The 72,089-nt window shown below is 35.7% G+C and overlaps 1 long non-coding RNA gene across 1 annotated transcript; it reads right to left on the reverse strand.

Annotated features, from left to right (window-relative positions):
- Positions 1-24,972: 24,972 nt before the first annotated feature.
- On the reverse strand, positions 24,973-44,696 carry LOC118164961. Its single transcript, XR_004749773.1, has 3 exons — positions 44,411-44,696; positions 36,630-36,809; positions 24,973-25,615 (listed from the first exon to the last, which is right to left on the reverse strand). It is a non-coding gene; the product is annotated as an uncharacterized LOC118164961 (long non-coding RNA).
- Between the last annotated feature and the right edge of the window lie 27,393 nt (positions 44,697-72,089).

Raw genomic sequence — 72,089 nt, forward strand, 5'->3', positions numbered from 1 at the left:
GTGTTTTTTTCATTGTATTCAAACCTCAGTTATGAGCGTCTCTGCAGTGAGCAATATTTACATTTATGCATTTATTGTCCTTTTCTAATTTGTACTTTCATTTAGAGAGTGATATACAAACTTGTGTCATTGTAAACATTCCAGCACAAGGTAAAATATTATATTTTCAGGCTGTTATGCAGAAGCATAATAATTATGAGCAGTCTTTGTTCTTATGAAAATGTCCAATAATCTTTTGATGAATGCTCCACATTTCCTGATAACACAACTCCTTTAAGGTCACCAAAACCACTTCAAATCTTCAGAAATGAAGGGCATAGCAGTGAGAAGTAGTAATAAAACCTATGCATAGCCAAAAGTCATGATTTAGAGGTCTTTGTGAAAGTGTCATAAACAGTGTTCTTGGTCTATGGAATGAAGATATATCAAGCTTTCCTGTACAGTGTGTGTATATACAGTAACTGGGAAGTCAGCAACAACTGGAATATCCAGTAAGAGACTGGGCAGAACAATTTATGCTGACATAGCTTGTCTGGGAGTCATACAACATCAAGAAGGTGCCACTGAGTTGTTGTACTTCAGAGTCTGAGAAATGGGTGAGATTGGGCTATGGCTGCATTCAGCACAGAAAACATTGATATAATGCTTGAATACATGAGAGCAGTGAAGCAACTGGTGGTGTCAGCAGGGGTTTTATAGACCCGTTTTCAGTTTGTCACTAAGGCTGAATTACAAGATTTTGATTTAGCAGTTAGATGTCCAAAACACAGTTCTGCTCTGCCTCTTAGGAGTGACATGATAAAAGTCTCACTTTTTGTTTTTCCCTTTAGGATTACACTGCTGAAATTAAGCATATATGAAGCTTCACCTTAAATCAAGGTAGAACCTAACATTGATTTTCTTGGTGAGTTTTAATATTTAATTTTTTAAAAAAAATCTTTTTTTTTTTTTTTTTTTTTAAAGGCCTGAGCTTTATTGTGAACAGATATGCCTGCTCATAGTACAGCTGAAATCTAAAATGTACACTATATTATGCCAATTTACCATCTGTATGGGATGATTACTAATTCTGACCCCTAAGTAAGACATATATCTGTTGGGGGTTATGTCTGTCTTACACGATGTGTCTCTCTTCTAGCATACATTACCAGGCTTAATTTCAGTGAATAATGGAACAGAGAGTGTGAGATGATCAATGGATGTGGACGGGACAGAAAAGGGAACACAAAAGCTGCCATATACCCGAAGGGGGTCTCACTCCACACACTTCTGGGGCATGGTCAGGACACACAGCCTAGGAACTAGAAAGTTCTTAGCTGAATTTCTTCCTGCTCATTTGTCACACCTGAAAATGTGTTGCATAAGTATTTTAAAGAGATCTTGCCTTTTTGTTAGTTCTTAGGTATTGTTGTTATGAAAGTAAGTTATATGTGTGAGTTAGTTGGTGTTACTGAACAAAATATAAGAAGATTACAATGTCAGTTGTTTTGAACACTTCTGCTTTCAAGCATGAAATAAGTCAGTACCTAGAAAAGCTCATTTTTCCTAAAGGCAAACCAAGTGAGTAGATGAAAGCAGAAAGATGTTTGAAATGGGAATCATATGTGTTTTCTGACCTCCAAGGAGTTGTTTTCATTGCAAACTGCTCTTTATAAAATCAGTATCACACTCAATGTCTTATCTGTAGCTGTCTACAGTGGTGAAATTAGACACATTATTTCAGAGGATGTTTGTCCTGTCAGCCTCAATACTATCCTGTTCAGGTGAAGAAAGGAGATGTTAATTATATTATGTGAGGAATTACCACTATTCCCAATACTCAGTTCCAGTGTAAATACTTTGGCTATCATTTCATACTGTTACTGTTCATGCAATTTCTCAACAGCAGAAAAATTCCCCTTTTATGCTTTCAAGGACTACGTCAGAAATTAAACATTCAATTCCTTTATCCTTCAAATTCAAGGATTATTATTTTTGGGGGGCGGGAAGGGGAGGGGACCAAGTGTAATTGATATTTCACTCTGAATTATTGCGTAGAGTAAAAACTACTGTCTAAATTGTGATTACAAACCAATAATTTAGTAGGTAAAAAAATTACAGCTTCTCTCTCTGTCCCAACGAAATTTCTTTTTATTTTTTCTCTTTTTCTTCAGCTGACAAAATTTTAACATGAGAGGTGGTGGCTAGCAGCTTTTTTTTTTTTTTTTTTTTTTTTTTCATTATTGTCTAGTGGTTAGTGTACATCTGTACACTAAGGTACCATGTTTTCCCAGTGGTGTAACAATTGGATTATTGTATTTGGGTTGTGAACCATCACATTCTCCTTCTTTCATATAAGCAGTTGAGGAGTTCCTGTCAGTGATCCCATGAAAACATCACCTTGAATAATGCATCAGATAGTGGGTTTATTATCCCTATAAGTGTGAATACTCAGCTCTTTCTGTGCCTTACTAATGGAGAGAGATGAGTGGGGTCTGGAGCCCATTCAGAGATGCCCAGCTCTCTCTGGGTCTAAGCCCTAGCCATGCCCTCCTCACCAGTGCTGAGCTACAGATGGGCTGATCCCACTCAGTACAGATGCTCCTGAAAGTCACCAAGAGCCAGCAGCTCTTCCCTCTCTACTAAGTACCACTGAGTAAGCTGCTGGTCATTTGCCTTGATCTTGAACTCAGGGACACACCAAAATCCCCCATAACTGGTGCAAAGACTGCATGTCTGTGGTTACTTTGTCCTTTGTTTGCATCATACACAGAGCTGCCTGAAGTCTGCTAGACAGCATGTCCTTAGTGTCCTTAGTCTTTGATCACTTTCATCCTTAACCTTCACACCTGCAACAGCCTCTATCAGAGGCCTGACATACCTCTGCTGTAAGGCCCCAAAATCACACTGCAGCTGGAAAGGTTTTGGCACAAAATTGCAGATGACCTTTGAAGAGACTGTGGTGGAGAACACAAAACAGAGTTCTTCTGACGGCCAGTCATATACACCTAAGTGTCTGAATTCTCTCATATCATAGCATAGAAATGGCATAAAAAATAGATCAATGCCCAATACAAAGTGACAAAGAACCTGGTGATATATTTGTGTCCAGTAATATATTTTTAAAAATGTGTATATATTTCTGTTCTATTAAAAAAATTCAAATACTCACTTTTGCCATTGTCGTCACCTCTATTGAAATGTCAAATATTCTAGTAGATATTCCCAAATTTGAAACCAAGTAAAAGGATGCTTAATTAGTCTAATTAGCTACAGCATACGATATTCACACATGTCAGTAAATAGCCTGTGGATCATGACATTTTAAATCTTGTTTATGTGTTAAGCATATACTTGTTATAACTCACTCCATAAGTAGTGCCTTTTGTCCCATAGTGAAGTTATAGGTAATGACTGCCTGCTAATGACTGTCTGAGCCTGTAAATGACTGTCATCACATCAATTAAGAGTTTTTGTTGGTGGTGTTTAAAATGGCCATAATACTATTCCTTCTTTATTACATGTCCTGTGACATCAGAAGAAGTTAATTAGAGCTCAGTATTGGACAACATTACAACAAAGCTATATTAAAACCACCCATGTAGAATGTAAGTCACTGAGGGTACAGTGCCACCACACATAGTTTAGCTTAGTTGGTTTCAGCACGTCAGAATAAATTCTTAGATACGAATTCCTGATTGCTTTGCTAGAAATGAAAAATTTTGTATGCTTTCCTAAGTCTTGAAATTGTGAAAAATTGCAAAAGAAATGAAAAAAAAAAAAAAAGCATATTAAGCAAAATATTGTCATTCAGATAATATTCTGAGAAGTAATCTAGAAAACAAAACAACAAAAAAAAACTGCATACTGAATATGCACATATGTTCTGCACAAGTAATTATCATCACTAGCTAATTTAATAGGTATTCACCTCTTCTTTCACCCATGCAACTGTTTTTTTCCACTTGATGTACAATTTTCTCTTTACCATACAGTTCCAGCAGAAACACTCAACAGCTTTAAAGTATCTTCTGTGTTGTTTTTAATCTTACCCAAAGGAACAATATACAAGGAAGCTTAGCTGACTTTGCAGGAGATTAGGAAGCAATAAAAACATGTTTGCCAAGATGTACTTGTGTCTTAAAATCTTGGTTTGACCCAGGTGCCTATACTACAGCTATTCTTAAGAGATCGTGCAACCTTTAAAAACAGTGGCTGAATAAGTACTTTTAGCTGATGGACAAATGAAAGGGAATTTCAGAATTTTATCTACAGCTCTAAATAAGATGAGCTGTTTAGGTGAAGTCATTATATACTCACTAGGGAAACACAAAGGAATTGGGATGCCAACAGTTTTGTGCAGAGATGTAAACATTACAGAGATAAAGATATATATATATATATTTTGCCTTGATCATTTTCCCTTCGCCAATCAAAAATTGTATAGGAGAACTTGATTTAATGGAAAGTCTTGATTTAGGGCATATTTTGATTAGGAATTATATATTTACATATTTTAACAAGATAATAAATAGCTCCTTTAAGTAGAAAGCTTACATATTTTTCAAACAGATGTTTTTACTTTCTTCCTCATTTACAAAACACTTCCAGCCAGTTTGTTCCCATTAAAGACACAGATTAGGCAGACAGACACTCAGTCAGCAGAATATTCAAAATATATTGCTAAAATCTTGAATATCTTTGGTACTGTAGAAAGGAGCAGGTTTTCTGTTATACAGAAACCCGCTGCAAGCAAACAATCTTTAATGACAAGCAATCCATACCCAACAGATAGGGCCCTGTAGGGCAAAAGTACAGTTTGGATGTAGATCTGGAACCTCACCTTCTAGCAGAGTTAAACTCTGCTAGAAACAGAGGGAAAAGCCTTCAGCAATAGTTCCCTCTTGTCCTGGGATAAAATATCAATGTATTTGGAAGAAAGGGAAGTACTACTGGACCATTCCAAGAGAAATTTTGTTAGCCTTCATCTCAAAAGCTGCACTTGCACTACCGAGGCCCTTCAAAGTATATTGGCTTATAAGGCAGTTATGGGACAGTGACTAAATACCAACTTATATATAAGTGTGACAGCTTTGTATTACATAATGGATTATGGTGATAAAGGCCTGGGATTGACCTTAATGTAATACTACTTTTAAAGCAGTATAGGTCATCTCCTGATTATTCAAGTTCTTCTTATTTGACTTAGCAGTAGAAAATGATAGTCCAAACTTTTTTCCATCACCACATCTTGAGAACTGACTCAGCTGACAAAGGCTTTCTACTCCAAAAAGTTTGTAAGTCCCAGATGAATTAGCTTCCTTCAAATCTATTCTGAATGTTCTGCTCTTTGCTGTAAGATGACTTATCCATGAAGAAGATGGAAATGACATTTTGGTGACTGGTCTGAGTGTAAACACTTGTTTATTACTGATATTTTGAAGAGATTGGAAGCTTGAGTATGTAATCAGTGTGTGCTAATGAAATCTGTTGTCATATTTAGCTCTGTCTACTGGTGTTATGACTCCCAGTGATGACATCCCAATAATGTCCTTGTTTGTTTGTTTATTTGGTCAGAAAAAATGTTTTAGAAGTGAAGTCCAAAACCATCAGGAGACAAATACTAGCATCCACTCAGAAGGTGCCAGTACATGTCCCTGTGCTTGGAGTAAGAGACAGGTGGCTTGCACTCAGGCATTTGTGGGTGGGTGGATGGGAGGCTCTGCCTCTGGTAGGTCTCTGCATGGCACAGGAGGAACTGCCTGGATCCTTGGGGTCACCCTGTCAATATTCTTTCCATCACAGGACCTCAGCAAGGCAGCCCAAGAAATTATTCTAAGTAAATGTAAAAGTGTGATACTGATTAATGAAAACAAATATGTGATTTGGCACCATAAGCAATTACCCATCAACTTTCAGGATTCTTGCCAGCTAGAATTTAATGTCTACATGAACAAGCCTTGACTGAATATTTTCACAGACACGTTAATGATATCACACCCTTGCTAATGCAGCCTAACATACCTTTTGCTCTAAATGACAAGAGACTTCAAGAGACTTCTTTGTTGTACTGACCTGAGCAATACATTCCATTTAGGGCTTTATTGTGTCTTGTATATGGGTAAAGCAAAATATTTCACGTGTACACACACATTCTTCAAAAAAAATTCTTTATTATAATTTAAGTACTAGACTTAATTTAATTTCATTCCTGACAACTGAAACTGTTTACAAGAATTATAATGAAATGAGTTAAATTGGAACTATTTTTTTTTTCCTTCTATTACACTAATGAAAATGCAGACCATATTCTTCTGGTTTATTTTGTCTATATATTTACATTTAACAGCCAAACAAATATTAATATAAAATGTTCACCTCACCACATACACACATCCCATTCTCTGTGTTTATGAAGAGATGAAAAGGTCTTTTTATAAAACCTGTGTTGAGACTGTAAACTAGGTCACCTGTATTTTCACTATTTGTCAGAAGTTCAAAAATTAGGAATTCATAGGAAAGTCATGAGAAAAACAAACAACAATGACAAAAAAACAAAACAAAACAAAACAAAACAAAAAAACGTAGTTTATACTTGTGCCCACATACTGAATACCCTGAATACTGGATGTGAGTCTGCTCCCTGAATCTCTACAGGCACATGAAAACTGGAAAAGATAGATGGAAGAAGACAGAGAAAGGAGAAGTTATGACCAGTGATGAGGAGTGATTTCTGTACAACAAAGGATTAAATGAAGATTTAGTCTGGTGAAGTAAATACTCCTTTTATAATGATTTTTTTCTCACTTTTCTGATTTCTGTGGTCTGCTACTTTTGCATGTGTAGGAATATTATTTTAAATACACAATCAATAATTCATAGAATCATAGAATATTCTGAGTTGGAAGGGACCCTTAAGGATCATCAAGTCCAACTCTTGACACCGCACAGGTCTACCCAAAAGTTCAGACCATGTGACTAAGTGCACAGTCCAATCTCTTCTTAAATTCAGACAGGCTCGGTGCAGTGACAACTTCCCTGGGGAGCCTGTTCCAGTGTGCAACCACCCTCTCTGTGAAGAACCCCCTCCTGATGTCAAGCCTAAATTTCCCCTGCCTCAGCTTAACCCCGTTCCCGCGGGTCCTGTCACTGGTGTTAATGGAGAAAAGGTCTCCTGTCTCTCGACACCCCCTTACGAGGAAGTTGTAGACTGTGATGAGGTCTCCTCTCAGCCTCCTCTTCTCCAGGCTGAACAGGCCCAGTGACCTCAGCCGTTAGAGGTCACTGAATTAGATATCTCTTGATATAGAGATATAGAATAATAGAATTAGATATCTCTTGATTGTTCCATACTCATTTATGGGCAGAGGTAAAAATTATTAAAACATGCAGTCCAGGAAAAAGATTTGGAATGCTGACATCATTTAAGAAAAGGAAAATGAGTAATAATGTAAGCTACATTCCATAATTTTATTGGCAGTTAATTAGGGCATGAAGAACTTGACTGAAATATTAAAAGTCTGTGGCAAGTAAACCAAGGAAGAAGGAAAGGACTTGAGCCCTTGACACGTGAACTTTGTGTCCTCGTCAGCAACCTTTCCTCTGCATGAGTTTTGGCCTGAGACAGCTGGGAACAGTTTGGGAGGAACAGCACAATGCTTTTCCTTGAAGCTAAGAGCCTAATGACAGCCACCAGTAAACATAGTGAATGGGGGTCTTTCTTGTTTGTAGGTAAATAACATTTATTTCTATGGTTCCAATTTCCTCAGAGCCATGGATGAGCCTTAGCTCTGTTACATTTGCTCACTCAGATGTGGCCTGAGCAGCCCTATCGGGAGAGACTTGCTGCTCCATCTGAAATTGCAGACTGTTTTGTATCCCACAAGTACTACAAGTTAAAAGGGCAGTGTACAATGTTAAGAGCAAACAGAAAGAAAATAGGGTTGAGAAAACTCCTCTCCAAGATATCTCTAATCATACCTTGCTGTCATACTGGACTTTTAGTCAAATCTACACACAATTATATTTATTTCGCTTCATCCTTTCTTGAGGCCACTAAAAGCTTCATGCTTTTTGCAGTCTTGGGGAAGTTTCCACAGAATGTTAAATATGTTAATTTTTCAGATGAAAGATTCCCAGCCTAAAATTTAGGCTCAGACATCAGGATATGGTAACCTTCTTTAAAAAATGGAAGAGATTAGGGAGGAGAGATCCTTCTCCTGTGAGGATCTCTTCCTTTCCTTCCCACAGATTCACGGTATACAACAAAAACAAGAGCCTTGTGAGTTTCCATGGAGTTAATAAGACATAATACAATTATATTACGTTAAAAACACCCAAATAAAATCATTTATATGTTGCCCATTAATTTATCTTGTGTAGTTTACCTGAAAAACGATCTTAGAAATTCAAGATTTGATTAGTTCTATACTTTTTTTTTTTTTTTTTTTTTCTGAAAAAAACTATCTGTCACTCTTCAAATTGATATTACTTTTCTATGGTAACCATACAGATCAAAGAATGTGTAGAGGAGCAACATTTCTTTCAAAAATAACAGTGGTTGACTGCTGTAATTTAGAGAAGCAAAGACTTTAGAAAAATAATTAAAAGTTCATTGTCTATACATATCCATCTTCTAACACTTTATTTATTTTTATATATTTAGAAGGAATTCTCTAAACTCTTACCGGAGTGTAATCCCAGGTCCCCAATTGCAGCAAAACACTTGTGTGTGTCTTTGGAGGTTATCATTAGTGATGTTCATGTTCTTCATAACTTAAGTGTTCTATAGTCATGCCTTAATCCCAGGTTTGTATATGATGGCAACAGAAGTTTTGGTAAAGACCTTAAAAATCATAGGATTTACTAAGTGCTGAAAACATTTGCTGTGTTTTCTGTGATGCCTTATTTCAGTCTTTACTTTCTTGACTTCCACATAAACCTTGCAGCATAAATGGAGCTTTAATAATTATTTATTGCAAAATTCAATAACAGTAATTTAAAAATCACTCATAAAAGAAAGCTAAATTGTAGTCTAAACATGTAGGAAAATCACTTTTGTGAATAAGATAATTACATTATCAGTCAAAGTTTCTTAATTACCAGTGAGAGATTTTTGAAATATTTATACACTGATTTTTTTTTTTTTTTTTTTTCCAGTAAGGCATTGAAAAAATTTGATAACAACAAATTACATATTATGTTACTATCTGTAGTGAGATTTTTTTTTAAAGCAGAATATTATTCTAAGAATCACTTCCATGATCTGTCAGTTTTATTGTTCTTTCCACAAAACCTTCTGTTCTCTAAACATTTACAGTGGCATGAGGATATATATATATATGTGATTTGTTCTCTATATCTAACAAGTCAGGATTTGTTTGGGGCTGGTGGAACTTTTTTTTCTCTTCCTTTTTTCCCCCCTCCAATTTCTAAAATATTATATTATGTATAAAAGAGATGTATTTTCTGATTTACCTTTTTTTTTTTTTTGGAGTGTTAGTTTTAGAATTGAGTCTCTTTTTCCACAGTGCAACTGTCTAATAAGCAGGAAGTTACACATTTTTCACAACAAGACATCAATATATGAGGGATTTTAATTTATTTATTTTTATTATATTTATTTTAAAAATGTTAAGGATCAGGCACTCCATTCAGTGGTCCAACCAACCAGCTCTCTAGTGCTATCAGAATCTTTCTTTCATGCTAAGCTCTGATATTACTCTATCTAGACTTTCTAGTCTTTGTGGCTGAAAAAAAGCTTTCAAACAGTATTCAGTCACAATATGTTTCACTGATGGTGAGACAGATAGACGGGGAAGCAAGTTGTGTGGTTCTCATTTCAGAGGCTCATTGATTCTTAAGTCCAATTACAACCCAGTGACAGCATTGTTGACTTAGTGCTGATTGTTCTAGGAGAGAATCCTGTTGCTCTGAGACAGATGGAGAAACTTGAGTGCCCTTGAAGCTTATTTTCCCCCCAAATCAGAAAGTAAATTTGATACAGCATGGGACTTCTTTTGTAATATAAAGAATATATTGTAATCTCAGTTTAATTATATATCCATTCAATGCACATAGCTTATTTTGGAGGAAAACTTATAAGACTATCAGTTTATTTTCTAGTCTTCTGTATTTTCAATATTTTTTTTCTAGTCCCCTATATTAAAAAAAAAAAAAAAAAAAAAAAAAAAAAGGTCTCAAATTGATCTCTCAAATAGAGATGAAAATATATACCTCATATCTGAATATGTGGTTTTCAAGGCCATGTTAAAGGAGAAATCCTTTAGCTTTTACACTGGTGAGGGAGCACTTGCTTTCCAAGATGCAATTTGCAGAAGACTCACAGTTCGAGGTAGAAGTCTCCTGTATCACAGAAATGTTAGATTTTTCTGCATAAGAGGAAGGTAGAGAGTGCTTGGCTCCAATCCTAATCTGGCTTCCTCTTCTGATGTTCTAAGTCTCCATTTCATCCATTCTATTTGTGGAACATGAATAATCAGTTGCTTATGTTGAAATAGGTTTTCTGGAACCTGTGATCATCCTGATAGGTAAAATCAACTTGTTCCCCTTTGAACACAGCAAGTGCTGTGAGCAGGATGGAGAATATCTCACTGTTCAGCTAAATTGCATCCCATAAAACAGGTCATTTGTAAATGAAAGTATGAATTGCTTCTGCTCATTAGAATCAGGTAGATTTTCTCACGCATACATATACAACCAATTTTCTGTCACTGATAATTCCATTCCTGTTCTGAGCAGCACTGCATATTCAAACATAGGATGCAGCCATAAATTAAGAAAATTGTATCTGAGTTTCCAACTCATAGTTTATCCAGTCCAATATCCCCTTTTTAGAGGTTAGTACTAAATAACCAATTATACAGGTAAATATGCCCACCACAGTACATTTCTTTCTAATCCTATTAGAGTTGCATCTAAGCCTTCAGGCTTGAGTCTTAATATATTTGAAAATGTTCTAATATTAACTATTGCATCTCAGGGCAATCTTGCCATCCATTCAGTGTACCCTTTGGTAGACTAGATAAGCATCAGGCCTTAGCATCTCATCAGTTAAAACTCCCTGGTAAAACTGTTTACTGTGGGGGGACACAATAAATGAACAAAAACAGAGGACCACTCCTATTTGTTTTGCATTGTACTACTTTCACTTTCTTTCCTTTATTTAAATCAATAGTCTCAGAAAAGAAAAAATAGTGAAAGACTCTTTTACATTGTACTTCCTTTTGTCTTCTTAAGACTGCTAAATGTCTTCTCTTTTTTTTCCCCACCTCTGGGATACAAGGAGAAATTTTCTAAAAATAAGCACTGTGTTGATATAGCTCCAGCTTTGTCCATGAAGTATATTGTCACTAGTATACCACATTTAATATATGATACATAACTATTACAATGAGACTCATTGTACATACCTACATAAGAACTCACTAAAAAACACCCTTACCAAATTTATAGCTATTATGTAGGAACAAATAAATTCAGGTGATTGCATTGTGAACACCAGAGATCTTTGAAAGGAGTTGCATACCAATTCAAGTATTTTCCATTTGGAGAACTCTTGTTGGAATTGGAAACTATCTGCAACTCTTTAACTCATGTTGTTTTGCAAAATGTATTTTGGACATGCCAAAGAATCTGGGGATAGATAAATAGATGTTGGTATTTTGATCACTGGAGTCTGGGAACTAATAGTAACCTTAATAAGAGTCCCAAAAGTAAATTGTCAACCTTTGTTTTCATTTGTAAAATGTCATAAGAGTAAACAGAGTCAATGTCATGTTATTTAATGTGTTTTAAGAGCATTTGAAACAGAAAATAAAATGCTGCAAGAATACTTTATTGGAAGGGCTTGCCTTCATTGTAGTAAGGATAAAACTAGAGGAATGACTTTCATTTTTTCAGTTGAATTTTAGTATTAAGCAGCTTGAGATCAGAATCGTTCCCCTAGTATTTAAAGAAAACCTTTTTTTTGGACTACATGACAATCAAAAAAATACAACAGTTACCACATCTCAACACTGTAAGAAAGAGACAAATTAGAATGACACAGAAGACTGTCTCTTAAAATATCAGTCCTGAGTCAGGAAGAAGGAAAATTTAAAATATAATATAATATAATATAATATAATAAAATAAAATAAAATAAAATAAAATAAAATAAAATAAAATAAAATAAAATAAAGCAGTAGGACAGACAGAATGTAAGAGGAAAAAGAAAGAGGAAAAAGAATTCTCAATGGAGGCAATATGAAAGCAATTCTTTAAAGAAAGGGATGAATATCTCATCTGAAGTAGATATAGATAAAGTGAATACCAAATTGACCTTATATCAGATCTAAGCATCAGAACCAATGTTTGTAATCCACCTACAGTGTCTTAAAGTCTACCGGCAAGAGCATCTGATGCTGACTCTTTCCTTGCTACAGCCTGCTCAGTGATCAAAGCTTTCACTAAATCCCAGAAGAACACAAAACCCTTCATTTCCACACTCTTGTGTCATGCTGCCTCTCATCTTCACACCAAAGGGTGCCATGCCTAGGCAGCCAGAATATCACAAGTTTGTAATAACATGAATTATTCTGCCCATTGTTTAGCAGTAATGCAAGAAGGTCAATAAAATGTTATTTTTGTTTGTTTGTTTGTTTTTGTTTGTTTTTTGTTTTGTTTTGTTTTTCTCTAGACAGGCAGTGAGAGGTATATGATGGAAGAAGTAGAAAGGTTGACAAGACCCCTCCAGATTCTAGTGGACAGTAAGAGCAGGCAAGAAGGCTTGGGATTTCTTCAAAGGCATAAAAGGTATGAAAAGGAAATAATACGGTTAATAATGATATAAGTAGATGCAGATGAGCCTTGGTAAATGCGATAGTGATCCGTGAAAGTGTGTGTCTAAAACAGGTAAAAATTGCCAATAAGAGTTCTAATGCACATAATAGCTAATAGGTGCTGTCTTCCTTTCTGGATTATTAGACACTCTAAGATATATGAATCTGGAAATTCATTTTTTATTATGATTGGTATAGATTTATATGTGCGTTTGATATGGAAAAATGAAAAACAGAACGAAAATACTCCAACTTCATTCTCTCCATTCCATAATTTTTTGTTTTGTTTTGGTTTTTTATAACTGTATGATTCAAACAGTGTTGAGTATCTGACATTATTAAAAATGTATACTACTCAGAAATTATTATTTTGTTAAAGAAAAAGAAGAAAATCTGTTTATAAACAAAACTGTGGAGGAAAATAGTGACTGAGGGAAAGAAAATCCACAAAACATGGCAAAAATTGATTAGAATAAAATAGTTTTGTTTTTAGAAATAAGTGGAAAGATGATGATTACAAGGCCAGCAACAGATAAAAGTCCCCAGACACTGAGTTTTGGTATGATTCTCCAGTAGACTTAAATGGTGTCATTCCTGTCAGGAGCAGCAGAATGAGAACATCCCACAGTTCTGGATGAACCTCAGACTATAGAACACATATTGTGTGGCATGTAGCATGACTTTATAGGCATCAGAAAAAGAAGAGTGGACTTCGGAGTTTTGCCTTCAGTTTTTTTACATTGTGTGAGCTTTACTGAGCAAAAGAGAAGGCAGAACAAAACTGAAAGTGAAAAAATATATATCTTGAAGACACTAATTCCACTACCCATATATCTAATTATTAATAAATTAAAAAATGTAGACTCTCAGTTTCAATGTATTTCTTCATGTAAGAGTATTAAGTGTAAGTCAAGTATTAAGTCAAGTATTAAGTCAAGTAAGTCAAGTTAAGTATTAAGTCAAGCTTGAAAGCCAAACTCCAGTGCATGAGAAGTAGGTGGAATCCTCAGGAGGAACGTGTAGGTGAAGTCCTGCTCCTCTCCAAATTGGGTGAAACCAGATGTTCCCCTTCCATCTGACTGGCATAAGTCATGCATTTCAAATACTTCACCTGGTGTTAGTCAGCAAACTACCTCTGCCTCGAGTTGATATTCTCTAGGGAAAATCTGCCTTATAAAGCAACTTACTGAAGCTAAATATGTCATCATCCATCTCTTAAATCAACATAAATAATACAGGACATGTAAAATAACTCACAAGTGGCATCAACAGTAGCACAGAGGTTTGTGATAGAAGTTTCTGGCATCTCTGGAGGTTTCTCTTTGGAAAGTTTAAACTTGTTACACTATAAGACCATAGGTTTTTCTTCTACTGCAGCAAGTTATTTGTCCTTTTACACAATGCACCCATAGCAGTATTTTAGATATGCTCCAAAGAGTAAGCCTGTTTTTATCATTAGGAGCATTTGGGACAAAACAGAAGGTAGTTACAGGTGTTCAAGACAGGTTCAGTAAAAGATGATAGTAACAACAGTTTCTTCTGTAAGTATCCTTCAACACCAGTTTCAAGTCATACCCTTATGCCAAGAAATCTCAAGGTGCTCAAAAAGGACATTTAATCTTTTTCATAGGAGAGCTGTATGAAGCACTGACTGTTGAAAGGGAAGGAAAATTTCTGTACATTTTTTTTCAAAGAGAATGAAAAAACTAAAATATTCTAAATATCTTTGTAATCAAGAAATTCAAGACAGTGAATTTAGTTCACTGCAGTTGCAGTTTAGGAGAAGACAGTTGCAGTTTAGGAGAAGGTTAAATGGTTTGGAAAAACAAAACAAAACAAAACAAAACAAAACAAAAAAAAATGATCTATGTCTAAAATCTTTACCACTTCTTCAACAAAGTCATTTCCTTTCCAATACAGGTTTTTAACTTCTTTGGTGTAGCTTAGCTTTTCAAATCTGTCATAAGCCAAACACAAACTGAAAAGAAAGATATGGAAGGTTAGATCCATGATACATACTACTCAGTTCTGTGTTTTCAAAAATTCAACACAGGCACACGAAAACACTTATATTCTTATATTTTCTTTATGAATAGAATATCAAATCTTTATGAATAGAATATCAAATCAAGAAATTACAGAACTGGATACAGAGTGTAGAATTAATATTTTATTAGTAAAGATCAATAAGGGAGAAAGAATAAAAAGTAGAGATAACAAAATAAAATCATATATCTTGGAGGCCTCATCCACCAGAAAATTTGCACATACTTAATATAATCAACATTTCTCTTCAAGAGAATAAGACCATATTACACGATCGTATACAAAGTGAGTCTGAAAAAAGTAGTTTCTTTGAGTGAATCATAATGTATCCTAGATCAGCTGAGAGCAGAGGGTCAAATAAAGAGGTAAGGACACTGAGATGAATCTCTGGAGCTGAATTTTCAAAAGTGTGTGCCTATTTCCAGCTTATAATAAGGTAGGCGTATACTTAAGTGGATTTTCAAAGATGCTTTATAATCTGTCTGAAGATGTTTAATAGTAATAAAATTTTGTTTAATTCTCAGATGTGTAGATAACAGATTGAACTAGTGCTTCTCTTTTTTTTTTTTTTTTTTTTTTTTTTTTTCTGGGGGGTAGCTCTTGAAATGTAATGGTTGAAATACTGTTTGTTGGATTTCTGTTGAGAATTGAATAGGTCTTTGTCACTTTTTGGAATACTAAATTTTATTACAGTCTCTATTAAAACTGAACAAATGTTGATGGTGTGAAAATAATATGTTTTTAACATTAGACAAGGTTAAAAGATTTCTTCATCATAGTCACAAAAACAAACTGAGCTGGAAGTGTAAAAGAGTATTTATTCTCTCCAAATAATGGCATAGCAAGAAAATAGGCAATTTTCTCATAAGTATGAGAATGTGAAACTAGAAAACTTAGTTTTAAAAGGTTCTTTCTAAAATACAGCTGGCAACTAAGGGCTAGGCCAGGAATTATTTAATGGAATTGTGCTGCATGTGTGATCAGGTGATGTGATTGGTAACAATCCCTCTTGGCTTCTCCAATCTATGTGTCTTCAAGTACATAATTGATGATTATGCAATCCCATGTTTGTAGGGAATGTTTCTTATACTCTGTTAAATAGGCAAGCTTATATTTGATCCTAGAGCTTGAGTATTGATATCCCTTATACATTGTCAGCGTAGTTACTCCCATATATTCAATTGTTTTCATCCTATTAGGCAATTATCCATAGTAAATTTTGACATGGAGTTTCACTGTCTCCTTTGAGTTGATGATTATAAAATCAACTAAATGTGTATAAAATGTATAAAATGTGTACACATTTTTAACTGTATTAAATCTAATATGCTTTCATTTCATTTGTCCTGTTCCCATTCTACTTTTTTGTTCTAATATAGCATAAGTAATATGAAGCACATGTAAATTAAGCTATGCAAAAACTATGAATTCTCTAATCTAGAAATACTCTATAAATTTTGTCAGCTATCAAGTATGCAAACACTGTAATTAACTGATAGAGAAGTTGTAGTAGAACTTTTTTTTTTCCCTGGAGAATGTAGCAGTCCCTGAGGCAGCAACATTTTACAACAATGTATAAATATTCACATACAAATATGTTTATATAGAATACATATATATATAGATACATTTAAGTATGTGTATGCACATATATGTACAATATCCATACATATATTTCCATACATATATTTCAAATATATATATTTCAAATGCTTTGCAGACACCATCTTCTTTTAAATAGCTCATGAAATCACAGTGACTATCACTCTCTGCAAGTGCAAAGTTTGATGTGCAATGAAAAATCTTCTGGTCTATCAGAAACTGGCAATACACTTTTCATGGTTTAGGGTAATATTCTATTTATAATATAAACAAACTCTCAAGTATATAAATATATTATTGGAATTCTTGCTTACATGCTATGCATAATGATAATAAGTAGATGGTGAGAATAAGGTGGATGTGGCCAGCCATTCCCAGATATCTCACTCTAGTTGCTTTGATAAAACATAGCCAATAAATTCTGTGCTGGTAGGTTTTAGATTACAGATTCCTTATATAATGCTATTAATTGACCTGATTTTAAATTTACTTTAAATGTAACATATGGCCTTTCAAAGGCTACCAAAAACTATCAAAGTGTTACAAAAGTGGAAATGAGAATTCAAACTTTACTTTGAATAAGAAAAGTCTGATTTGATTATCAAAACTATGCACTAAATATTAGCTTCAAACATTACTTCACCTGTGGTAAATACAACAAATGTTGCTTTGAATAAATCTAGTTTTGTGAAAAAAGCATCTTGTATGGGTTTTACTTTTTTTTTTTTTTAATGCCAGAGTTAGAGCATTTTTTCTTATTTTAAAGTACACTATTCAAGTAAATTCACAGCAAAGGACTTGTGCTTCTGTTTTGTTTGCTTCAAGCTAAGCATGTCATTTTACTATAGTTGGGTGCTCCTTTTTTTTGTACTATACAGAATAGTACTCCAATATTGCTACTCTTTCATAAGATTATTATTTTTTTTTTTTTTTAAGACAGAGTTTGTAGAAAGTGTAATATAAATATATGTTAGATATTTGGTTTTATTCTAGCAGGGATAGATGAAATAGCTACATGCAGGTAGCTTCGATAATTTCACTTATAAATTAACACTAACACAGGTTGCCCAGAGAGGCTGTTGAGTCTCCCTCCTTGAAGATATTCAGAACCTGATTGGATGTGGTCCTTGGCAACCTGCTTTCTGTGGCCCTGATCTTAGAAGAGGGTCTGGACTGTCTCGAGAGACCTCTTTCTACCTCAGGCCTTCTGTGATAATATGTATTCTTACACAGGTGTCCTTGTGTGTTGGAAGTCTCCCCGGTACAGCAGACTCACTGAGCAGCTTTCCTGTGGCTTTCACAAACAGTGTTGAGAACATTCCAAAACCATCAGCTGGAGGACAGCTGGAGGTAGAGAACGATGATGAGAGCATCCGTGTATAGTTTTTACTGCTGAAATCCTCAGTAAAACATAAATCCAAAGCATTCATATTTTTCAAAATACTCATAATTACACTCTGGATGCTCCACTCATTATACGAGGAGCCTATGCTTGACATCCAGGCATCTGACTTGATGGTGTCAATACTCTCCTACAAGTTTAAACAGGGCTTCTTACCCTTCTGGAGTCTGTGCTTTCATGCAGCTAACATGAATACATTCCTTACAGTTGAGAAAGTTCCCCCCATGCCCTTTCTAGTTAAGAGAATGGCTGAGCATGGAAAGGTAGTAGTAAATTATCCATGAGGATAATCCATGAGGGATTAAGCCTTCTGTACTACAGCCCACCCTGACACACAAATTAAGTGACCACTGGGCATGATAAACAGCAGCATTTCCTGCAGGTTTGGAGGCAATGTACACACAGATGGAGACACAGCCACATGATTAAATATTTATAACACAGTAGTTCAGAGACCTCACTGAAAATTAAAGGCCTACTATGCTATAAACATGTGCAAATGTATATCTCCTGTTTTGAAATATCCAGTCTATGAAGAGTGCTTTTCTGATGACAGGTTTAAGTTTTAAAATATGTCTTTTCTCATCCTGTCATTTCTGTTCCTGTCTGGGATAGAATGGCATATTTGTGAAGAGAAAAAAAAAAAAAAAAAAGTGTGACTATGAACCAAGCATCTTGGTAAAAAATCACATTGTCAAAATAGCAATTTTCCCCTTTTCTGATGCTTTGGACAGCTTGGTGTATGGTATAAAATACCTTCTCTTCTGCTGGAGATGAAGATGGAAATGCACATAAAAAAAAAATAAAATAAAAAAGCAATTGGCTAAGGTTTTCTTGGAGGCTTTCTTGTAAGGATAATATGCTCACATTAGGATACAGTTTTCTGCATGTGTGAGCATGACTTAATAGATAACATTGCAGCTATGGTGAATAATGTTGAGTAAATCTTTAGAATTTAATGGAAATAGTCCAGACAGGTATTGTTTTAATCAGTAATAGAATTTGCCTGATCATATAAGGATTGTCCAATAGGACATGAGGCTTGCTGTACTGATCAACTCTGTAGATAAATATGAAGCATCTGTAAAATTATTGGCATCAAAAGAGCACATAGCTCGGATAATATAGGGGGAGAGGAAATCCTAGATCACGCAGCCTGTGCCTTGCACTGCTTTCCATCATACCTCTAGAATGAGGATCCTGGATCACTCCTGACAGACATTTGTCTAATCTGTTCTTGAAAACCTCTGCTTACAAGGTATTCATAATTTCCCCAGATACCCATGTACATTTTCTTAATACCCAAACTACACTTGATTTGAATGAACTTCAGCTTCATCAGTGAGAGCAATAATGACCTTCTGATTCTCAATATAAGAGCATCTTAAGCCAAATAGAGTAAAATGAGATATTTAAATGATAAAAATTTAAAATGACTTTATTAAATTGTAGAGAGAAAAGTTAAACAGGAATAAAAGAAATGAATGATAAAGCTGTATGATGCAGAAGCAGTAGTAAAATGCACAGATGTAACAAGAGTGCTAGGAGCAGTAAGCTATCAAATGTGATAACAAAAATAATCTCCTGATGGCATGAAAGGCAGGAGGTACATGAAGAAACCACTTAGAGGAATGAAAACAAAACACAATCTCCACTCTACTCTCTCAAGGAAAGAATGCAGGTGCCATTTCTTTTCATATAGACATATGCTATTCTCACAGCAAGTAGGTACCTTAGTATCTTTGCAATGGTTTGGCTTCAGTCTTGATTGTCATGTATCTCAAAGTGTAAGAGACTGAGTGAAAAAGGAATGAAAAACTAGGATGTCTTGGTTCACTTTGCCTTTTTTTTTTCTTTCTTTTTTTTTTTTTTTTTTCTTTACAATAATCCAAAGACTACATCAGAAAACTTACCAGCAGAAAGGAGTCATAGAATCATAGACAATCTGAGTTGGTAGGGAGCCACAAGTCCAACTCCTGGGTCCCCAAAGGACAACTTCTCTCAAACCTCCCCCCCCCCCGCGATAAGTAAATAAATAAAAATCATATCATGTTTCTGAGAGCATTGTCCAAACACTGAACTCTGGCAGGCTTGGTGCTTTGACCAATTCCCTGTGAAGCCTGTTCCAGTGCCCAATCACCCTCTTGGTGAAAAAACTTTTCCTAATATCCACAGTCCTTAAATAGCATGAAATCTTCAGAGTATATTCAGAGCCAGCTTTTTTTTCCCGATGAGGAAAAATCCTCAGCATATTTCACATTCGAGTCTTTGCACTAAAAAAATGGAAAAATTGCTTTCCCTTACTTCTATTGATTCACGAGATCATTGAAGTTCTACTATTTTGCTACTAAAATATTTACTACTAAATTAAATAGAAAGTACATTCTTTGTATCAAGGGAAGGGAAGGGAAGGGAAGGGAAGGGAAGGGAAGGGAAGGGAAGGGAAGGTAAGGAAAGGAAAGGAAAGGAAAGGAAAGGAAAGGAAAGGAAAGGAAAGGAAAGGAAAGGAAAGGAAAGGAAAGGAAAAATTCAAAGCAGTTTTATTGGTTGTGCTGATTCATTCTTATATCAGTGACCTTCCTGCAACTCTTTAACATATTTTAAGTGCTTTTTAAGGTAAACTGAAAAATTAATATTAGTGCTTTACAATGAAAGTAAATGCATAAATTTCTACTTATATTTGACAAATTCAGTTTTAGGATGTTTACATTAAAGATAGGTACTTCATATTTTGTCTTATATGATGAGTAAATACAATTCAAAAGGTTCTAATAGATCCTTTAAAATTTTGGTAGAGCAAGACTTTTGCAATATTAAGATACAGAATTTACATCTTCCATAACCTGAATAACAAAATTACAGAATGTATCACATTAACATGCATATAAACTCTTGGTTTGAAGCCTCCTGCTGAGAATAATTTATTTCCCAATTTAATTAGATTATTTTAAATTAAGTTCAGATTTTATTTAAAAATTAGTACATGCATGTATTGGTAGGCACAATTACACGAGAAAAAGGATCCTATGCTTATTTTTAATCTTTGCAGTCCAATTAATAAGTTAAAAAAAAAAAAAAAAAAAAAAACATTTTGATTACTCTATGTTAACAAGAATTGTAATTATTGGCTAAGCAGCAAAATGCCTCACAACTGAACTGACATATTAAAATATCTCTTTGTGCTTTTGTCTTCACAGCTTTTTTTTCCAAAATGAACAGCCTAGTTGGTAATCAAAATATTGCAAAGTAATGAGAGTATATTTTGTATATGGTGTTCATCCAATTTTTCCTATTATAGCACTAGTGTAATTAGTGCAGGTCTGGCTCTGTATTTTCCAATATTGTGAAAGTAATTATTTATGCCATGGAAAACTCAAGTATAAAGACCTGACAAACTGAAATAGACATTTTATATGCCTAAAGGCCTGATTCGCATTTAAACTAAGGTTGCATTAAAGCACTCTGCCAAAATGAGGAACTTTAAAGGTGTTGGAGCCCTTTAACGCATACACATTTTTCAGACCTTTCATTTTGCCAGAGTAGATTAACCATGAAACAAAATTGCAGTCAATTTAAAGTATTGAGCCTATGTAATTTTGTATGACTAAATATTTCCTTCCAAACAATAAGCTCTGTTCCTTTAATTTTATTACATTAAAAAGTGGTGAATATTTCCCTGAATGTGCAGTTACTACCTTGGATTTCTTGTTTTCTAAAGAATAATTTTTCAAATATATTATAAAGGAATATTTCTTTTAAAGAAATGGGCTACATAGAAAACCGTGTGTTGTTGTTGTTTTCCTCCCATTTTAACATTCGTATTGAAAATATGAGTTAAGATAGAAGCTTTGAATATTGATCTGAGGAGTGCTTTGTGGTTTTCTGACAACAGCTGACAGCAACGTGACACATAGTTCCTCATGTTTCCATCTGGCTCTAACTGATATATCCTTGCTCGTTATTTGCTTCTGGAAGAAACTGCAACAAATTAGGCAATAAACAGAGGAAAATATGCATCTCAGCCCAAAGATTTTAGAGCTCCAAAGAGGAAAATTATCTTTGTAATATATATATATATATATATTTCATTTAAATTACTGCTGTATGTGCTAAAAGATATCCATGCTACTGTTCAGATCACTATTTAAAGATTATTTGGCTGACCAGATTATTTGGCTAGACTTTCATTCGGCAGAGGTTTGAAAAAATTTTGGAGAACCTTCAGCTCCCACTTAGAAGTATCTGAATGATTTCAGCACCTCTTATCCTCAGTGTCTTTAAAGATGATACATTTTTTAATAACAAAATTTAGCAGTCTTCATCCATGAGGTCTATCTGAGAATTCAGGGCTGTGAACTTTAAAGCCTGAGCAGTGTTCCCATCTTCTCTGAGTTACCTCAAGCTAGCTGGCAGCCTGCTGACTATATACACATTCTTAGGTTTCCATAGTAAAACCACATCTGTGGTGATGCCATTATCAAAGATGAACTATATAATGAGATCAAAATGGAGAAGATAAACATAGCACTATATATCAAGATAAAGAGAATAACTGGAATGTTTTTTATTTTTACAGATTGCGCATCTATAGTTGTCTAAAAAAATCCCCCTAACTATTACGTATAAGAGATCAGAGGCTATTAAAAAACATCATAGTGTCTTAAATAGTCAATCTAGTCCTGTGATTGCTCTCTTTCTGGACTACCTCAGCTGAGCAAAACATTTTGCAAACTGCCTAATCTCTATTTCTTATCAAAATATTGGAAACAGTAAGATAAATTAAATAATTTATTTCATGAATGAGCAGCTCAGCTTCAGTCTATTCCAGCTTGAATAGTCTATTCAAGTCCATTGTTTGTCTTGGCAAATGACAACTTTCTGATATAAGATTTTAGAGTCATTTATACAGTTTCAGAGATAATGGGTGATGTTGCATACATATATTTTTTTCAATTATATCATTTAAAGTCTTATAGTTTCTTGTAACATATATTTAGCTAACTCTACACATTGCCTTTTCAGTCCTCTCTGGTCAGAAAGTTTTAATTCTAGTGGGGAAACAAACAAACGCACACACACACAAAATAAATAATAATAATAATAGGAAACGGAATCATAAAGAGATAAAGTAACCTGATTTCTTCATTGAGTCTCATATTGTTAGGATGATTTTGCAATATACTAGTAGTACTAGTAGTAAACTGGAATCCTGTTTATTTTACTGAATCCAAAAAGTGGCCAGCTAGCAATCTGTATGGAAAATCTGAACTCAGGAATCTTGTGTCAGTTTTTCAAGGTTTTCAGTGCAACACAATCAGGAGGTAAAAAGGAGCAGAATGTTTTGCAACTGGAGCTTTAGAATTCATAAAAGAAAAGAAGAAAAAATATTTCATGACAGTGTTATCTGCCTCCTTAAAGCTGGAGTCATTCAATAGGTGGGTTATTGTTGTTGTTTTTTTACTCAGCTTGTATCTGCAACCATGTTCTGCTCATAGAAACTTCTTTGCTTTGACAAGGAACACTGTAAAGATTTCATGTTACATTAAAAGCACTTATTGTTTCTATTTTTTTTTCCCTTTCTTTTGTTTTAACATGGTTCTTAATCTCAGTAATTATATTATTCCATTTACAAAAGAGATATGGCAGAGCATTCTTTTCATAAAGATCCAAGCTGTTTTTCTATTGTAAACATCATAGAATGTTGTTGCTCTCTGAGCAAATGCATTTTTGATTTCCTTGTAAGTCTTATTGAAGTCCCCTGCTAACCTCTCTTTCTCTTTGTACTGTATTTCAAAACATGCTAAACAGTGCTGTTCATCATTAGTATTTGTATTATGTAAACAAAATACATGGAAATGTATAAATTATTTCATTTTAAAAAAATCATATATACCTTAAAATAGTTGTGTATGTATGTTTTTATTAAATAAGTATATGAAAACACCTAAGTTTCAAAGTTTATTCATTTTTAATTTCTTAACAAAAAATAAATTTTTATTCCCATGGCCTGTATGAGTCATACTTACACAAGATTTCCTCTTTCTTTGCAAGTTGGAAAGATAATTTTGGCAGTAATGTTCATTAAAAAATAGTTGATGAAATGATCTCAAAGAGGATTTATTATTCAATATAAGTCTCTTTAAATGAATCATTTTTTATTTATTCAACGCACTTAAGACTCATTCATGAATTATTCGTTACCTGAAGTTGTATTTGAAATACCCATTTTAGGGCTTCTACTATATAACTCAAAGGCCAACAGGTCCAAATGGTTTCAAATCCTAAGTGAATTAAACATAAATGGTTTCAATTTTGCAAGACTGAGATCAGGTAAACTGCAGTAAAGTCTATAGTTAATATTCATTTCATATTTATAGTTTATGACAGCAAATCAAATAAATTGAAAATAGTATGCATGTCCATTCAAATAATTTTTAAATATAAAAGAATACATGTTCAGACTAATATTTAGCTTTGTTGTTGTTGTTGTTGTTGTTTTTCTCCTGCAGTCTTTCATTTTTTGTTCTTTTTCTATGTCATGTTAACCAGGGAGACATAGAAACAGAAATTAAAAAGGTGAAGGCCTGTCTCTATTAAGAGTTTGTATCAATGCCTCATAGTAGAGTATTTACCAGTGGAAATATAACTAACTTATAAATATCATTGCTAATACCAGATGAAATAATAAAATAGCTACTGCAAATGTCAAGGACAAGACAACCACATAGCCCAGTTTTCCAATAGCATTACACTGAAGAGCTAGTTGGCATACTTTTTCTCAGTAGATTATTTAACTTAATCACCACAAGATTTGCCAGTACGTAGGAGTGCCAGGACTAAGCAGCAGCAGTTTTTCTCATATTACATTTGAAAGTAGTTCTCCTTATGCCCAATATTCTTCCATAACTACTTCAAAAATATATATATATATATATATTTTTTTTTGTGCACTTGTGTTTTTGTTTGTTTGTTTGTTTGTTTTCAGGGGTGGTTTTTTGTTTGTTTGTTTGTTTTTAATTGCTTAGTGCAATTTCCACATTACTGAAAGGAAAACAGACAGATTATAAACCTCTAAACTAAAACCATTCTTTGACAGAATAATTTTGACAACATTAACATAATTAAAAAAATAAAATTAGATAGTCTGTTGTTCAATATTTTTAAACAACCTGGTACAGTTGAGCTCTCTTAGGACCATGATGTTTCAGAAGCAAGGTTTCTTAACATGCTTACATCAACTTAATTCATAGTGTTTATTTCATTGGAAGGCATATTTTGCATCCTAACTTAACCCATGATGCCTACACAGTTGAACCCATCTCTGTAAGATATGCCATAAGAAGTCTTTTTCTAAGAATTTGACATGAGCATTGAACAAATAGATAACTCAGGAGCTGATAACAGAGCAAAGTAGATTCCATGTAATAAATGAGATGTGTATTTAAAAAGATAGGACAAATTTGTGTGAATGATTCTGTGAATAACCAATCATATTCTACCAGATAATAGGCATGGAATATTATTTGTAATGTGAATAATCATATTTTTGAACACACGTCACATGCAAGTCTTTATCTGTAAGTATTATTAGAAGATAGTTTTATCTGTATTGTCAGTTTTAACATCACTGTATGTATTTTTGTAGTTATGCAGCATTGTCATGATCCATAAAGATGAAATATGTATTTGTCCAGTATTTCTCCAGGAATATCCAAGGAGAAGCAATGTGGTTTCCAGCTTTCTGCTGTACTGGGGAGAAAGAACAGAAGGGGAGAAGTTAGTGATTTTACTAATGACTTATAACAGCAATAAATGCAGTTCTTTATTCACATGGCAGTTCAGCTCTGAAAGCTAGTAGGTAAGTGGAGATGAGATATTGTTTCAGGAACTGAAATCAGCAAACACATAAATAAATGGGACTGTTCTTCCTTCTCCTTACATTCTGTGTTGGAATAAAATCCAGAGAAAAACAAATTAGTATTCCCTCAAAGACAATTAACAGAAAATTATAGAGCTCTGGCATATGCTTGTACACCATGGCTCTTGTTTTGCGTTAGAGGCTTCTCCTATAATGAAATAAATGTGTTTGTTTTTATTACTTTTCTTACAACAATATCATAATATATCACAATATCACAATATTGGGTGACAATATAAGATAAACCTCTCTAGATAAATACGCTATATATGACAGGTAGTATGTTATCTCAGAATATGCCAGGAAAAAAGCATTAAAGGAGCAAGGATTTACATTTTATTGGGAGAAAGGAGGTGAGAAAGTTACACAGAGAGCAATGGGAGTTCATTGCCTAACTGTTGCTTGTCAGACTTGTAACCTCCCTGCCACGTGGTCTGTGCTCTTTGATTCACAGACAAGCATTGATCTGACACAGCTGCATAAACTCAACTCAAACACTTGAGAAAACTGCTACCTTTCTGAAGAAGCTGGGAGAAAAGTTATAGAGAGGAATTAAGGGAGAGAAGAAAGGTAAAACTGCAGGCAAAGATAAGCCAGTCTACGCAAAACTGTCTGTGGTTCAGGGACTCGAGGGGTAAAGTGCTGCCATGAAGAGGCATCCAAAAACTAAGGAGAGACCTAGGGAGCTAGAAGGTGTTGTCAGCAAGAGTGATGGTGAGTCCACGCCAAGCAGCACCAGCAACCCGTCAGCACCTCATTTGTGCTCCTGGGCTCACTCAGGTTTGTTGGCAGAACTGCATGTTACATCTAGCTACCAGTAATCATGCTGGAAGTTAAATTTGTGTTTATCCTACTTTCAGTCTCTTTGTGTATGTTGCCTCAACAGAAGGACCAGAAGGAGATCCACGGGTTTTTGCCCATTCAAATGTCTTTCAAGCAGAAGAATGAGCCCATGTAAAAGCTAACATTTTACTACATTTGAGTCAGGAAGATAATGCTGTGAACCATCCTCCTTTCTTTATGATTGATTTACCCCCAAATTTATCCTGTGTCAGACTGCCTTTTTTTTTTTTTTTGCCTTTTTTTTTTTTTTTTCCCTCTTTGAAAACAGGTTGTCAATGGCTATATGGAGTTAAAGCTTTTAACAATAAGTATTGCTGTTTTCACTTGCTGCTACTGCAAAAGATTTCCATGCAAGTAGTGCTGAGTGCTGCTAGAGATGTTCCACTGAGTTTCAGTGGCTTCATTTAAGGTATTTGGAATTGGGAATTATTTACTACTACCCACAGTGATTTTTTATGGCATATAGAAATAGTGCTGGAGATGTTTTTTCTCTGGCAAATTAGCAAAAATAATATGCATCAAAAGGTCCTCTGATTTTCACTTCAAATCATTGGTCAATTGTTTTCAAACTGTACATAATTTCATGATACTGTAATATTTTTGCACATCCAAACCGTTACAGGATGATTTTAGCCATCTTCCTTTACAATCATTTCATGTGAGTGTTAGAAGTTTCCCATAATATCACCTATCAATATTTTTTGCAAAGCTGAAAAAAAAAAAAAAAATGAAATGTTCAGAATAGCATATAATTAGTTACCAAACTACTGTATTAAAATTACTACATTTAGGAAGCATAATGTTGTTCAGTGATCATTTTAGTGACCACAAGCACGTCCAAAAATCCCAAGATTGATAATCTCCTAACAAGAGACAAGATATTAAAAAAATCTTTGGATACTCAATAAAGAAGTAACTCATGCTGCCTGCCTCTGATATAGCTCAGTGGAAAAACAAACAAACAAACAAAAACTAACAATGTTTACCAATGAAGTTATATCTTCCCTTATTTCAGATTGAGAAGACAAGGCAGAGAAAGAGGATGTGACTGACCGTCATTCAAGGTGGTCCAAATTTCAAAATTTTGGAGGACCCACTCTCAGTTTGAGAGTCACACTTGTGCAATGCTCTAGCATGGCAGTGGCAACTCCTGCCTGATCCTGCATGAGGAGGGATGAATCTCCACTTCCACACCAGCTGTATCACCCAGAAGTAGCAAAATGGGGCTCAGACTTTAACCAGAAAGTCTTGAGAAGCATCAGGAAGTGGCATTTGACTGCGATGCTCAGGCTGCCACTCACATAGATTTTGTTGAAGATCACAAAAAACATCAGCCGAACCAGGATCAAAATCATGAACCATTTTTTTTCTACATTTTTGTGCATTTTATGACTTCAGTGAGATTATGCGGTGTGAGTTTTCTCATCCTGACTCAGTCCTGAAGGTGAATTTTTCCCTGTTGGATATCCAGGAAAGACAGATGAAAAGCATTATGATTTTATTGCAATGGTATGAGTTTGTCTATCCCATAAGTCAGTTAATTTATTCTGCTTATTCTTCATTCATTCCTGGACATGACCCTGCCAAATCCATTTGTTTTTCTAGAATTCATATTTTATTCTGAATGTGTTAACAATATTCTACAGTCTCTTTTGGGTTTCTGTGCAGGAAACTTCTGCATGCACGTTATTTACTTACCTTTCTTGTTTACAGCCACAAGCCCACTCAAAGTTTCACTCTTCTTAGGAAAAATAAGTTTTAAATGAATCTCAACTACTGAAAATTCCCAATTTTCTACTTGGGACATTTTCAACTCCTGAAAATTTCTGAATTTCTACTTGGAACATTTTTCACAGAAAGTTTTTTTGTTTGTTTGTTTTTCTTAGACTTGATGAAGCAAGCTGGGTTGAATGGAGTTTCTTCTTTATGGCTTTCCACAACTTATATGAGATAGGGCAGTATATTTCAGTACCTACTGTGGCAAAATTGATTTTTACTGAGTTCTGATAAAATAGTGGTAGCTTTTCACAGACTTATGAAATGAAAATTTCACATCTTCAGCCTAGTCTCCTGTAGATTTATCCTTATCTCAATATTCCTCAGAATTCTAAGAACCAAATTACTGATTTCTGGATAGTCAGTCTTCTTTCTTTGATGCTTTATTCTAACACAGTTTCTCAGTTGTGTGCACAGCTAAGAAAAGATGCCTCTAGCTTAGCAGATGGATGTTAACCAACACCTTTGGGGAGCCATTTTGGATTCAAAAGTTCATTGCACGTTCTACAATATCCCATTTGACTGTCTACCACATGTATACCAGACATGTTGGTAATGGGCTTAGAAACTGTGGAAAGCTTCACTGTTCATAACTAGGCTTACACATTGGTTTACCTAAATGTGCTTATTTTCCTTTCATCTAAATGTCATTGCATGTTTTTCAGGCCCTTGTAATGGTTTTCTTAACGTGAATAAGTATGCATTAAGTCTTGCAAACATTACCAAGCCACATGCTACAATTTTCTTTGACCGATTTTCAAATTGTTGTATCTGTCAATAACTGATTACTAAATTCTAAATCTAAGTACAGGTATGATCCCACTAAGGGGAAAAAAATACTGAAAGATTTTAATTTAGCAGTACTATTGCCGTTCACAAAAATGTTTCATTGTTACTCTCTATAGATTGCCTTGCTTTCTGGTAAGTAGCTAGAAATGTTCAGATTGTTTCATAAATATTTATTTTCTGCTCAAAGGAAATTTTCCTAATACTATTTCTGCTTTTACCAAGTCTTACTTACAAAATTTTAAAAAATAAATAAATAAAAATATTTTTGTTTACTTCCCAATTAAAACCATGAAAAGGTCCAAAGTGGATCTTTGTTTCTAGGGCATCACGTAATACCATTCTCCCACCAGATCCTGAAGAAAAGTCACTACAGAGAATATAAAGACTCTGCATAGTGTTGCCTGAGACTGCTGTGAAATGCCTGCGATAAGGATTGCCCTTGTGAAGTCAAGACAATCATTAAAACCATTGTGAAAATGAGATTTATAGCTTTTTCTTTTTTCATATAGAGTAAGCTCTGACCTGAGTTGCTGTAGAAACATAATGGGAGACAGCCAGTAGTCTGTAGTTCTGCTAGGGAAGCTATGTCACTTATAGAATGTCTTTAAAATCCAGAAAAATACAAAAAGATTCCATGAGCCTCTTCAGGATGCTACAGTGAATTAGCTGCATGATTTCCTGCCGCTCACTCAGATAACAAATCACTTTAAGAGGGAGTGGGGTAGAATTCATACATCTCAATATCAGTCTGCTACTCTGAGAAACACTGTTTTCAACTATTACTAACCAGGATCCATCAGTGGCTCACTGCTTTTCAGAACTAAAACCTAAAATTACCTTGCTGTGTATGCATTGCAACAGCCTCTGTCTTAATTAGGAAGAACACCCCAAATCCCAATACCTAAACAGGATCCAGAAACAAGACATCCCACTGTCAAAATCCTTTTTCAGAGCTCAATTCAGAATACATTTTAATTCAACGTACCACAGATTGTTGTTCCAGTTATCACTTTCAAAATTTATCTGGAGGTGGTAAAGATGACATTTATTTCTTTGACAGTCTCCCAAGGGAATAGGAGACTGGCACTTAATTCCCTCAGATTTTCCTCCTCTGATGTTCATCTCTTGCATGGAGGTTGTGGTGGTTTTACTGTGCTAGGCAGAGGAACACCACAACCGCTCTCTCACTTCCCCTCCTCAGATGAGGAGGGGAAGAAGTAAAGGAAAGAACAACTCACGGGTTGAGATAAGGATAATTTAATTAAAGAGAAAAAAATATTATTAAGGAAATATTATTATTAATTAAACAATTCAACTAAAGGGAAAAAGGGGAAGGGGAAAGAGGGAGGGGGAAAGGGAATAACAAAACAAAACAAGTAAAGGCTATGTGGTGGAAGTGCAGAGGAAAGAAATCACTCTCTACTTCCCACAAATGAGCGATGCTTGACCACGTCCTTGAAGCAGGGCCTCAACGCACGTAGCCGGTGTTCAGGAGGAGGACAGACGTTTTTGCAACGAGAGCCCGCCCCTCCCCTCTTCTTCCTTTTTCCACCTTTTATTGCTGAGTGTGACATCATATGGTATGGAATATCCCTTTGGTTGGTTTAGGTCAGCTGCCCTGCTGATGTTTCTTTCTCACTTTTGTGCCACCCCCTAGGAGGGTTAGAGAGAGTCCTGATGTGTGTCAGCACTTCTCAGCAGCAGACACAACACTGGTGTGATACCACTGATGTTCTAGCTATAAGTGCAGAGCGCAGCACTGTATGGGCTGCTGTAGGGAAAGTTAACATCCCAGCTAGACCCAGTACAGAGGCATACATCAGGAGCCAAACACTAACCTCCAAACTGAGGTCCTGTGTTTATCACCATAATTATTATTATATTGTGGAGAAGTGGCAGGGGGAGAAGGATAAAACTTGTTAAAAAACAAGCAAAGTTGTCAAAATACTAGTCTATAAGGGCTACTATATGCTGAAACCCCCTTTAAAATAGCAAAATATTTGAAATATACCTAGAATTATACACACCCATGAAATGTCTTTTGTTCCAGAGAAACCTAAAGTAACACCTGTCAAAATGAATTGAAATGGATCTACTTATTTCAACATCTGATTGTCAATTTCAATTAATGTTTGAAAGAAACAACAAAATTTCCCCCAAGACTAATCCTGTCCCAACAGGGCAGAGGGCTGTCATAGCAATGAGAGGCACACAGCTGAGTGGCACCTGGAAACCATGTAGAGCTTCCACCCAGCATCACAGGAAATGGCCCTGAGGGCAATGGCAAAAATTATTTTTTTGCAATCTTCTGTGCTCACTCTGCAATCAGTGAAGAGTGTGTTTGGATTGTTTTGCTTTGTCCATTCTCCCCTCTATTTACAAGCTGTAGTGTAAGGATACATCCTGCATAACTGACACTGAAGTTATTTGTCTTGAGATTTGAATTGGCAAATAAGAAAACTACTGGGACAGAACTGCTTAGATTGTATGTTCTTTGCCCAATAAGTAGTAACAGATGCTCATCTGCAATAAAATAACTTGAGCATTGCATGATATAAAATATACTGGACCACAAAAAATCTAAGAATTTTTCAGATTTTATTAGGACAATTACCTACATATTTTGAAAAATGAACGTACTCTAGAGTGCAATTTCAGTTACAAATCTTGTAAATTATTAGGGAAAAAAAAAATAAATATGTGCTGTTTCCTTTTCTTTAATGCTTTCTACCCAATTGTTTGACTTAAAATTCCTTCAACATTATTTGAATAATCTCCATAATACTTTTTTAATGCAGAATTGTCTCAGTTTTACAAATGGTCTACTTGATGCATAGGGAATTTTAAACCAACATTTCCAAAGCTTTTTTTTTTTTTATTTTTTTTTTTTTTAAATCACATAACGTGTGGATTTAAGTAGCTAATTTCAATACTTTCTGTAAGGTATTGTTGTGGTTTAACCCAGCTGGCAGCTAAACACCACACAGCCATTCACTCACCATCCCCCCTCCCTCTCTGCGATGGGGGAGAGAAACGGGAAAGTGAAGCCTGTGGGTTGAGATAAAGACAGTTTATTAAGATAGAAAATAATAATAATAATAATAATAATAATACGTACAAACAAGTGATGCACAATGCAATTGCTCACCACCCGCTGACCGATGCCCAGCCCAACCCCGAGCAGCTGGGGCCCCACCCTGGCTAGCCACCCCTATATATTGTTCAGCATGACGTCAGATGGTATGGAATACCCCTTTGGCCAGTTTGGGTCAGCTGTCCTGGGTCTGTCCCCTCCCAGCTCTTGCTGCACCCCCAGCCTGCCCGCTGGCAGGATAGAGCAAGAAGCTGAAAAGTCCTTGGCTTAGTGTAAGCATTGCTCTGCAGCAATTAAAACATCGGCATGTTATCAGCACTCTTCTCATCCTAATCCAAAACATAGCACCCTACCAGCTACTAGGAGGAAAAATAACTGTTTCCTAACTGAAACCAGGACAGGTATTAACTCTTTTTAAATTCAATAACAGTAACACTGACATTCAGAAGCTGTAAAACTCAGGACATGTTTTTCAGTGAAGGAATGTGAATCAGAGAAAGGAAACAAAGTACAGTGTTCCTAACATCTACCAAGGTTCCTAATTTAGCTGCCACATTAACGATAGATTTAAAGGAAACTTAGTCTCCCAGATTTCTCCTGGATTCTTTATACCTCTCTTGAATAAGACTATGTATTTTCTTCCACATCCCTGTTCTGACATCCCATCTAGAAAGAGATGTTCATATTTGTTTATACATGAAACAGTGATTTTATAATTCTTCCTAATGAATATTTACTTAAAGAAAAAAACAACCAAACAACAACAACAAAAAAGTTCATTATTAGTTTGTTTCCAAACACACATTTATTGCAGAAAGTGTGCCACATGTATGGCATGGAGGGAGGATGCACCATTGAAAAGTACATATGCCCTACAATGGCAGCTCCCAGCAAGGATTTACTTCTCTAATCAGGACAAGAACTGGTTCTTCATGAAAGGGCCTACATGTATATGTACATAGCCCACAGGTATACGACAGTAGTGAAGCCTTAATTTCAAGTGACAGAAGGAGATTTTGAGCATAGAATATATTGGGAGCATCCATAATTTCAATTAATCTCCATTTAGATGCCTCTGGAAGCCCAGATGACAACATGTGGAGCAGGAGTGAGCCTTCCCTTGTGCCAGCCTTGGCTTATCCCCTCGTCACTCGTGCAAAAAGCAAGTGTCACACCTGGGAATAGCCCCCTCCATCCTGAACACTACACAGTTGAACAACCATCCAGCCGGAAGAGAGAAAGCATAGGGCAATTTAATATATTCTGTCATTTTCTAGTCTGCTTTTCTTTGCTGTTTCACTGGGAAAATGAACATGACAAACATTGTACATTTAGGTGTTTGTAACCTGGGAGATTTTGTTAAGATTATAGAGCCCATAAAAGTAACATTTCTACCTACTACTAGCTCTGAAGTGAATCTGTCACTACTCATTAAATCAGCTACTTACAGTCAATGAGCCCCTGCTCAGAAGTCCTGCCTGGTTGTAACCAGTGAGAACAGTGAGTATTAGCAACTTCAGACAAGTGTGGTATAGCCAGCTAGGCAAACTTTTTTTTTTTTTTTTTTTTTTTTTTTTTTTTTCCCTGCATCTTATCCATGCATCTTTTAGAGGTTGTTCAACTGCTGCAGTAGCAGCCAAAGACTGTGCTACAAAATGCTTTCTTCCTGGGACAGATTCAATTTCTTTTCTAAGCTTCCACAGGCATATATGTGCAACCAAATGTAGTACTTAAACCATATACAAATAAAAATGCATATTACTTTGTTTCTATTTTGTGTGAATTTTAATTATCCTTATCTTGTGCTTTTTAGCAGCCAGAGACACCAGTTGCCAGAGCAGTAAGGAATTTTACTTAATAGGCATATTCAGATTTTTGTGTAGTACTAAAACCAGCTAAACATGCCAAAGCAAAGATCACAGAAGTGGAATGAAGTACTAATGCTAGAAAGGGCACTGATAGTATACTATCATTGGATCTCAGGCAAGATGTCTGGCAAGCGCCTACTCAGTAAAGCCAGACATTTTGGTTATGATTAATAGGACTATCAGGCCACAGAAAAGAATAAATCACTGCTACACCACTAGGCCCTGAAAGACAGATAAGCTTTTTGTTAGACAATAGGTATTTTTAGAGATCATCTGTTTTCTAGTGGAGCAAACAAGCCATAGGTCAATACTTACAGTTCACAAGGTGCATTAACAAACTGAGCATAAGTATATTTTTTTCAAGCCAGGGAAGATTTTGTAAGCCAAAACAGTACTTTTCACCTGTGATAATTCCCAGATGATTCAATACTTTATTTAGTGTATGCAGTAACCTGAGTACCCTTTTGGTTAGATCTTAGGAAACAGAAAGCTAGCTTTTATGTGTGCCTTGTATCAATTATGTGCAAGATGATCAAAACTGGAGAGCAGTGTACAGTCAGGAGTCAGGACAAGAGAGAGGGCATGTAGTTTTCTGAATGCCTCTGCAGCTCTGTGAAATATTTCTTTGAATACATTGATGTTGGATACCAGGTGATGTTTCCTTGATCTGATAAATCCATATTTATTTATTTATTTATTTATTTATTTTTAAGTCCACCACAGTCAGCAACTGTAGATTCCAGCGTAAAAATCTAAATGCCTAGGAAAACCCATAGCTTTTCTCATTGAATTATATGCTCTATTAAAATTTAGTGAGAGGTATGGTTTCCCATCCACCCTGTCTGTCTCTCTTTTTCCCATCAGATCAGCTGGTGCTCTTCAGCTGCTTTACTCCAAAGGATCTTCGTATCTCCTTGTCCCAGCAAGGCAATGATGAATTCAAGTTCCATAGGGAATGCTACGCAAGTGCAGTAGCTGTCTGAGTGTATAGCCTCTACAGACACTAGCAGCCACTTCTGCAGGCCTTTTCTGTTCTTCCTCTGTGTTTTTTCCTCCTTTTATTCTTTCCATAAATGAACTTTACTTATTTCTTTTCATCTCACACTGTAGATGCTATGAATGTTCACTCTTCACATCTAGAAAACTACAATGCTGGAGTTTAACAAAAAAAAATCCTTTTGCTACCCATCTGTGACAGGCCAGCGAGAACCATTTATTAAATGCATGCATGAAAGGACTTCCCTAATGATAAAAGAATCTATAGCTTGGGGGTAAGATAAGTCCTGTGTGCTGACCCCACTGTACTTCTCCTTCAGAAGATTCAAATTTCTTCTTCTTCATTTTTAATGAGGGAGGTTAGGAAATTAATAATTTATGATAAAAATATAATTAAATAAATTATTATTATTATTATTATTATCATTATTATCAAATTATCATTATTATTACTTCAGCCTCAGCAAAAATGAAAATCTCAGGACATAAAGAATATTGATGTGTTGTATTTATGCAGAAAACAAAGGGGATGAAAAGAAAAGAGAAAGGATACTTTCAAGTTATCTTGACACTTCCGTATCACAGGTATATTTCTATCTATTTAACTTGCATTTTCTGACTAGGTATGAGAACAGCCTTGGTAATCTCAATGATCCCAGTCAAGCTCTAACTATACAATAGCAAATAATTCCAAGATTGAAATTCATACATGGCTCTGTCAAAAAATTTAAAGCTTATTTTCAGAACAGAGAAAGAAGAAATAAAATATTATTCTTTTACATGTAAGTCAAACCTCTCTCAAACACAATTCACTGTGCTGCTAACCTAAAACAAAGATCTAATACAAAGCATGCATTTAAACATTAACAGAATTAGGATGCTCAATAGGATCTGTCCTGTTGATTTTACTTGTAGGAATCCCGGCTCTTTTCAAAAACTATAAGTTGACACAATTAATTAAAAAAAAAAAAAAAAAAAAGGATTTACATCTGTACTTGAATAGCCAATAGGACAACAACAACAACAAAATTTTAAAATGATATAATCTTATTTAAAGTGAGAGTGAGTGAATAAGAAATAGTCTTAACACTTCTGCTTTTCTTCTGAGACTGCAGCTCTACTGCCACACACTGCCAAAGTGGAATGGTACTTCAGCAAATGCAGTAAATCACGGCTGAATACAAGCAGCTTCCTTCCCGCATTCCCCCCCCCCCCCCCTTCTTTAGTTTGTTGAAGAAGATAGAAGAAATCACAGAGTCCAAGTAGTTAACAGTGCTGTGTGCTACCAGAGTAACGCCCCACATGCTTCTGTTTTAGTAAATGTACTAACCATATGTTATTTTCTCTCTCTTTGTTTTTCATGTTTCATAAACTATTCCTCTCTAGCCTTTTGCCATAAGCCAGACAGGAGGAGTGACTCATATGTTCTGGGATTTAAAAGGTACATTTTGTAAGCATAGTTAGTGAGTCTTACCTGCCAAAAATAAAGCTCCCTGAAGTTTCTTCAGAGATGAGTTGTCCAGTTTCCCTTAATCCCCAAATTTCAGTCATGGACTTGGTATTTACAAGTATATTTCTCCTTCATCTGTTTGGTTTTGAAATTCTTTTGAGTTGATGCCAAAGAGAAACTGCTGTATTTTGCTTGCCACCACCTCTGTAGAAGGAAGTAAATGGGAAGGAAGTCAATGCCACAACTATAAATTCTAACCCAGGAAAATCCGGAGATTAATTGAATCCACTTGTGAAATAGGTGATGAAAAGAAGTGAATCAGTGGTTGTTCAGCATTACTGATTCTGGAGGAAGTACATTTTTAAAGCACTAAATACTGTGGTGTCTGCATGTAGGTAATTACCCCTTACTGCTGGCTCAGAAGCAAACAACCTCAGAATGTCATTTGGTGCAACACTGAGAAAGAGAAAACATTGGTCTTGACCCATCGTTTTTAACGTCCTCTTTCCTGAGCCTTGAAATTCCCCCTTTGAAATATGAAAAGAAAGCTTTCCTGTCATGCACTAGTGCGAAACACTCAGAAAGGTGTTAGCTGAGATAGCTGGGATATAATCGCTTCAGGGCATACTGCATTTCATCCTGTGTAAATTGGCACCCACTTCAGAGTATGGAAATCTGTTGTTTGGTTAGGCGTATGTCGGAGAAGAAACATGTAACTCTGAGTACAGTCAACAGGGGACCACAAAAGGCATCAATTAGCAAAGGAGCATAGGAAGATTTTTTGCAGGATTGAAAGGAATAAATGTTTGCCATGGGAAAAAGGTAAAGTCATTTGAAGGACAGCATTATCATGTGTTTATTTTTCATCTAATTATTTGAAAATGTGCTAGGTTTTATTCACTTTCTTCTATACTGGGGAAGAATTACAAACATTAACAGAATGATTGTAACAGCAATACATGCTTACACAGGTTCAGAAGAAGGAGAAAATAGAGATTATATGGACTAAAATAACAGTTTATATTTTTAGGATAATGTCAGTGCAAATGTATATCTCATGATGTTATATACCCAAATACTCTTTCCCTCAAAACAGACCTGACTACTAAATTGAGTTACAATAAAAGTTCAGCAACAGCAAATAGTTTCCTGATTGAGCTCTGGTGGGTATTCACAGCCTATGGAAGGCTCATACATTCATTCACTTCCTTTTTTACTATTTTTTTTCAATTAACCTTTATTTTTTTTAGAAACTTGGATTGTTCATTTTGTTCCAGAATAGTTGCTTCTGTGTAGCAGGTTGTACAAAGATGCTGTCGTGTAGAAATCACCAGATTGCTTTGGCTTAGTATTCTCTGGAAATCATGAAAGAGACACAAACAGGGGAGCATGCTGCTTTGGCAGACTCAGCTACAATCTCATTCCTTTGTCATGGCATTTGTAAGTTTAAAAGTATATGTCAAATGTGTAATGATAGTAGTCATTGAGGTGAGAGTTTGAAGTATATATTTAAAATGTTATTTTCAATTATCTCACAAATACTCCTGGGTTATTGCACAGCATTTGGAAAACTCTCTGTAAAATTTCAACTATATTCACACACAAAAAGTCATGGGAATTCTGAAAACAGATGATATTCCATATTTTTACTCTTGGTCCTTGGCTGTTTTTTTCTGGCAACAATTTAGACATTCCTTTACCATCAATTCATAGTAAAAATGAATATGACCTCAAATTTTGAGTGATGGAATACAATCAAAATCGAGGATAATGTGTTTTGTCTCTCATTATTAGCTCTTCTGAGAACACCATGAATTCCTCTAAAAGCAACAAACTCCATAGTTTTCAAATGTACTGTAAAACATGCATAAGATTAGCTTTTAGTGTCAGCTGCTTTGGAAGCATGAAGTCCTATCAAGCAGAACTCTCCATTGACTCTGGTTTTGTCTTGTCCCATTCTGTCACTGTCTTCCCCTACCTGAAAATACATCCCAGTTTCTGCTACAGGACAACCAACCATGTGCTAGCTCTGCTGTGCCTCAATTCCTCAGCTAAAAGACATAGGATATAGTCGTTGCTACTGGACTTTACCAAATAGCTTTGCTATGGTGTCTCAGCTCCTTTTCAGGTCAGCATGCTATTCATTCAGCATGCAGTCATCATGCAGCAATTCCTAGGCTATGCCCATGTTGCTGAAGAAAAGATGAGGGACACAATGTTGGGCCCAAGGCTAAGTATAAGTTCTGTCTTGCAATCACATTGCTTTGGGCTATCCCTCACTGCAATGTAGAGACTTGGCTGGAGTAATCCAACACTAAGACAGATGATGACCTATTTTTATTTATTTATTTATTTATAGCATTGTCAACCAATTACCATTTATCATTCAAAGATAAATTGGCAGGAATTTGCTGAAGGGGGATAGTTAAAATAACAAGTAAAGGAGAATGTTTGTTATATAAAATGATTTCCTTTACCTGTCAGACAGAGAGAAAAAGCAGACATTAAACACCAAATTTAAAACTGTTACTTGGATGTGTTGTTTAAAATGTGGATTCTTCCTAGTACAGATAAATGATAAGCATAGTCTTTTGTAACACTACAAGTATAACATGATGGGCAAGCACTGTAGGAGGTCTTCATTTCTTGACTTGTTTTGAATTCTACAGCAATGTACAAGTGTCCCTTTGTCAGCATTTTTATTTATCTATGGTTCCCTTCCTAATTCTCTGAAATGTTCTAGTCTGTTCTCTAACTGGCTACATGATGCTTGCTTTCTTCTTCATAGAGCTGGATGAAACTTTTTTATTTTTATTTTTTTATTTTTTTCCAGCTGTCTTTTCTTGTGCAATGATACTTAGCTGCTTGGCTTATGAATAATAATAATAATAATAACAATAATAATAATAATAAAATAAAAAATAGCATGATTTCTCTTATCATTTTTTCCTCCTTGGAATCTTTGCCAAAGTGTGACTTTCCAGAAGTATGATACCCCCCCAGACCCCATGAATTTGTGACACCATTTCCTAACAACTTCAGTATACATCAATAATGGTTCAAAAGTTCACTAACATATGTTGGTCTCTTCACCTAGGCTGATTCAGATGGTTACAACACATAGTTACAGTACATGAAAGACAGTGTTTTGTGATACAGCATGTGTTTTATATATATTTAGAATAGCATGAACCCAGCCTGACCTGACACGCATATGAAAATCTGCTGTAACTAATACTAGCTTTCCACGGGTCTTTGCTGATTATTCTTAGTTCCACTACAATGTTTTAATACAGTTCTTAGTTTTAGATTATTTTCCTCATTTTGCTCCCTTTTTCTTCATTGTTGAATTTGTCAGTAAACTCTCCTCTTAGGTAGCACAGCTAATACTAGCTGGCATCAATTTCCTGGTCCACAGGGCCCTACCATGCCTGTCGCTAATAATTCAACTTGTTTGGCTTGATAAGAAAACACTGTCAACAAACAACGGAGCACTGCAATTGGATTCCACAGATACTGAAATTCTAACTTGTAAACAAATCTGCAAGACAAGTATACTTGCCTTTCTTCTTGTTTCCTTCTTGTATTTTAGGAAATGAGAGATGGCAAGAATGCTTGCAGAAGTTGTGTTTCAATCACTTATTAGACTAATGACAATCTGAAATTTGCCATTGTTTTCATGGGTATTTACACTACAGCACAACAACAGAATGGAAACAAAAACTGTGACAAGCATGCTCAATAATGACTATGCAGCTCAACTCAAATACTTGCAACTGTCGCTTCTCATTCAATTTGCAATCAACAAATTATTCTCCCAGAGGTAATCACCTCATTACTGATTTTTTAATTATTTTTTAATATATTTTTTGTGACTTCAGAGAGCTCTGGATCACCTCATTACTGCTTGATAATAGTCAAGGCAAGAGGTGGAATTTATAAAGACTTCAGGTAGGAATTTAAGCAATTACCATTGTATTAGCAGCCTACAAATGTGATTGGAGAAGAATCCCCAAAGATATTAGTTGCTATCAAAATCCATTTCTTTGCTGATTCTTTCAGCTGCATGTAATAGCTTAACCAGAAAGAATGAGAATGAATGCCTTGGTCCCAGAAGGATAAGTTAGGTTGGCCTTTTCCTATAACAAGGCAAAATGAAAGCACATTTGCAGCTCTTATATAACCTTCAGAAATTGTAACTCGACTCTCATCATTGTGGTGGTGACAGCTTATGTTTGAAGTAGTCCCAGGACAATTTCTTTTTATCCTTCATATTCACAGCTAATCACAAGGAAAAGTTCCTGGCTATTCATTTTCAAATCATGCAATGGCTCTCTAACAGTAAACATTCTGTTAGAATAACTCAGAAAATAGTTTTTTCATTCCATAGAAAATGTTGAATTACCAGCAGAAAACAATTGAAAGCTCATATATTTTTCTCTGTAACTCATAACTCATGGTACTTTGGTGCCAAACTACTGCCATAACCCTTCTACCCCCCCTCTCTTGACAGGCCCTTATGATACCTGCTACTGCTCAATGTCATCTGCTGAAACAGTAACAACAACAGCAAAAGACCGAATATTTTTTGCAAAGTTTTCTTCCTTGAATAGTTTTGTCTAAATACATTTGGTACAAACTTTGCAGCTTTAAATTAGGCTAATTCATTGACTTAATTGGGACCCATATTTCAGGGCAATAACTAGATTCACCTTGAAGACCACTAGCAGGTTTTAAGGTAAACAGGTTTCAAGAAGCTGGAAGTATTGCCAGCAGGGGGCAGAGGCAGAATTCTTTCCTATTTGCTTGTATTTGTCCTTGACAAGGAACCATTTGACAGCCTGCTGTTAAGGGCTACTAACAGCCATTCTTCCCCCAGAGAAAAGGGAAGGAAGGGCTGGAGCATTGGTCTGCTCTGGAAGCTAGAGTTATAGAAGCAATCCTGTGCATTCTCTTCTTGTAAACTTCAGAATATTTGAATTAAATAAAATTGCTTCAAAGAAGTAAACTTTTCACTTCGCTCTTTGTATGCTGTATTTTTTGCTCATCTGTTCAAAATGCACAGATTTTGTTCCTCAAAAACACTTCTGTCCCAGATTAGAAACTTCAATTATTTATAGTTCACAGTAGTAACCATAAGAGAGAATATTACAACTGTATACAGAGCTTTAAATGAGGTAAAACCCAGCTCTTAGCCCCCTGAATTCAGTGGCAATTCTTAATGACTTCTCTGAGAAAGCAGCTAGGAGACAGATGTCACAGATGTAAAACAACTCCAAAGTTAAGATGGTGAAAAAGAAAGTGGTCACAGAGTAACAATTGTAGAACTTTATAGAACAGTATAGTAATTACAACTATAGTATTTCATTTAAAATGTAAATAACATGCAATGTGGATATCTTCCTTTTTTTTTTTTTTTTTTTTTTTTTTTAAATTACTACACAAGTAGTCTATGGAATTATTTTCCCAGTAATTTTATTAGTACCTTTCTTTCTCTTTGGTTATCTATTTGGCTTGTTACACCACAGCCAGGTTGGGACTGTAAGCTTCTCATGGCAGCTATTTAGTGAAAGCACTATAATGCAGTCATGCTACCTTTAGGATTCTTCCAAGGTTTTGGAGTTAGCTTTGGGTCCTGCCTCCATACATAACATGTGGTCATTCAGAACCCCCACTTTTCAAGTTGTTACTTCAGCAGATTTAACATGAGATTTCCTTGGCTAGAAGTAGAAAAGATATTTTACATCTTCAGATCCATAATGAGAGATCAATTAACATGAGTGTGGGCAACTCTGCTTTGGATATTGATGCCTGAATTTCCTTTCACACAGGTTTAGTGACAGGGATTTTCATCTGCAGTTTCCACAATCTGAAATCTATTCTCTGAGAAACAAAAGAGAAAAAATAATAATAATAATAATAATAATAATATCCAAGGTAAATGTGAAGTTGCATTGGTAAATCCACACCAGTAAAACCTTTCATTAACTTCAGCCATAACTTACAAAGAGACCTTCTTGTGTAGGTTAAAAAGTCTGGCTCACGGATCTCAAAGAGGATTTTTGAAATCTATTCACATGAGAAATGCCTTTCTCATGACAAGAGATTGCTGAGATTTCTCACTGACAAGATTAGCATTAAAAAAAAATCCTCCTTTTGATACAGTTTCAAAAAGGTTTCTATCAAACAGGTATACTCCTTCTCTAGTGCTTCCTGATTCTCTTGGCATTGTTGAAGGAGGGACACTGACAGGCAATATTACACATTCCCTGGGATACAAATTTTTCCTGAAGAACCCCCCAAAATGCATATCCCTTTAATTTTCAATATCCTGCACTCGTTGCACTGATATTTCATAGTCTTCTGTCTTCTCTGCCTCTTGGGCATATGACGCTTGGGCATATGACACTTGGGCATATGGCAGTATATCATAGTGCTGGCTAGTGATTTACTCAAAATCATGTGCAGAGAAGGTGTCATAAATCATCAAATGAAAGCAGAACACTGTCTCTGGGAAGAGTTGGGTTACCAAACAACAAGCACACAGTTTTGGGAAAATCCTTTATGTTCCTCTCAAAAATATTACCAAGATCTTTAAGATTAAAATTTCACAGAGTAAAACAACCATCAGCATTTCATTTTGCCTGTGTTATGTTTTATTCCCAAGTCTTCCTTAAATAAATGCAAAATGTTTTGCTTACCATTAAGCATCTTGTCCACTCATTCAAAAGCAATTGTTTAAAACCTTTCCTATTATATTTTATGCATCTGTAATTTTTCTGTTTTTCTTCTCCTTTGCAATTTACCGGTCTTATATTCAGAAGATAGTATGGAAATTCCTGGACTGTAGTCCTTTGACATCATTTTCACAGTTGAGTGATAATGTACATATACCAAGGCATGAAAAGAAACAGCAAGACACACATCATTAGCTGCTTGATAAGCAAAGGAGACCCTTGGGTTCTTCTCATCCAGACAAGAGAAGCTGGGCTGCAGGCTAGGGCCAGGCTTGCTTGCTTGCTTCCTTTTCTTTCCTTCCTGTCACAGTTCCTTCTCATCAAGTTGTATGTATGACCAAACATTTAGTTGCCAGGAAACTCGCCCTTCAACTTTTCTAGAGCTGAAGAAACAAGCTGACATTCACAGGTTCCTCTCCCCAGAGAGAGTGCTGTAGTTTCTGGAGCTGGAGAAGGTGCAGCCATCAAGGATGTAAAAGCAGAAACAGAGCCAGACATGCAGGAGACAGAACAAAAAAATGTGGATTTTGAACAGAGAACTGGTGAGCAGCCATTTAAGATGTAAATGAAAATTAACCAGCAAGTGACTATTCAATGAGCAGATGTCACTTATGTTAGGAACTCCTCTAAGTCCGGAAGTAGCCCTAAGAACAATTTTGAAGCTGTCACACATGCTTTTATAATACATAGGTGTGCTCTGGTAATTTTTTTATTTTTTTATTTTTTTTTCTTTTTGTGGGGTGGGGGACAAAAAAAAAGCAAAACAAACAAAAATCTATTCAATACATATACAGTGAAGTACAACCAGATGATATTGTTTCTTTCATGGGAAAGAATACCAGGTAATGATGGTAAAATCAGTCTAGCAGGAAAATTTTTAATCACAACTACTGTCTGGAAGTTTTAAACAACCTGAATTTAAAGTAACACCTATTTTTACCAGGAAAAATAAACACAGAAATGCTACTAAGGGAAGAGACTTAATTTCTTTTGCATTTGAATAGAAATGACAGTTCAGTGACAGAGTAAGTGGAACAAATCTTTTGACTATGCAGCTGTTTGACTTACATGATTTCTGAGGTGATGCTTTCTGATTTAAAAAATTATAAATAGGAGCTGGCAGGTTTAGGCTGCTTGGATCCAGGTTTTTCCTCACAGAGACCAGTGTCAGGCTCAACTGAATTGTATGAAATTGAGTTCTTGGCCAGCTTTTATGTTTGGTCTATTAAAACCTGGATAATGAAGAAAAGTCAATACCCTCCCATATATAATTTTGTTAGCATTGTATTTTTCAGTGCAGCATATTATAAACTCTTGCTTGAGTAGGCCTGGATGCATTCTGTGAATTAAACAGGCATTAGACTGGAACATGGGTAAAGTTTTATTTTCAGAGCAGCATGTTTAGGAGAGATTTAATATGAGCATACATATTTCTGCTTTTGTGCAAAAGTGTGTGCAAGATATTTTTATTATTATTATTCTGTGATATAATTATCATAAAACTTCTTCCACTGCAAATATCTTTGCCAGTTTTAACACTAACCATGAATAGATCAAAAGAGCCCATGTAGCTTCAGAATCTTACTACTAAAAGAAAATAATAATAATAATAATAATAACAATAATAATTTTTAGTAAGAAGTGGAGATATGTTAATCATTTTACTATTTCTTTGAAAGAGCTCTTTACAGTAAATAGAATACAAGAAATAAATGATAATTGGGATAGATCTGCCTATCTTTTGCTATTTCTGCTATATTCTTTATTTGTAACACTAAAGGCAGTTTTATAGCAACATTATCATTGTTTCTTATTTTCTGTGTTCCTTCTGCTTCATCCTAATCTTCAGACTTCAGATTCCTCAGACTCATTTCAAAACCTGCAAAAAGACCTAATTATTCCATTGCAACTATACAGCTACCGTTGATCTAATCTGGGTGTATGTCACAACGATGGAGATAGGAGGCAGGGTTTGCTATTTTCCTTAAAGAAAAATCTCTCTTCAGTTTCTGCAGGTGGATTTTACATTAAAAGCAATGAATTTTCTGCCTGTAACCAAGAAAAGGAGCATCTAAAATGTTGATGCTTGGCTTTCTTCCCTGTGCCTTTAATGCTTTCAACCTGTATTCCTTTTTCAGCAATGCCATTGGGACTGACCTCCTCACCTCTCCAAATTCAATTCTTCCTCAGACACCCCAAACTACTACCCATGGTCCATTGCTCTAGTACCCTTCCAGCATTCACAAGAGTTTTATTAGGAATATCAGAGGACACATTCCTGCCTATTCCCTTCAATACTGGTTATGATCCATCTGCCTATAAATTTGCCTAATAGTTTTTGAAACTCTGATAATATTTTCCAGCCTTTTTTTTCCCCCCAGGTCAATAAATTTTAGAAGTTCATAATTCACCATGAAAAAAACACCTTGCTTTATATTAGCTATCTTAAGTAAGTTTTGTAACAATTATATTGCTTATTCCTTAGTTCTTTTACTGTGGGATTTGGTAAGCAACAGGTCTGCATTTACCTCACCCTTTGTTTTCATGATTTTGAAAACAGAATCACAGAATAGTTTAAAGGGGACTCTGAATATCATCTAGTCTAACTCCCTACCAAGCAGGATCACCTAGAGCACATTGCACAGGATGACATCCAAGCAGGTTTTAAATATCTCCAGAGAAATAGACTCCACAACCTCTCTGGACAAACCTCAGACAGGTTTTCCTTCCAAGGTGGAATTATTAATAATAATTAAAATATTTTTATTAAAATATACATTTTAAATATATAAAATGCCTTTGAAATTTAATCAAGTTACCAGAAATGCTGAGGTCTCTCTGAAGAGCTGTGGCATTATATGTTTCTTAGGCCTTTTTTTCTCTTTTTGACAGCTTTGTTCTCATACATACTAATATGATCAGGAGGGGTTCCTGCCTCATTGTGCATGTAATTCAGCGAGAAATCCTGACTTTTGTTTCAACATTTTGTTCTGTTAATGAGATCAGAAATGAATTCAGAGATTCTTCAGCAGACAAAAAATCAAATTTCTTTTGGAGGTATTATGTCTGAGGGCTGATACTCTGGATGTTTTCATAAGATAACTTCTCACAGGATAATCCTCCTTATAAATGCTTTATAGGGTCTCTACATAAAAGCAAACAATCTGAAAGCCTTATAAAATGAATTACCTAACTTATCCTTGAGTTTAGAGAATCAGATAAAACTGAGGAAATTATGAGCAGTTGAATGAGAAAGTGATGTTTTCCTTTTTACATTCCAGAACCATTGGATCTTTCTGTATGCACACAGAATGGTAGAATCATAAGATGATAGAATGGCTTGGGTTGGAAAGGTTTTTAAGGGTTATCTAGTTCCCACACCCTGCTGTGGACAGGGACACCTCCCACTAGACCAGATTGCTCAGAGCCCAATCCAACATGGCCTTGAACACTTCCAGGGATGGGGCATCCATATCTGGGCAACCTGTTCCAGTGCTCCACCACTCTCTGAGGGAAGAATTTCTTCCAAAGTTCTAATCTACATCTCCTCTCTTTCAGTTTAAAGACATTCTCCCTTGTTCTAACATTATCTGACTGAGAATATATTTGATAATCTGAATTAAAGCTTTTTATGTAATTGGTAGCGATAAATCTATATAAAACTACCTTATCATTTCACAAGACTTCTTTTGTTGCTGGTTTTCCATTTGGTAAGTGATTTTATTGATTTTTCCTCCAAAATAATTTCTCTCTACCACATTTTTAGTATTGTCAGTATAATACAATTTAATCAGTGTCCCCCTTACTATTAACATCTGTCTCTGTAACTGCAGATACATTACAGTTTCAGGGGCTCTGCTTTTGCAAAGGTAAACATATTCAAAACTGCAGTGCAGATAAAAGTACTTGGGACCTACCAATAAAAGATTGGTTTACATCTAAAATATGAATATGCATAATTCTTTGGAGGAGAAAATAATTTTCATTAAATATTCTTGTAGAATGTGCTCTAGCCACTTAATCATATCCCAGAAAAAAAAAAAAAAAAAAAAAAAAAAAAAAAAAAAAAAAAGTGGGTGGTCCTGCTTAGGTCTCTTAGATCTTTGGTTACAGTAAATTATGATATGCTCTTATGAACTTATAGACCTTGAACTTTATGCCTGATAACTTTGACTCTATCTTATAGAGCATAAGGCTCATGGTTTTAACATTCATACTGATCAAAGTGAGCCTGAGGAAATTTAGAATGACTGTCAACCTTTCCCTTTCTAATTTTACAACATTTATATTCAGCACATCTGACAAGAGACTCAAGTTCATTGGGCAGAGCTGAACACCACTTCAAACAACAAGCCACTTTTCAGATACATTTACTGCTAGGAAGGTAGAACACTTTCCTGGAAAATTCAGGTTAATATGTTTCATAACAGCTACAGAAAATTTCCTTTCACCAAATTTTCATTTTACTTTTAGGACAAAAAGAAAATCCTATTCAGAATTAGTATGCAGGCTGTAACTGTTTTTGGTTGGTTGATTGGTTGGTTAGTTCCCTTTTTCCTTTCCTGGATAACATTTTAACATTTTTCTGCTTTGTCTTTAAGGTTCTTTTCTTTGCTGCTCAGCCAAAGGCAAGTGTCTAAGAAACTTTTCCATATGAAGAACTGCAGTGTAATAAGCAGCTGTCAAAAAAAAAGCAAAACAATCTAATAAGCAGGCAAATAAAAGCATAGGTACTTTATTTTTTATTTTATTTTTATTTTTTTCCCCTTAAACAGAGGCTTGTTCTGTGTAACAACATATCTTATAATACCAGGCAGAAATCATTCTATGATGTTGCAGCTAATCCTGCCATTAGTATAACAGAGCACTGAGAGATAAATTCTGTGAGGAATTTACTGCAGGTGCATAAATCACAAACTATCAGCTTTAACCTTCAGGCAGATGAGTTTAATTACTGCATTGCAGTTTATCCAAATAATTTTGCACTTCATTCTGGCTGTAAGACTGACATATATTGACATAGATAAACATAAGCCTTTAGTCACAATCCTATGAAGTAGGAGCGTGTCACTTTCAGACATCCACAGTGTAATGGCTAATTAATGTTCAGGCTGTAGAAGCAGAAGTTTTTATTGGCTGTGATCTAGGCAATTAGCTCAGCTGTGATAGTTTTGTAAAAATTTGCTTTGTTGTAGGCATCATGCAACAACTGAAACAGTATGATACTCTATCACAAATTCCTTTTAGTAACATGTACTAACTGTAATTAGTAGCTAGTAGTGACTACCTATCAGTGTTATTTTACCTTAAAATTGGGTCAAGTGTTGCAGGGGTAAAATAAACGCATAAAATTTTGACTTAATGATAGCTACTGCTTTCTTGTCAAAAATAAAACTGAGATCCCACTGTGTACTGACTGCACAATGACACAGTGAGAGAAGACCATTGCCAGCACCAAGTCCTATGCATCATGGAAATATGATTTCTTAAATCCTCAAAATCTTATTATTATCTTCATTTCTTGAGTTAGCAAGTATGGACAAAGAGATTATAATTCTATTCAGGAGATTTTAAGTAATTTAATCAAAATTCTTGTGAATTATAGGACATCAGGTTTCACAGTTTGTCCTCAATTTACTTCAATCCCTTCAACATCTTTATAATTCACCTTGTGGAATTATGGAGGCAAGGACATGTTTTGAATGGAATTGCTCCAATACAAGATCCCAGATATCTCCAAATCCAAACCAAAGACTCTGGGAAGAATTGGTATGTTTAGCTGATCTTCTTCTTTAGTCAGCAAAAGTAACAGCAAGAAGTTTAATTAGTTAACTAACTGCACCTCCCATTGCTGTAGTCAAATTAGTTTTGTCTGCTGGCACTTAGCACATAGTTGAATGTGTACTCTCAGGAAATTTACAGTTTACATCTTAACTTGCTAGGGGGACCTTTATTTACTCAAGAATAACTTTGCACAAACATTCCAAAATATTTTGCACAGTTTGACATTCTTAATTCATGCACTGATGGATCTGCATTTTGTTTTTAGTTTGTTTCCCTCTTCCAGAAGTGCTTGGCTCATGGTTTTAAAATTGGTATCTATAAATGGGAAAAATAATAATAATAATAATAATAAAATAAATGTTTTGGCTACTTAATTTGCTTTCTTGTGATGTGAGACTGGTCACATGGATGGAAACAAAAGCTTAATTATTTGCATGGTCGCTCACAGCAAAGGGTAAGTGTTGCCCTTGTGTTCCCTGAATCCTGTTAAGTAATGCCCTCTTAATCACCAACTCATACAGGTGGGAATTTATCTTTTCTATGCTCCTGACTTTCTGACCAAGTTACTATACTTCTCAGCAAATTTTATTGCTTTTTACATTGTATCAAAACATGTTTAACTCTGCAACCCCTCCTCTTCTAGAAGTTGCATAACTTTTGGGGAATGACTGAGGAAAGTCCAGATTTGACAGATTGTTTATAACAAAGAACCACATTACTTTGTAGAAAATAAACAAATTCTGTTCTTTTGTAAGGTACCAAGGTGCTATATTGACTTCACATAAATTCCTAATAACTGAAACTCTCCCCATGACTTTTTTAGGTAGCTGACCCAGCTAGAAGTCCTACTGTTTTACAATAGCCACTTAGTAAATATTCCAAAGAAAATTCATGTGGATCTCACAGATTAATGTTATATAAGCCCTTTGAGGAAATAATTACTTAAATACACAAAAGTATTAGATGGGTAATTATATAAACATTAAACTGCAGAGCTATATTTAGTATAATCTATTCCTTATAAGTGATTGAGCATTTGTTACAATTATTTATATATAATTATTTATAATAAGCATGAAGAAGGTATTTTTGTAAATAAACCTTTCTATGAAGTGAACACATGAAGAAAACTAATTCTCTTTAGTAAATGGGATCGTTTAGCCTGAGGAACAGGTGTTCATCAAAGTATCCACTTTATGTCTGACCACTCTTGTTTTAGCCCCACTTGTATTTGGTAAGCCATTGAAGTCAATGCACATTTCTTTTCTCTTGCTACCAGGGTTTTTTTTTTTTTTTTCTTTCCCTCTATTACAAGGTTAATACTGTTTTTGACATACCTGTTAACAGATATTGTCACACAACTTCATTTGTTGTGTGGGCCTTAAAAACAGCAGGAAACTCTATTCCTTTCTCTTCAGTGGCATAGAGATCACCCAGAAAAGCAGCAGTTGCACTTGCGTTGTCCAGCTCAAGCAAACCTTGTCACTTTGAGACTAAGTGTGACAGAGACAGAGGTCAAACCTTGGTGCCACACCTGCCTGAGCAGCCTGAACAAATCCTTGCCCAGAAAATCCCCACACCCACCCCACAGGGTAACAGACCCTGCACCACCAGTATCCCCCACCATCTGCTCCCATAAAGGCGCAGCATCACAGGACTCCAGCCCGGAACAGGTATCTCTATGCCTCTTTGCTCACACAGTAACTTACCTCTGTCCTATCTCCATCAGATTACCAGTGAAAGACCATTGTTTTCAGCAGTGGTTTCCCCTCCCTCTCTATAAAGTGGTTTTCTGTGAAAAGAGTCCATTGAGTTCAGTGCCACACCAGCAGTTTACTTTTGTCTCGAATGGGTTCCCCTGGGGCTTCTGTTTGTGGTTAACCTTTAGGAAGATCCCCATCCCCTGCCCTCAGACCCTATTTTGTGAAATCATTGTTCTCCTTAGGGATTGTTATGTCTTCCTGCCAGGCAAAGGTTATAACTAAAGGTGAATGTGCTGGGATGTTATTCACAGAGCAAAATGATTTTATAATGTAATGTGGATAAATTTCCAAACTGTCAAAACTTTAAAAAGTTATATTACACATTTTTTTTAGGTGGTTGAAATGAATTTTATCCTCAGGGAAACATTTCAGTGGAAAGGAATGACAGTTTCTATTATATTATATTTTAGGAAAAAAAAAAAATCGAATGGTGAAAATAAGTTGAAACAACCACATTTGTATGAGTAACTTTAAAAAAAAAAACTCTAAGTGATATAAAAAAAAATGAACTGGAAAAAATACTTTGCTTATAACTTGTTCAATAGGGAACACGTAAATAATAAATGACATGGGCTCAAAATAGATGCTTGAGAAGCTCATTTATTGAAATCTCAAGTAGATGGATTAAGCCATTATAACGAATTAAAAATGTAGAAAAGGTGAGTTTAGAATTTCAAACAGACTTCTAGGCAAGAGAGCTAATCTAAATACTCGATATAATTCTTCACAAATCATCAGTGAAACACAATAGCTCACTTTTCAGACTTGTACACATTAATTGCAAAGAGCCCACTCAGGTAGGCTAATATTAATATAAATGAGCATTAAAGGATGCTATTTCTAACTGACAAAAGTGAATGAGCCATTTAGTAGACACATCCGCCTCCCTAGTTTTCTATATCTTTACCATTTAGGACACATTCACCCAACATACATCCAAGTTCAGTAGAAGCTTCATTTGTCAAAATTCAAGAGCAACTGATCACCAAGGTTTAAAAATGAAAGATTGATTTGTCTTTTTTTTTTTTTTTTTTTGTCTTCTTTATTTTGCAGGTCTGTATGTAAATGGTTACGTAACATTGAAATGTTTTAAGGAATACTCTTCAGACTTTGTTTCCAAATTATATAGATGATTATACTGAAGTGTATGAAGCTGTTTAAAGCAGGTGCTGCAAGCAAAGGGAAAGTTTGCTTTCAGGTAAATGACTCAAATTCAATGAATTTTAAGAAGAATCAAACACAGTTACTTTGAGGCTGGTGTTCAGCAGTCATACAAGACAGGTGATATTTTGATTTCTGTACATTCTAGGTGATAAAGCCTTAGTAAAGAGAATCAGCTAAGTGAGAACTGGAAGATTATATAACAAATGTGAACCCCCATTATTTTAAGAATATCTTCCCTATTCATTTGTTTTTAAGAAATTTAAGACAAATAGAAAAAGGGAGTGAAAGATGGTAAGAGGTACGATATCAGGGCATAATGTAACAAAATAAGAGAATAAATAAAATTGTTAACAAAATAGTATTTGAATATTATTTTAAAATGATGTGAAAAGTTTGAAAATTAGTTTTAAAAATATACAGTTACTGGGATGCATTTGAGAAAGCTATTGGGAAGAAAGGAATTAATTATATCAGGATTTCAAGCTTGATTTTCCTAGCATCTGCAGAAGTCCCTAGACATATAGGGGCTTCTCTGCACCTGAAATGGAAGAAATCAGTTAGGGAAATTGCATATTTCCTTGTCAGGAGAGGGGAGAGAGATCCACATACAAAACAGTTTTCAATGTCTTTATATTTATGGAGCTCTGTGTTAAACATGTAAGACCTTGGAAACAGCTGTTTTGTTTTTTACTTAACTTCTTTTTTACTTTAAAGAGAGTAACTAGCAACAGTTATAAAAACAGAGAAATATATACAAAACACAGAAGTCAACGAAAGAAATATAACGTCAGGGTCTTTGTTTTGTTTTCCTAAGAAAACATAGAGTTCTTGCTTGTCTCTCACCCCATAGGAAGTGGCCAAATTGTGTCTTGAAAAGAAGCCAGGCTGCAGAGAAAGGATCCCATACTGCATTATTGCCAACATGATTTCATTATGTTTACATTTACAAAGATTGATTACTGGTTACAGAAGAGAGATGCAAGGTGAAAACAGAACAGCTTTTTGCTTTCTGGTGCACTGGTGGACAGAAAAGTTGCTTGTTCTTCTTATTATATCAACTCCGGTTCTCACTGTGTTGGGTCTGTCTGGGATGGAGTCACCTTTCCCTGCAGCAGCCCACACAGTGCTGTGCTCTGCACTCATAGCTGGAACAGCACTGGTATCACTCCAGTGTTGCGTCTATTGCTGCATGGTGCTGGCACAACATCAGAACTCCTTCCAGGCCCCCAAGAGCCAGCAGACTGGGGGTGGGCAATTGATGGGGAGGGGACATCACCAGGGCAGCTGACCTAAACCAACCAAAGGGATATTCCATAACACCTGGTGTCACACTCAGCAATAAAAGGGGGGCTCTCGTGGGGGAGGGTCTCTCCTGAACAACCGGTACGCGTTTTGAGGCCCTGCTTCCCGGGACGTGGCCGAACATCGCTCGTTGATGGGAAGTAGAGAATAACTTTTTTTCTTTCTCTCTGTGCTTCCGCGCGGCCTTGTTGTTTCTTTTGTTTCTCTTTCTCCCCATTCCCCTTTCCTTTAATTAAATCATTCTCATCTCAAACCTCGAGCTCTTTGTGTTGTCTTTTCTCCCCCTTCCTCTTTGAGGAGGGGAGGAGTGAGAGAGCAGTTGTGGTGGAGCTCGGCTGCCCACTCGAGTAAAACCATCACACTCACATCACATTGAATTGCACCTCATTCTGCAACTATTTCCACTGATTTTAATTAAACCATTTTAGAGAAATGCTAAAGTTAAGGGAAAAAAAAAAAAAAAAAAAAAAAAAAAAAGAAATAAATGTAGCTGATAGATATTTGTCTTGTCATTTTATATAAGCAAAAGATACTGATATTTTATTAATGAATGGGGATTTAAGAAGTATATGCAGAACTGCATTTTCAAGGTCCAGAGACTGATATTCTGGAAGAATTTATTCCTCTAAGTGTTTAATGAAATAGATAGGAGATGTTCTACCTTCACACATGACTGTTTAGATAATAGTTTATAAAGATTTTTTTTTTTTTTTTACAGAAAGCAATGAATTTAAGAACCATAACAATGAATTTTCTTCTTACTATATTTCCTTAAAGTAATTTCTCTTGGAACCACAGATGTAAAAGGCATACATTTTGAAAAATGGGTATCTGGGAACTTCTTTTAGAAGGGAAAAAAGGCAATATTCCCAGAGAAGTTGCTATCTAACATTGAAAGCGCATGTGTTGGCATTCTACTAGTATTTTTTTTTTCTTCAAATTAGTTAATGCTTTGGTCAAAATGTATTCATGTTCATCTCTACAATTACCTGGCATTTTTTACAAGGTTTAAGTGGGAAGCTTGAAAAAAATAATGCACTGAAAGACCTCAGTCTGATTTTCTTGGAAATTTATCAGGTATTGTGCCTCTGGTAACCTTGCAGTGTTTCTGCTGTAGTTCACTGCCTCGAAAGCACAACTGAGTCATGAATTGCTGTAGTAATTTCATTCAGAGCAAATTCTGTTTTCATGGTGTTTGCATAACTAATATAACAGCAATTTATTCTCCATAAAGATAGCAGGGCAGTTAGATTTCTCTTTAAATTCACCTGTTAGTCAGCAAACAATCAGCTGGTACTGTTAGGCAGTACAGTACTTTTTTGGAACTAATGGTCACAGAAGTTATATGAACCCATACTTACAGAAGTAATGTAAGTTGGGTAATATTTCCAGATGTTACTGCAAACTCTGCTTCCTAGATTTCCCAGTCTACTCAATAGTATTATGTAACAGCAGTGGTAAATTACACTGAACTGCACAGGTTCAGTGAATACAAACTACTAATGCCATTCTGCTAGTGCTTACTATATGTGAGGCACTTACAATATTCATATACACAAGTCTAAAAATTCTGTGTCTAAAGAAAAAAAAATGAAAGAATAGTATGATAATGGCAAAATTAATGACTCATTTTCTAGTGTTAGTGCTCATTTGGAATACCTTGCAGTTAAAGGAAATATTCTGGTTCGGGTACATTGAAAGCAAGCAATTAGTCCCATGTTAAAGGAAATCATTTTAAACCTAGAAGAAGGTACAATGAGCAGTTGCTAAAGAACTCTCTTTAGTAACTTTTAGTATTAGAGAAGATGATGAAACCTTTGAAAACAAATCAGAAGGAAGATTTACAGGAGGGATGCTTAAAACTAAGAAACTTAAAAGACAGAAACAGGATGTAGATTAGGAAAAGTGCAGAGAAAACAAGAGGCTTAAGATTTTCCCATCAGAAAAGATCTTTAAAAACTCAGACAGGAATGGTTACAGTAGGATGAAACAGTGGGAACTCAAGTGTAGTGGGTGAGGACAAATGTAGTATGTAAAGACTGGTCAGAAAATGACTCCCAAAATAAGCAATAGGGAAAATGATTAAGATGAAAATTAAATAAATAAATAAACGAAAGACTGTGGCAGCTCTTCTTGCTCCTTCCAAGTAACTGAGGATATGTTACAGTGTAGCAGTATTGGGCTTTATATTGGGCTTTATATGTGGTTTTTTTGTTGTTTGTTTGTTTGTTTGTTTGTTTGTTTTCCCTGATTTTAAAAAGTGTAAGAATGGTTCTCTCAGTTTTACAAAAGGTTCTTCATCAAAGCACTCAGCATGAGTGCAGATGTCAGCTCCTGCACTTCCCACCTTGGAAAGACTTTGAGTAGCATTTCCAAGCTGTCATCAATTCTGACTGCAGAAGAGGGGGACTTGACTTGCCTTCTCTTCTTTCACATGAATTGTCATAAAAGTTACTTATGCATTTAATGCAGAAAACCCTAGAAACATGGATGAAATGGTAAACATATTCCTAGAATTCAAGAGAACATGCTGTCCAAAACCCAAAGGCTATAATGTTAGTTCACTCAAGCCCTGTTTTTGTACTTGTTACTGCAGTTTCTGTACTACCACTAAGTTATGTGCATTTTAAATGAATACTTTATTTTCTGAGCTGTCTGTTTGCACAATGCATGCAATAGCTATTAGTAACATTACTTGACATGAGACAGTAGTGGTTGACAAAGTAGTAACCTTAGCACATCTTGACAGAGGAAGAAGTGAAAGAATTTTCAGGAAAATATTTCTTTGAGTATAGTAGTATATAAAGATTTAATTGTATTTGAAAGATTAAAGGTAGAATGTAATAGAATATTACATTACATATACATTACATATACATATACATTACATATTACATTACATATAGAATATAGAATATCCCCAGATGGAAGGGACCCATAAGGATCATCAAGTCCAACTCCTGGTCTACCCAACCATACAGGTCTACCAAAAAGTTTAGACCATGTGACTAAGTGCACAGCCCAATCTCTTCTTGAATTCAGACAGGCTAGGTGAAGTGACTGGGGAGCCTGTTCCAGTGTGCAACCACCCTCTTGGTGAAGAACCTCATGACGTTGAGCCTAAACTTCCCCTGCCTCAGCTTAACCCTGTTCCCGCAGGTCCTATCACTGGTGTTTATAGAGAAAAGGTCTCCTGCCTCTCTACTCCCCCTTGCGAGGAAGTTGTAGACCATGATGAGGTCCCCCCTTAGCCTCCTCTTCTCTAGGCTGAACAGGCCCAGTGACCTCAGCCGCTCCTCATAAGTCTTCTCCTCTAGGCCCTTCACCATCTTCGTTGCCCTCCTCTGGACACTCTCCAACAGCTGAATGTCCTTTTTGTATTGTGGTGCCCTAAACTGCACACAGTACTCAAGGTGAGGCTGCACCAGTGCAGAATAGAGTGGGACGATCACTTCACTTGCCCTACTAGCGATGCCGTGCTTGATGCACCCCAGGATACGGTTGGCCTTCCTGGCTGCCAGGGCACACTGCTGGCTCATATTCAACTTGCTGTCAACCACGACCCCCCAGATACCTCTCTGCGGGGCTGCATTCCAGCGTCTCGTCACCCAGTCTGTATGTATGGCCAGGGTTGCCCCGTCCCAGGTGCAGGACCCGGCACTTGCTTTTGTTAAACTTCACGCAGTTGGTGATCGCCCAGCTCTCCAACCTGTCCAGATCTCTCTGCAAGGCCTTTCCACCCTCATTCAAGTCTACAACTCCTCCAAGTTTGGTGTCATCAGCAAATTTGCTCAAAACACCTTCTAGTCCTACATCCAAATCATTTATAAAAACATTGAAGAGGACTGGCCCTAAAATGGAGCCTTGACGGACCCCACTAGTGACGGACTCCAGCCTGATGTGGCCCAGTTTACCACAACCCTTTGAGCCCTGCCCGTCAGCCAATTGTTCACCCTTCGTATGATGTTTTTGTCTAGTTGTATGCTGGACATTTTGTGCAGTAGTATCCTATGGGAAACCGTGTCAAAAGTCTTGCTGAATTCCAAAAAGATGACATCAGCTGGTTTCCCTTGGTCAACTGGCCGGGTGATCTTATCATAAAAGGATATCAAATTTGTTAGGCAGGACATACCCTTCATGAACCCATCTTTCCCAGATATTAATTCCCTTCTCATGCTAACTACTTCTTTAGTGTGGCCTTTAGAAATATTTTTCTGTCTTTTTGTTACTTTCATTGGCAGAAAAAAAAAATAATCTCATTCTCACTCCAACATTTTACATTGTGTTTTTATGTTACCTTAGCCCCATCATCGCAAAAAGATGTGTCCCCATCAAATTATGTACTGAAAGAAATTCTTAAATTTTACAATCACCAAAAGAAAATAGCAGATTAAGATATGTCTATGAGAAATAGACAAGCTAGACTTTTATTATTATTATTATTTTAATTTTAAATTAAACAGCTTAATTTAAACTGTTTAGAAACTTGATTTTTATCTCGTTGCAACACACTGATGACTGCCAGAAAAGAGAATAGATGGAAAAATAATCAGCTGGACATATGGGTCAGAATATTTTGAATTTGAGCAGTATCGAGCTCTATGTTGCATTTTTTTTAGCAATCAGAGCTGGGGGGGCGGGTGGCGGGATAGAAGGGCAGGGAGAGCAGTAGGGGGCTCTGACAGATGAATCTTGTGAATTTAGTCAAGTCAGTTTAAGAGACTGCTATCCCATCTGTCCACCCCATCTTTCTGCCAAATACCATTGCAATAACAGTAGCAGAAAGACAACACGCTCCCAGTTGACATGTAATCTTTAACCATCAGAAAGGCTGAGATCACAGCAGTACAACAGACTGAATTGCAATAAGGAAGGCACACAAACACGTTTGCTTCTTCCTTCCCTTCCAAAATGTCTGGTAAGCAGTGGTGAGGAGGAAAGTTACTAGAAGAAGAGGATTGTTTTAAGTCACCATAGCTGTCTGCTTTCCTGAACATGACTTAAAATATCATGCCTTCCCTTCTCTGTTCTCTGCTAGCCTCAAAGCATCAGTGTGTTGCCTGAGTCAGTAACAGGGATGAGTACAACTAATGAGAAGACTATGCATGCAATTTTCCAGAATTGTTCACAGTCTGCTGTCCACTGAGGGAAAAAAAATAAAAATAATAATAATAATAATAATAATAAAAATCTGTACTTAAACATTTTATTTAGCAAGATACAGCACTTTGTGTGCCAGCTTAGAGTGTATTCAGAGATATCTGACCTGGGATGACCCAGGCAAACCCACACCCTGGCTGAGTCACCGTGTACAGAAATCTGCTGTCAGCCTCCCCAAATCAAGCACATACAAGATGCAGTCACCACTAGACTATTAGTAGGTAAACTAATTATTTAAGTTGTATCTTTTACACTACTTTAAAATGGTAATGACTTGTATACAGCTCTAATTAAACCTAATTTCTTCATGTGTTTGCAGTCATTAGTGCTCATTGCTGTAGAATCCATTATTTATCTATTAAAACTCTTCTCCTGTTTTTGCCATAGAGTAATTCCAGATGAAAGGTTAATTTTTGCATGTTTAAAGTTCAGAGAGGGAATGTAAGCACTGAAACACATTTCTCCAGTGAGGCAGTGAAGAAATAGCAAATTTCATTGCACAGTAATGTCTTTTACTCCTTAGACTAGGAATAATTTCATGGATTGAAATCCATTGCTCAAGTCATTCTTCTTAGATTATGTGACAAAAGCTCATCTGCACACCCACAGAAGAGCAAAGAGACAACTGAAAAATTTATTGGACGTTAAAGATTCTAATATGCAATATGCAAGCTTCTCCCTGCCCGACAGTAATGTTCAGCTTTGTCTGTGGTCATTACCAACTCACTGAAAAGGATGTGGAAGGAGGCGGGGCACCCAGGAAAACCTCAGGGAACACAGGTTCAGCCCTTTCTGTGCCTTTTGACAGGGATTGGATTTGACAGGAATTTGACAGGGATGTAACTAAACATCCACCACCACAGGGATTCCTCTCACATAAAATTTCCTCTGGACATTGTCCTTCAGTTACTATCTCCCTGGCTCAACAGATAACTAATCCATTTTCAGTGAAACTGTTTCCACTCAAGATTTCTTCCAAGAACAGGAACATTTAGACATATGTTAACCTGACTAGCCCTTCATTTAAGCCAGTGGAATAAGCAAATCACCGAGAATGTGAAAAAATGAACTGTCAAAGATAGTAAATGAAGGTATCTGATAAATGTAGTGCTGGAAGAAGTCATTACTGCAAAAAGCAAGTCAAGCAATGTAGCTGGAAAGGGAAGTATAGAGTTGGTGTTGATTTTGAATAATGTGTTCCTTCTCCAAGCATGTGTCATTTTGAGAAATCAAAGGGTGTGTTTACACTCAGTGTTCACCTTAGATTCATTTCCTTTGCATCACATGGTATTATCCTCATTCTACATAGCTTCTCAAACAGGTTATGCAGGTTATGAATGTGAAAACCAAAAGTAGATAGTTAGTTACAAGTAGTGTGTTAGTTACAATTACTGGAACTTCTTTTAAAAGCACTTCTGTTTTTTGTTTGTTTGTTTTTGTTTTGCTTTTTTTTATTTCTTTTTACTTTTTTAAATTAGTAAAATAATGAATTTATGTAAAATTGCTTTCTTTTGCATTGAAAAATTCAAAAGCTTTTTGATAAATGATGGAAGGGAATATTTATACTACTATTGCATTTCTCCTGTTTTCCAGTGCTGTTTGCACTAAAGATATTTTTATGTCTAGACATGCATATAACCTATTGTGTTTGATTTTCATTGAGAAAATTAACATTACAAACAGTATTTTGCATAAGGAATACTTAGCAACCATTTTACTTACATATAATCTAATGTATGGTGCCTGAAGGTGTTGCAAATGATTTCCTTGTATACTTGCTCTGGTAGAAGATAGCAAAATGACATACAGTAGTATTAATAAAAAATACTGACAAATCAAAGCCAGTCAAGCTGTCATGCTCTGACATTTCTTGTTGGGAAACAAAACATTTTATTGACAAGGCATATGAGCTTTGAGTCCTTTTAATTATCCATTTCTCTGTACCCATCAATTTTTGTTTCTATATTACTTATGTGAAAAATGTTCTGACAAATTAGAGTTAAAAAACAAACAAACAAACAAACCCTGCAAAGCATCCTGAACCATCACCTTTGCCTAGAAACTGATGAATGTCATTACATTGGTTCTGTGAAATGAGGTTTATTTAAGATACTTAGCACATAGCAAAAATGCTAAATGGTGGATGGGAATCTGTTGTACAACATAACTACATTTCTTATGAACTTCTGGGATACAGTTAAAGAACCACAAATAAGACAAATCCTGTCTCTGTCCCAGATTCACACAGAAGTCAAAAATGAACCATTCTGAGATTTCAAAACACAGTCTACATTCAGTATTTGTGGTGTCTGATTTTTTTTTTTTTTTTTTGGTCAACTAAATGAGAGGAAGAGGTTATTTTGATGCAGTATTCTGCTTGGGTTTGTAAAACTGGAATTTAAATATTCACCAGGATTGAAACCAACACGATTCCAGATATTCACAATCCCTGTCCAAAGTTTTAGAGCTTTCTGAGTTATTGTTCCAATTAAAAAAAAAAAAAAAATAGAGAGGAGAAGGAGATAAATTGATAAAAATAAAGCTAGATATATTTTTTTAATAGTTCATCAAGAAAAAAAAAATAAAGCATTGAGGAAGATATAACAGACTACCAATGGAATTCTGCAATCTGGTATACAAAGTATCCCATATTTCTGAGTGAAAATGAAGTCAGGTTGATTCTGAAAAACAAAAAACAAAACAAAACAACAACAAAAAAAAACTTGCCTGGATGAAAAAATGCAAGACAAAAATGCAAAGCAAACCTCTTTGAAAATGTTAGCATATACCAGCCTGGAATACCATCATGGTTGTTTGAACTGGAGATCTTATATTTCAGTTTAAAATATACTTGTTCCTTCAAAATATTCACCTAAATAAAAATGAAAGAATTTCATAAAGCAAAGTAAAGCAACTTGTATGGAGTCAAGCAGGTTTTATCTATTTTTTCCTATGGAGCTTTTTCTTATTTTTCATTTCCCAAAGTCATGCCGTTCAAGTAAAAATAATATATTTCTAAAACCTCTAATTCAATCATATAGAAAAAAATAATGCTTAGTACATGCTTCTCAGAGTGATGGGTAGATAAAAATATTGCAGTAAATTTCAGTATTCTGATACATTATGATTAAGCTTAAATAGCTGGTAATAGTAATCCATAATCACAATTTCAGTATTTCTGGATTTCTACTAATAAATAAATAAATAAATAAATAAATAATAATAATAAAATGCCAGAGTTGACAGTTTTACTTTGTTGTTCTTCAAAAACCAGATATCATCATTACAATATACAACTCTAAAAGACCAACTATAGCACATTAGTGACATCTTATTTCCTTCATTTTATGAAAGTGCAGATTAGAAATCTGCACACAACACAAATAGGTGAAGATGCACAGCTGGAGGAAGATGCAAATAGGGCCAAATAAATAGTTCCATTTAATAGTGGTTTGAATAGTGGTTTGGGATGGCCAGACAGGTGGAACCTCTGTTCATAAGTGATGGAGGAAGGATGCAAGTTTAATCTATTAACTACAGAACTATCCACCCTAACCTGCTTTTTACTGATCTCTAAGTAGGGTAATAGACTGCAAACACTATGCTTAGCTGAACATTTACAGAACAGATAGCCTTCAAACTTTTATTCTGGTATATATGTGAGGTTAATTCCCTACCATATTTCATTTTTATATTTGTAATTACCTGTTATTGGTCAGCAGCTGCATACAGGGAGAGTACCTTTAATTTTATGAGGGGCAATAGATATTAATGTAAGGTTATACAACTAGTTTAAGATTGAAGTGATCATAAGTAGCAAATGTTTTCTTCTCTGTTGTTTAGGTTTGGTTACGCGTTGTTTCAATATCTTTTCACACAAGCTAATGTAGATAAACAAGTAAAATTTTGCATGATTCAAGTTAGAAGTGCATTTCTCCGCATCTCACCCACACGTATCAGTTGATCCATTGTGCAGAAGGAACACAACTTAAAGAAAAGTGTTGGAAAGATTTCCAAGATTTTCCAGTAATTGTAATGATAGTTAGCAGAAACACTGCAGGTACTTATGAAAGCAGTCAGCACCATGGCTAATGGGTCAGACAACTGGGGGAATAGATTAATTTATCCTCCTATATGAATGGTATTTTTAGGGTGTTTTCATATGAGTGTGTTTTTGGGGTGGGTGTAGGCATTCTACAGAATAAATGTCACTTGAATAGTGTTTTCAGTTGAGATTTTGCTCGGATAAAAATGCTACTGTTTTGTAGTCTGTGCATAAACCTTCATAACTTACAGCTAAGAAAGTTTTCTAGAGTGACTTAAATAATTACTGTTAAATGTTATGTTTGGACACTACTGAAACAAATACCATTAGGGAATGCATTAAGCTTAAGATGCCATTCCCTGATGCAGTCTCAGCAATATATCTAAATTCTGTCTGTATTTGTAATAACGTATTTCAACATGTTTAGCAGAAAATCTCGGTTGTGTACTTGTCTGCAGTTGACTTAGATTGCAACACAGCCACAATCTGGATGTCTTAAACTTCCATCTTGCTACACAGACCTTCAATAAGAAATTACTTCCTCCTTAAGAAGTCAGACATCTGACTGTAGCATATAGCAGGTCTTGATACTTCTGTAACCAGCAGTTATCTGAATCCTGGAAGCTGCTCTACTTTCACATTTCTAGAGCTGTTCCCACCTCTTAAGTGTTACTAGGGGCACACAAGTCTGAGTGCCCAATTTTTGAAGAGTCAGAGAAGAGCATAAGAACAAAGTGTAAGGCAAGTACAGGAGTGAAGGAAGCCCCATACCTGAGGGATGTAGAAGAGAAGAAACAATTTATATGCTGTAAACAAAAGGAGAACTAATTTCTCCACTGCAGCCTCTTCAACAGTGTTACTCTTTCTATTGCCTAGGAACCACAACAAAAAGTCTCATTCACTTAATTCATGTCATCAACTTTTCTCATTCACTTAATTCATGTTATCTACCTTTTACAACATTGTTAGATACCCATTTGTTCCCACTGAGTCCCCTCAGCTCTCCTCTCATTGTTTTACCGATAGAAAACTAAAGTCTAAGTTGGCAAAACTGAACATCACGTACACTTCTGCAGATCTTTGGGGTTTCTGTGACTGCTGAGAAAACAGTTTTTTAGTAGCAACAGAAAAAATACAGCAAGCTACCTTTTTCCTACAATCCCTGGGGAATAGAGAAAATTATCTTTGAATATCAGATTAAAAAAAATAAATAGAAAGAATCTGGATAGAGCATGAACTTAAGGTACCTCCTTTCTACGTAAAATGTTTTACTACTCAAGTGCACATTTAGAAGAGTAGCAGTTCATTTAATGTCAGAAAGACTATTTTTGATTGTGTTTTGACTATAGTCTCTAAATATCTCCTTATTAGTCAGTGGAGTGACAGACTTTTTCAAGCAATATAAAAGAATTGGATACTCTTGAAAGTTTTAACATCAAAAATATTTTAATATAGCATAGAATTTCTTTCAGCGTTCTTATTTCTTGAATTTATTAAGACCCTCAGTAAGGGTCCTAACATGGTCCCCATAAAAACATATGTATTGGTAAGACATCTTCCTTTTGCAAAGTGGAATAGTAAATAACTAGTAACAAAATCAGTATAACCACATCAATATGAAGCAGTCATTCAACTTAAACCCAAGGAAAGAAAGTTCTATATCCTTCTAGCAGAGAAAAGCTCTGATTTCCATTGTCTTTCATTAGATATATGCTGAACATCATTTGGCCACCAACTCTCTAGAAACTGCTTTTTGTGTATAAAGAGAACACAAAGCATTATCAAAGATAATGCTCAGATTTATAGAGCTCTGTAGTGGGTTTACATAGCAAGGTTTTGGTAGCAGGGGGCCATAGGGGTGGCTGCCCCCTGTTTGGTAATGGCCCCACTGCTGACCAGAGCCAAGCCAATAAGTGATGTTGCCTTGTGCCTCTGTGAGAGCATATTTGACAGGAGAAAAAAAAAAAAAAAAAAAAAAAAAAAAGCCCCACACAGCAGCTGGGAGAGTGAGAGGAGTGAGGAACAACAGCCTTGCAGGTGCCAGGGTTAGCAAAGAAGGAGGGGGAGAGGTGCTTCAGGTGCCGGAGCAGAAGTCCCCTGCGGTCTGTGGTGTGGACCATGGTGAAGCAGGCTGTCCTCCTGCAGCCCATGGAGTACCACGGTGGAGCAGGGTTCCACGCCACAGCCTGTGGAGGAGACCATGGTGGAGCAGGTGGACCTGCACTGATGGAGACTGCAGCCTATGGAAGATCTCTGCTGGAGCAGATTCCAAGATGGAGATGTAGCCTGTGGAGAGGAGACCACGCACGAGCAGGTGACCTGCCAGGAGCTGCTGCCTGTGGCGGACCCAGGTTGGAGCAGTTTGCTCCTGAGGGATGGACCCCGTGGTACAGACCCATATCTGGAGCAGTTCTTGAAGAGCTGCTGCCTGTGGGAAGCCCACACAGGATCAGTTCAGCAAGGACTGCATGCCGTGGGAAGGACCCCACAGCACAGGGGACTGAAGCGACTGAGAAGGAGCAGCGGAGAAGCCCTATAGGCTGACCATAACCCCCACTCCCCTGTTCCCCTGTGCCGCTTGGGGGTAGGAGATGGAAGAGGGTGGATGGGGGGGGAAGGTGCTTTTGGTTTCTTTCCTTTGTTTCTCACTTCTCTATCTTGTTAGTAATAGGCAATAAATGTTACTATCTCCCTATGCTGAGTCTGTTTTGCCGGTCACGATAATTACTGCGTGATCTCCCTGTCCTTATCTCAACCTTTGAGCCCTTTTCATCATATTTTCTCCCTGTTCCTCTTTGAGGAGGGGGAGTGAAAGAGCAGTTGTGGTGGAGTTTGGCCACCCACCTGAGTAAAACCACCACAAGCTTCCAGACATTTCATGTCTTAAACTTGCATGTACATGCAGAAAATCTCAGGGTCCATTGGTCTAACAGAAATACACCTCACTTCTGAAAAGTCAATTTCCAGTCTGACTTCTCTTCTAAAACACACCACATCCTCTGAATTTCTCTAGAAAAAGAAAAGTATAACAGAGCTATATTTAAAATCCCTTATGGTTCCATTTTTTTAAAACAAACAAACAAACAAACAAAACAAAACAAAACAAAACAATAATAAAAAAAAAACATGATGTAGGAATGAGTGTAGGAATAAATTTAGAAAAGAACACAAACCTACTTATTATATCAATTTAAACATTTAAAATAATAATAAAATACCTAAAGATAAATGAACACATTTGGATCATTTGTTTTTTCCTTAACAGCTCTCATTTTTCTGCATTGGTATTCTAGTTGCCATTTTTTATATTCTTAGGTTCCTTAAAAGCAGGCCATCTTCCATTTCTTATCCTAAAGCACAATCCAATAATATATCTATCAATCCAGATGGATTTTTTTCATTCTTAGTCCACCAGCTCTAGAGACAGTGAAACATTTTCAAAGAGTCCTTTGAAATGAAAGCAGTGTTTTTTTCCCACTTTCCTTTGGCCTCTCCTATTTGCACCCACCCGTCTTTCCACTTTGATTAAACTTTCAACAGTGAACTAGAGATGTATTAGGGAGGACATCAAAAGTCTTACAAAACCTAAGAGGTATGATGACATCTACTGCGATTCACAAAACCACGGGTTTGGCAGTGTCACAATTGGAAACTGAATCGGCCATAAAGCACTTTTCTCACCTTAGCCATGTTGGCTCTTAGATAGCTTTTTTACTCCCATGTCCAGGCACTTATCTGTGATTTAATTATGTGCTTGGTCATTTTCAGAGAATGGACATCAAGATGACTGGGACTTTAAGTTAAATGGAATGATCATTCTTCACCTAGACACTTCTCTATGGTTAAATGCCACTGCTGACTAATAGTACAGACTTCCAAAACTTTGGTAGTTAAACTTTGGAGATGAAGAATATTAGTCTTCTTTCCTACATGACATTATTATTCCCCTCACAGGCACGCTATAGATGTACACACATATACCTGTAGATGATTTTATGTACTACAGTAGATGAGTATATTAGAAATGGGGAACGAATACACTTATTTCCTGCACAGAAATTCATGAAAAACTTGCAATTAAAGAAATAAAAAACATTTCTAACAAAAGCAGCTCAGAATTCATTACAATATTCATAAATTCTATCAGTGAGGATCCCACAAGGGCTTGTGCACTACTTGAAGTTTATTAATTTGTTAGAGATTATTAGTTTTGCAAAGTGTAAAGCCATGTTGCATTCTGTTCAGAGGTCTCTCAGCTTGGCTAAGTACTCCTGTGATTTATTTAACAAAAGAACAAGTATTCTCATTCAACTTGAAGAGGTCTGGACTTAGACCAAGAGACATTCCACTGAATTAATTATTCTACATATATTAAAATCACAGTAAAATATTTGTGATAAAATTTAAGATATACAATTCCCTCCTTCCTTGTTTTTAGAAAACATCCTAAGTTTCAGTGAAAAAAAAAAAAAAAAAAAAAAAAAGCTTTTTCCTAATAATTATCATGACAGTTTTTTTCCCCCTGAGAATTAATGAACCTTTCCATCCTGTTTTTGGAGTTTTGATTATACTTGTTTTGTGAGAAAAGTCATAGGATATACCTCAAAGTTCTGACTAGAAAAGTAAAGCAGAGATGGAATCAGAACTGGCTTCAGCATGTCTGCCAGGTGTCCTGGTTTCAGTTAGGACAGTTATTCTCCCTCCTAGTAGCTGGTAGGGTGCTATGTTTTGGATTAGGATGAGAAGAGTGCTGATAACATGCTGATGTTTTAATTGCTGCAGAGCACTGCTTATACTAAGCCAAGGACTTTTCAGCTTCTCACTCTGTCCTACCAGCGGGCAGGCTGGGGGTACAGCAAGAGCTGGGAGGGGACAGACCCAGGACAGCTGACCCAAACTGGCCAAAGGGGTATTCCATACCATCTGACGTCATGCTGAACAATATATAGGGGTGGCTAGCCGGGGGGGGGGGGAGGGGGGCGGCTGCTCAGGATTGGGCTGGGCATTGGTCAGCGGGTGGTGAGCAATTGCATTGTGCATCACTTGTTTGTACATATTATTATTATTATCATTATTATTTTCTATCTTAATAAACTGTCTTTATCTCAACTCACAGGTTTCACTTTCCTGTTTCTCTCCCCCATCCCAGAGAGGGAGGGGGGAGGGTGAGCGAACGGCTGTGTGGTGTTTAGCTGCCAGCCGGGTTAAACCACAACACCAGGTTAAACAAAAACATTACTGTCCCATTGTACCATCCTCCTTGCAACACCACAGCTGAAGAATAAACCTGATCAGGAAATTTGCAAAGGCATGACTTATTGTTAGTTAAAAATATGAATTCCAGATATGTCATGAACCATGTCCTAAAACAACCAAAAACATCCCCAACTTCTGTAAAGTCTATTCCAACAAAACCATATTAAAATCTGTTGTAATCCACAATACAGCACTTTTATTTGGCTGTAATTTTGTGCTGAGGAACACAGTGAACAACAGGCTTCTAACCAGCAAAGCATTTTCACTGAGTTTAAGCTAGAAATTATAACTCCAGCTTGAAAAAAAAGGACTTGTGTATTAGACAAACTTCTCACACAATGAGGTGTCATTTCCTCGACTAATTTCTAAAAATATCAGTAGTATCTGTCACTTAGGCATGTTGGTTAGTCAAACACTCATAGGAACTTTGCAGTAATCTTAAACTCTGTAAACTTTTCAGATATTCAGTGGCTCAGCAACTGTATTCAGATTTGATTATGGCACTCACTGAATTCTTTCTGAAAGGGGCTAGAGAAATCATGCTATTGGTAAAGTTTCATTATTCAACTTAAACATTGCAAATGATCATTTTTAAATACATTTAATGAAAAATATTAATGATTTTGTTTCTATGTTTGTTTTTGCATCCAAATCACCAGTTTTCACACAGCATATTGGCCATATTTTCAATTCTAAAATAGACTTATCTGAGAATATTTGTGTATTCACAACCATAAAATAATAGTTATGTAGAATATCATGAATAAAATGACAATATGCAAGAGATTCTTGATGTACATAGAAAGGTAACCCAATATTTTACAATAAAATATTTTAACTCCATAGGAACTTATATGTCACCCTGTTAGAGTTGAAAGGATTTTATTATAAATTAGCTATTCAGATAAAAGAGCATTAGAATAGAAAATTACAGTCCTGTAGACCTGGATGACATATTTCTAAGTTTCTGAAAGAGACTGATGTTTAAAAAGACTGATGATAGACTTATACTGGAAAACTGTGTATGGTCAAGCACGTAGCATTTTATATTAATAAATTTATTTTAAATTTTATTATAATTTTACTGCAATTTAGTCATTATCTTTTACTTTCATTTGATGGAATCTGAATTTGTCTGACATTTTTCAGGATAAAAATTACACAGAAAATAATGGTGTGACAAACCATGCATTTTGTGTTACTTTAAAAATAGAAGGAAATAACAGCTCTTATAATCACTTAATTGCTGCCTTAAAGGGTGGTTTTTGTATTCATACTTGTTAGGAGAGCCACTTTGCAACCCTGTACCAGGTAAATGTGTTTTTATGTACCCAAAAGATTTTAATCAAATATGCTTACTTTATTAATTTGCAATATTGAAGTAATCTAAGACCCATGCATCAGTACTTAGACCTCTCTACATTCAATCACAACTTTTGGGAGAGCATTTTTTGCATTCGATTTGATACAAAAAAATTCTACTCAAAAGTGAGCATTGGTGAAGCTGTTTTTTCATGTCAATACATTTTCTCCTGTGAAGGAGGAAATGCATTGGATATGCAAATTCTTTCCTTTGATGTGGATTGTTTTTAAGCCATCCCTTTCTGCCCCAAAAGGGTCACTTGGAAAATGAATAAATAAAAGGAAAGCAAAAAGACCAAAAAAGTGTTAAAGTATCTAATAAAAAGAGAAATGTTTGTCTGTTTCTGAAAATATTTATACTACAAAAATACAGTGTTTTACAAGGCTTACCCTAAGACAATATAATCCCATTGTAAACCAGCATAGGCTTATAAAACATAAATTAGTAGGTAACAACTATCTAAACTCTGACTTATTGAAAACATAGGTTAGAACAATATATGCAATTTTAGAACAGTAGCTTATATTATGCAAAATTGCAGACATTTTCCTGAAAAGTGTCAGAACATGGAAAATTCACTATATACCTACAATTTAGGTGATAAAACTGAGTTCTTATTTGATGCAAACTAATGAGAATGTGTCTACAGTTGAGGGTGAAAATTTAGCCTGTTCCATACTTAATGAAAGGATAGTTTGGATTCCAGAGATTTATGTTATTATTAACCACAAGTTATGCTCTCAAAGAATAGGTTATCTCCCTCCCTACTAAATAATAATAATAATAAAAATCTTTAGTTTCTTTAAACAAACAGAAAATATATAAAGTTTTATACAGATTTCTCACAATGTAATCTTATTCAAAGTCTTTTCCAGACAAGAGCACCAGCTAACATGCCATGCAGCTTTGCTCCCATTTTTTTCCACTTTTATTGGTCTCCTAAAACTTTCTGTTTAGAAATTACCTCATGCAAGTTAATAGCTCCACTGACATCATTCTATATTTAGAAAGTTAAACACACCTATAATTTGATTTAAAGCTGAAACTAGTATTTGAAAAGACCAAGACTCTGACATACAACTCCAGTGAATCACTAAACCTCCCTATTTCTAAATGAGCTTGTCTGAAAGCTTAGATAAGGATGAATTTCAGAGTAAAAACTCTTTCCAAAAAAAAAAGTATACTTTAAAGCATAGTTTCACAACTGAATGATGGAAAGCTCATAAGAAAAAACAAACAAACAAAAAGAAACCAGCTCACAATAGTTTTGGCTGGCTGCCATTTACTTTCTCCTTATGTCCTACAGGTGACAGCAGACTTGTAGACAAACTGAACAGGCAGACTGAGATACTTCTCTAGTTGGTCTCCTTTTATTACCTCAGGTGGAGCAGAAGCTAAAGAATCACTCTCAGTGGCACTGGTGTTACAGCTGACTGTGGTTCAACAAAAAAAAAGCCTTTTGCACAGGTCCCTTGTGCTACTGAATGAGAAAAGTGACACCATCCCTGGAGGACACTATCAGCCACACTTCTCATTCAGTGCATCCTCTTAACTTGCAATATTTTGTAGAACTGTGAAGAACCAAACTTGCAATATATGATGTTTTTCCATAGTAAAATGCAAAATAAAGCTATTAAATTAGAGATGAAAGAAAGTTGATGAAGAAAGTTGATGAAACATTTATGATTAAGTCAGAAGGAGAAAGGAAGAGAAAGTGGCAGTAATATCCAGGAGACCCAATTTCTTTCCCTAGTTTCTGACCATAAAACTCATCATCAGGTTCTCTGGAACATGATATAACAAAGGGTGCTTTTCAGAAAGCACATTATCATTTTCTGTAGCAGTGAGCAATTATAATTTTCAATTTCAGTGGGAGATAAAAAAATTTTAGAAGAAAAATGTGTCATGCAGACTGCTTCCATGTCATTTTCTATCTCGCTTTCTCCTTCTGGCTCTTCTTTTCCTATGTAAGATCTCCTACATTTTGGACTAGACCATAGATCAGACCCTAGATCATTCTGGATTCCAGAAAATGAACAAAGAAATATCTTTCAGGAACTGTCTTTCAAGATTTGTGAATGTCAATGTCTCCAGATAACCTCTGTATGAGTCAAGCACCATGTTTGCTGTCAGATGCTCTTCTAGGCATATTTGTTCATTTTGTGATGCAACATGGTTAACGTAAGCAAGGAAAATTACAGTCAAACACCAAGCATCTTTTAAATTTCTCAAGTAATAGATCTCTCAGCAGTTTCTGAGTTTCGATGAACCTCAGTATCAACACCTTTGCCTCCATAATCATAGAATGGTTTGGGTTGGAAGGGACCTTAAAGATCATCTAATTCCAACCCTCCTGCCATAGGCAGGGACACCTCCCACCAGGCCAGGTTACCCATGGTCTTATCCAACCTGGCCTTGAACACTTTCAGGGATGGTGCATCCACATCTTTTCCAGGCAACCTGTGCCAGTACCTCACCACCCTCATAGTAAAGGGTTTCTTCCTTATACCTAATCTAAGTCACCCCTCTTTTAGTTTAGAATTATTACTCCTCATCTTATCAATACACTATATGATAAAGTGCTGCCTCTCCAGCTTTTTCATAGGTCTCTTTTAGGTACTGGAAAGATACTATAAAGTATCCCCAGAGCCTTCTCTTCTCCAGGCTGAACAACCCCAAAAACAATGGTCGGAGGTTATCTGAGACAATATTTACAGAGAGAAATACTGTACTTCATTAAACTGAAAAAATAATAAAACTCTCCTCTGTTATTTTTCTACTATTCCATATTATACTAACTCTCCTGTTCAGCTATAATTTGGTTGCCTTACCTTCCCTACTTGAGTCTGACATTGCTTTTTCTTTGTAGCACAGGGCTTTGACTATATACTCGGAGTGTTCACTATCATC

Source organism: Oxyura jamaicensis, chromosome 3 (assembly GCF_011077185.1).
Source record: "Oxyura jamaicensis isolate SHBP4307 breed ruddy duck chromosome 3, BPBGC_Ojam_1.0, whole genome shotgun sequence".
Taxonomy (NCBI): Eukaryota; Metazoa; Chordata; class Aves; order Anseriformes; family Anatidae; genus Oxyura; species Oxyura jamaicensis.